This window comes from Chiloscyllium plagiosum, chromosome 14, assembly GCF_004010195.1.
Source record: "Chiloscyllium plagiosum isolate BGI_BamShark_2017 chromosome 14, ASM401019v2, whole genome shotgun sequence".
NCBI classification, from domain to species: domain Eukaryota; kingdom Metazoa; phylum Chordata; class Chondrichthyes; order Orectolobiformes; family Hemiscylliidae; genus Chiloscyllium; species Chiloscyllium plagiosum.
In genome coordinates, this window is record NC_057723.1 from 12,010,154 (window position 1) to 12,082,242 (window position 72,089).

The window sequence follows — 72,089 nt, forward strand, 5'->3', positions numbered from 1 at the left end:
ACTCTGTGGGATACAGGGACATGCACTGAGCTGCTCGGTCCAGAGTTCCAGATTTTATATGAGCATGTGATTTCAGAGCAGGAATTAGGTCAATCAACTCCAAGAGCCCGCATCACTATTCAATAAGATCAGGCTGATCTGCTTGTAACCTCAAGTCTACACTTTCCCATTTCCGCCTGACAATCTTTCATGACTTTGCTTCCCAAGAATCTAACCACTACCATCTTCAAGATATCCATGGATTCCATCATCACATTATCAGGAAGCTTTTCACGGAGTCTTGACCATTTTAAATGAGCAAGCTCTGATTTTTAAACAGTGATACCCAGTTCATGGAGACCATTAGAATTCTATTAGGATTGGATTGGGTAAACAATCCATAAATATGAGATATAATTAAAAATATATCTGATAGAGAAATAGGGGTAAATTCATTTAATGAGCACAGTTAAAATGTGGAACTGATGACCACATAAGATTGATGCATTAAAAAAAAATATTAATAAAAGAAACAAAAGTGATCTGAGGAAAATATTTTCCGATGTTGAGTGATCCAGATCTGAAATCCACTGCCTGACAGTGTGATGGAAATTGGTTCCATCGAGGTATTCATAAAGAATTGAACAATGAACAAGGCTACATGGAGAAGGCAGGAGAATGGCAGTCAGTGGGGTACTTATTATGGACGCTGGCAAACACAATGGGCCAAATGGTCTCTTTCCCTACTGGAATAATTCTGTGATTCTGTAAAATAGCTTGGACATTTTTAAAAGGAAATTATGTCAGCGTGAGATAAAAAAGTGTTTAAAGGGTGAGATGACAGAAGCAAGAAGAATTCATATGTAATGTTCACTGCCTCTTCTGGTGTAAAGCAGGCTGAGGGGGAAGCCGAGTAATTGTAATCAAATTGTGATCTGTCAATGCACTTTAGGCACTTCCACTGTGTTGAAAACAATGCTACCTCCTAGATTTTCAGAATGAACCCCACTGAACTCATGTAGCCAAGGCCTGGTGAAGGGCTTATGCCCAAAACCTTGATTCGCCTGCTCTTCAGAAGCTGCCTGACTGGCTGTGTTTTTCCAGTGCCACATTCTTCGACTCAAATAGCTAAGTGGCTACTCCTTCTTCTAATTTGTATGTTCATATGTTAATTTCTGAACTGCAATATGTACACACTATGTCATTTTATATTTTACTCACATTTGGAAAAGAATGGTCTTATTTGGAACCGTCAGCGTGGCTTTGTGCAGGGAGGTGTTGTCTCACAAATTTGATTGAGTTTCTGAGGAAGTGATGAAGATGATTGATGAGGGTGAGGCAACTTCAGTAAAACATTTGATAAGGTGTTTCATGATAGGCTGATCCAGGAGATTAAGTCACGTGATATCCATGGTAAATTAGATACAAAATTGGTTTGGTCATTGAAGATAGTTTTACTGACTGATGTCCGTGACCAGTGGTTTTCCACAAGGATCAGTAGTGGGACTTCTGTTAAATGTGATTTATACAAATGGTTTGAATGAAAGTATAGATGGTCTAATTAGTAAGTTGGCAGATGACATGAAAATCAGTGGAGTTGTGGATAATGTGGAAGGTTGTCAAAGGACAGAGCAGTATATAGATCAGTTGGAGAGTTGAGCAGAGAAATGGGAGATGGTGTTTAATCCTGACAAGTGTGAGGTGATGCATTTTGGGAGGTCAAGTGCAAGAAGTGAGCATCCATTAAAGGCAGGATCCTTCAAAGAATTGATGTAGGGAGGGGTCTTGGGGTGTAAATCCATAGCTCCCTGAAAGTGGCAACATAATTGGATAAGGTGGTAAAGAAGGCATATGTCATGCTTGACTTCATTGGTACAAAAATTTGGCAAGTCATGTTGCAGGTATATGAAACTTTAGTTCAGCCACCTGTGAATTATTGTGTGCAGTTCTGTTCACCACATGGTAGGAAGGATATGAAGGTTTTGGAGAGGATGCAAAAGATGTTTACCAGGATGTTGCCTGGATTGAAGTTTATTAATCCAAAGCAGGAGTTAGACAAACTTGGATTGAATTTGCTGGGGTGTTAGAAACTGAGAGGTGACCCATTAGAAATTCGTAAAATTATGAGAAGCATGGATAGAGGGGATAGTCAGAGTCTCTTTCCTTCAGTGGAAATGTCAAATATTGGAGGGGAAAGGCATAGGTTTAAGGTGAGAAGGGGAAAGTTCAAAGGAGGTGTATGAGGCAATTTCTTTTATGCAGAGGATGCTTGATGCCTAGAATGCACTGCGAGGGAAGATGGTATTTACAGTAGCAAGGTTTAAGAGCATTTAGATAGACACATGATCATGCAGGGTATAAGAGAGATATGTACCATATATTTGCAAATGGGATTAGTTCAGAATGGCAACATGATCACCACATACAGTGGGCCAAAGGACCTGCTCCTATGTTGTAGTATTCTAAGTATTTTTGATTGTGGACTGAAATCTAAGAAAGACCTGTTTTAAAACAAAGAATTGCTGAAGGTTTACTGCATATTTTGAAAGCAATTAACCCAACACTCATTGTCAGTTCTCTTTGCACAATTGCTGGTTCAAGCAATAGTTGAAGTGCAGTTTGCAGAGAAGCTGGAGCTGTATGGCTCCAAATGGAGACTCAGCCTTTGTGATAATTCTATGGCTTTAAGAGGAGTATATTGTCATTTTTTTTTAGTGAACTGATGTTGAAACAAAGACACCAAGCAGCCAACTTCAAACCAATTAAGTAAAAGCTTGTAAAGCCATGGGATTTTAAAAACAATTGGAATAATAGAAGCAGCACGAATGGGTGGAGTCAGGCTCCCGTAGAACCAGGGTTTTGGTTTAGCTTTCATTAATGCTAGACTCTTGAAACTGTATGTGGAAACTATCATTCCTCTCTCTAATACAGCTAAAAGCTGAAGCTTGCTCTGCTACAAGAATTGTATGTGAGACAAACTATTTTACTGAATTTGTCTTTGCCAAAGGTACATTATGGGATGTTACTATATTGGAACAGTTGCTGTTTGTTAACTAAATAATCTGTTATTCTAAGTTTTCCAAGACAGTTAATTTATTCCAATTCTTCTTTCATTTGTTTGTATTTTAACTACAGGGTAAGAATAACATGTATTTTGCTTAAAGTCGACTAGCGTAACCATTTGAATTACATCTGGAACATAGTGTTTTACACATGCCTTTAAATCAGAGAGAAGTTAGGGTCCATGCTACCTTCTTGTTATATTTGAAGAGGGTTTGGTCTGGTCCATTACAGCTCCAACATGTAACTGATTGTTATCATTATACTAGTTCACAAACCAAAGTCTTCTGCTGCTAACAACTACGCAATTCGTTCTCAGCCATGTGAACAGCTTGTGACTGTGAACAGCAGAGGGAGAAGACATCAGACATTCACCAGATCAGGAGATCTCTCTGTTCTCTGTTGCAAAAGCCAAATTAGAACATGAATAAAAATGATTTATCTTGCTTTCAGCAGTTGAAAGCTGTGAATATTCTGAAACCTATATATCTCCAGTAACATAAGAAACTGGGCATGGATATCAGTATTGATGAATCCAACAAACATTTATGCAACTAACTATTATGAACAACCGTCACTTTTCTCAGCCACTTGGTAGCTGGGTCAATGTTAAGCCATTAGTTACTGGAAGCATGCTACTCTGTTGTAGAGTGTGATGCTTCAAGTGATTGGAGGTAAGATGCAGTGCGAGATCTTTATACCCTCAGGTTTCATGCTATGCTGTAGCAATGGTATCATCAGCACGCTTCTTATGAGAACATAACACAGCCTCGATCAGTTCTGATTTAAATCAACTATTTAATATGAAAACACCAAAAGGAGCACCACCAATTAAACTGGTAATCATTTTATTTTTGACCAGGTTTAAATTTTCCACTGTTCTCAATGACTTGTTGCTTGAATCCATTAGGTCCCTAAGTAGATTTTGGATTTTCTGGAAAAATCGCAGGGAGGGCTTCGTACTCAAATTTACCAATTTCCAATGCCTTCAGCAATGCCCCATTCCTGGTCTGATCCATGACGAGCTGCAAGAATCCCTCTGCAATCTGTGAGGTCCTGGAAAAATCAGATGGTAATCCTGAACATTCATCTAATTAGTTTAAAATATCCCACGATCAGAACTCAAATTCTTTCAGTGTGTTAAGGCAGCACACCACTGTGCTTTCTACCCAATCTGGGAGGATCTAACTAGCAGGGTTGATAAAGGAGAAACAGCCAACATCATTGATTTCCAGTCGACATTCCAGGGTAGTTTGCATATCTGCTCTCACATCATTCTGCAAATTCATCAAATCAAATATGCAAATTCTCAGGTTAATGCTGAAGATTCAGAAATCAATCTGTGTCACTTCATGGATACCACAGTTCATCACTCTACAAATACTCCTTGTCAACACTTGAACATGTTTTCATCCTATCGATTCTAACCCCAGTTCCTGATTTTGCTCATACTCACTTCAGAATTCCATATGTGGCGATCAACTTCTCAAGCCATTCCTTCATGTCCGGAGCCAAGTCTGATTTTATTTTTGTCATAAGTGGAGTTTCGACGACTCCAGGACACAACACTTGTAATTGAACCCCATGCTCCTCAAGGCAGGTCAGCTGAAAGCAGAAACTCTGTAAGATCTCATACTCTCTGAGTTTTATAGAACTTTACAACTTCCTGACAGTTTGTGTGGAGTTTTGTGATGATGGCATAAACAATCAGTTGATGAACAGGAAACAAAGAATTCATTCTCCAGTTGGCAGGCTGTGACAACTGGAGATCCACAATGATCAGTATTGGGGCCTCAGCTATTTGCAATCTATGTTAATGAATTTGGCAAAGAGACAGAGTAAGATATTGACATTTGCTAACCATTCAAAGCTAGACAAAAATGCCAGCTGTGAGGAGGTCACAATGTGGTTGTAATAATGCTTAAGTAAATTAAATAATAGTAAAAGTGCGATGGATGAATTATAAATTTATAAATATGCAGTTATGCATTTTCTTCATTATTGTAGGCAAGCAGAATATTCTAAAAGGCATGCAATTTGCAAAGCTTGATGCTCGGAGAGATTGTTTTCCTTCTTTGAGTAAACATCAAAGTTTGCACGTTGGTCCAGTAAAAATTAGGAAGGCAAAATGCATGTCGCCTTTCCTGTATTCTAAATCTCCTTGCAAGCAATGAAGAAGTCTTGCTACAATTGATGAGTCAAAAATGATTCCTCATTTTTGACTTTCCTTTGGTTATTGGGGAAGAGGGTGGTCATTATATTTTGTGCAGTATTTGAAAGTGAGGATAGCAGATGCTGGAGATCAGAGTCAAACAGTGTGGTGCTGGAAAAGCACAATGGTCAGGCAGCATCCAAGAATCAGGAGAGTTGATGTTTCAAGCATAAGCTATTCATCAGGAATTGAATGCTTATGCTTACGCTTGTAATGTTGACTCTCCTGCTCCTCGGATGCTGCCTGACCGGCTGTGCTTTTCCAGCACCACACTTTTTGACTCTGATCTCCAGCATCTGCTATTCTCACTTTCAAATACAGTGCAAAATATAATGACCACCCTCTTCCCCCACAACCAAAGGAAAGTCAAAAATGAGGAAGCCATTTCATTAGGTGGAAGAGTTGAGGGGTAGGAACTTGTTGCCTTCTAAAGTCCCATCAACAAAGTATTGGTGAGGAGGGTGTTCGGTAGCTTTTCCTTTTGGAGGCCAATTAAATCTCTTAAGTAAACATTTAATGATACCATTCACTGTCACTGGAAAATGGAAGCTTGACATGGCTACTCAGCGAACCCTGGGATTTTTCAGCAACAGCGTGGCAGGGCTGGGGACAGGGGCAAGAGACAGGGCAGAGATGGGAGCATCGACATGCACATTGTATTTGACCGAAGGACCCTGCATCAAAAAATATGGGCTGGTGTGCTAAAAGCCGCTGCACATGTGCTTTCTTCCAACCTTATGCCAACCCCAACTCCACAAGCTGCATATCATCTACACACACCTCTATCTAGGGATCCATCCTCCTCTACACTCCAATGTAATACTGACAATGGCCACCATTCACTTAATTGATTGGAAGGTCTGAAGCTGTTCAGAGGAGCACCTGATTGCCATGAAATTGTGTTGTGTCTCCAGGAGAGAAGCAATGCCAGGCTTCCAACAGTTGTCCTAGTGATCGGTGAGGCTCCTATGTGAAGTTCTCCTATCAGTAGAAGAATAAAAGATGGTCTAATTGAACTTTGTAAAATTCTGTCAGTATGTAGAGATTGTTTCCCATGGCTCAGAAGTCTAGAGAACGGGTTCAATCACTTTGGCATGAGATGAGGAGAAATGAGGAAGTTCACTCAAAGGATAGTGAAACTTTGGAGTTCTCCATTCCAGAAAATTACAATTTAGCTGTTGAATACATTTCAGGCTGAAATGGATCTTTGGTCCCTCAGGGATATGAGGGATAAAGCAGGAAAGTGGTGTTGGAGTCCAAAACCAGTCATGATCGTATTGGTTTAAGCACACACATAGTTGATTGAAGCTTCTATTTCATAAGTAAGAGATGCCTGCCAATCAAACAGTTGATATCTTCCATCTACCACCTATCACCACCTAGGAGCGCTGGGATTATATAGAAGAAAAGGAGCCATGGAGTGTGAAAAAAACAAAGTTCATGGACCAGCAGATGCCACTCTTGGAGATCCAAGTATGGTGTAGTTGGGTCCGAGTGGACACAGGTTTGCACAAGGCAGAAGTGAGGACTGCAGATGCTGGAAACCAGAGTTTAGATTAGAGTGGTGCTGGAAAAGTTCAGCAGGTCAGGCAGCATCAGAGGAGCAGGAAAATCAGGAATCCTGATGAAGGGCTTTTGCCCGAAACGTCTATCTGCTTGCTCCTCGGATGACCTGCTGTGCTTTTCCAGCAGCATTCTAATCTAAACACAAGTTTGCACAAGGAGCCTAATGGCTTTTGTATCTTCCATGCCAATGTTTGGCATTTATCCACCCTGGATAGCCATCCCACTATGTGAGACTGTGGATACTCAGTTCATGACTATATTCAAGGTCATCGTTGACAAACTTTTGGGCACTAAGGGAATCAGGGGTTATGGAGTTAGGGTGAGAAAATTAAGTTAAGGTCCTAACTGAGCTCTCATCTTATTGAGTAGCAGAGCAAGCTTCAGGAACAATGTGGTCTGCTACTTGCTCTATGGTTGGTCCTTGTTCTTAGTTTCTTACACAGGATTATTTATACAGAAAACAGTTATTCTTTGCAGTATGACATAACACTCACAGCCAGCGAAGAGAGTCGCCTGAGGCGGGAATTGAACCCGGGTCTCTGGCGCTGTGAAGCAGCAGTGCTAACCATAATTTATTTATACAGAATTATAAATACAGGATTATTTATACAGAAAACAGTTATTCTTTGCAGTATGACATAACACTCACAGCCAGCGATGATGTGAATCCTACCACGCCGAACTTGGAGGCTGCATAAACTTGTGCATGCAAGAAAGGACACAGACCTGTTCACCACAAAACAGCAGAGAGTTAGCATCAAACTGAAACATGTGAATATATGGGAATGTGTATACATGGAATTAGGTAATTCAGTCTATTCACTACTTCCCCTTCACATACACAAATAGTCCTGATCACATTTACCTGCATTTACTAAATCTAAAATTTAAACAAAAGTTAAGCAGTAAACAAATAGTCAGTCAGTCATAAATAACTTCTCCAGGCAATGCTTCTACCAAGAAAATCCACTTGTCAACCAATCCATATATTTGCTTGAGAATTGCTGTGATAAATGTAAAACAATATGGATTTTGTTTAGTTACATTCTACATTTATGTACTATTAAAGGACTATTTAGATAAATGCTAATCAGGACACTGGATATATCCCCTGATTTTCTTTAAAACAGTAGCAATGATAACTTGTAAGTCCCCTGAGGGGGCAGGCATAGTTTCATTTTAACATCTCAGCTTCTGATAGCAGAGCAACATTCCCTTATTGCTAAGCTGAAGTGTCAGTGTAAATTGTTGGGATGAAGGGTTAGGCTTGGCTCATAGTTTTAGGAAAGAGAAGGCTGAGGAATAGATGATGGGGTTATAATACAGGAGACTTAAAAAAAAGTTTTGACTTGTGTTGCAATCCAAAACTCAAGGTCAACTGTGTTTGATTAGGCTGAAGCTAACAGGAACTGTTAGGAGACTTTACAATGGGCTGTTATGTGAATGTTATGTGAATGTAATTATGCTGAGAAATTCAGGTCTGCTAAGAGCTAACATTGTAGGAAATCAGTAACTACTGTCTCTAACAAATAAGGTCAAAACTTTCAGGATTGGTCACATTCAGGATAATTCAAAACAAAGCACACATTTGGCACAGATCTGTGTAGACAGCAGCCTAGGAAATCCTTAATTTTCAGCAAGACTTCAAAGAATATTTCTGCAAGAGGTACCCGAGGTCAGGTGGTGAAGACAGTGAGAGGAGTTCCAGACAATATATGTTATTTGTTTAAATCCTTAATAAATTAATTGCATTTTATAGAGCTCTAAGTGTCTACATATGTACTGTTGTCGCTCAGAGTCAGGCAACACTGTAGTGGGTCTCTGATGGGTCTTGCGCTGGAAAGTGTAGATTCAGTATATTTTCGGCAGTACAGATTTGATGGGCCAAAGAGCTTCTCATTTTTGAGTGCTTCTATGGACTATTAAACAGTCACTAACTGTAATAGAAAGTTATCCATTTACTGTGAAATTTGAAAGAGAATGCTTTTCTAAAATTTAATGCTGTGCTGAACTTTGTAAACAATACTTTGATAAGGTTTATCTCTGTTTGAACTTTGTAAACATTCAACTTCACCTTGCGATAGTCGAATTCAGCGAAAGCTGAAGAACTGTTATGTCCAAGACGAGGGGATGAGAGAATAACAACTTGAGTTTTCCCAGTCTTTGCCCTTGAGACAATCATAAGAAACAGTATAAGTGAGTATCTGAACAATACTCAGGTACCCCTTACACTGAGGCATCTAGCTGAATGTACTGGGTCAATTCTGCAGAATTTAAATAAAGCTCCTTTCTTTGCTCATGCTAACAGTTGAGTCAAGTCGATTTAATTTCCACCACACTAACAAATCCAGTTGTTATGAAAATATGGGTGCACTGTACCTTTAAAGAGACTTAAAAGCTGGTAGAACTACCTGACAGTACCAAATGTTCTCAATCAGGTAACAATGTAACATTTGGTCAAAAGCTAGATTAGCTGGTTGCCTGGAAATGACAAAACAGATTTAAATTAGGCCAATCAGTTTAAATTATACCTCAAAAAATACCAATTTCCAATCAAATTTGAATTTAATATATTGACAATTTTAAAGGCCAATGGTACAATCTGAAGCTTTGGGGGCATAAGAATGGGGAACATTGAACAATTAGGAGGAGAACTGCCACACCACCAGCATGTAGAGACTCCCCGAAAAATAGCTTCTTAAAAGGTACCTTTTTCAATCAGTAACCTGTGAAGCTGAAATCCCTAAGAAAAAGAAAAGAAGACAGAAATACAAAGAAGAACCGAAAGTTGCCTGGTTTTGAGATGAAATGTTTTGTTTTGTAAATCTTAACCAAGATTTTTATCGGACCAGTATTGTAACGGGGAAAATAAAAGATAGGTTAGAGGAAGGAGTTGTAAATAGTTGTTAGTTAATTATTCTCTGTTTTACTTTAAGAAATAACAGATTATTGCATGGGATAAATCTTTTCTGTGTTTCTAGTTTAAATTAAGCAGGAGTGTTTACCCTGCATTGCAAACAGTTACAACATGGGGCAAACCATTCTGCTTAATTTAAATCAGCAACACAGAAAAGATTTATCCCATGCAATAATCTGTGAAAATTCGAGAGGCCAAGAACTACTTAAAGTAAAAATTAACAACTTTATTTCTTAAAGTAAAACAGAGAATAATTAACTAACAACTATTTACAACTCCTTCCTCTAACCTATCTTTTACTTTCCTCTCTACAATTCTGGCCCAATAAAAATCCTGATTAAGATTTACAAAACAAAATTTCTTATCTCAAAACCAGGCAGCTTTTGGTTCTTCTCTATATTTCTGTCTTCCATTCTTCTTCTTTGGGATTGTTTCACAGGTTACTGATTGATAAAGGCACCTTTAAGAGAGCTTTTTTTTGAGCAGTCTCTACATGCTAGTGGCATGACAGTTCTCCTCCCAACTGTACAATTTTCCCTGGTCTTATACCCCAAAGCATCAGATTGTGCCATTGGCTTTTATGATTGTCAATATACTAAATTCAACCTTGATTGAAAATTGGTATTTTTCGAGGTATAATTTAAACTGATTGGCCTAATTCGAATCTGTTTTGTCGCTTCCAGGCAACGGCTAATCTAGCTTTTGACAAGTGTTATATTGTTACCTGATTGAGAACACTTGGTGCTGTCAGGTAGTTCTACCAGCTTTAACTCTCTTAAAGTTACAGTACACCCACATCTTCATAATACAGTGAAGAACTCAGGAAAAACCAGAAGTGATTCGAATGTAATCATCTTGTGATTGTGGGAGAATGGCTTGAGGTGAATGACACTTGAAGGGAAGTTACAGAAGTTGAATGATGTTGTGAGTTGAATCAGATGACCAGCAGCTTGTGTGAAGGTTAAATGTATTTTCCTTTGCTGTATATTACATGTAAAATGACTTCCCCTGAAAATGTAATTTGTCCACTGTGGATGTTCTTCAGAATCCTCAGGAAACACTTAGGATATTCATTGATAAACTATTGTTACTTTGGTTACTTACCTGCTATGGAGGCGATATTAACAACCACTCCTCCTTTCCCTCCAGTCTTTTTACTCATGTGCTGTATTCCCAGATAAGTTCCTTTAATTACACTGACCTGCAATACAAATACCATAGGAATCAACAGGGAGCAGGCCTATTAAGACAATGTTAAAAAAATGACATGTACAGGCAGTTGCAAAGTACAGAGAGATATATATGGACAGCAAGCTACATTCAAATTCACCCAGCGAGACTACATTCAAGCATTAGCAGAACACAGAAAAATTAGGTGATAGTAGAACGATAAGCAGTAAAACACTGTGGAAAGATGCAGAATGATTTGTGGAATAAGCAGTCTGTTAAACAGGGTGGACAAACTCGGGGTTGGCAAGCTGGTTACTGGAAAAAAACTGATCCGTTGAATGAAGAGGATATTCAGTGGAATGAGCAAACTGGTTACGGTGCTGTGAAGATTGGTCAGTGGGTGGATCAACAGGTTGGTATAATGGATTAAATCAGTGACCTGGTTAATGGGATGGATTTGGGATCCAGATCCATATCAACGTGGTGAGATTTGAGCAAATATGTTTCTGAATAAATATAATGACCAGGCATTTTCTTTGAATGGAAAGATAAGGAAGGGAGTGATTGACACCATTTACAGATAATGGGCTTAAAAGTTTAACAAAGGTTAACAACAATTCAACATACTGTCTGTTGGGGAGATTTCACTGGGGTGTTTAATGTAGGGCTAGGGAGGGTGACACTTCCAGCCCTGAAATGGTTAACAACAGCCAAGCGAGCTGCTGCAGGCGACTGCATGACTGCTGGAGCTTGTAAGGGATATGCATAATGTTAATTAAATCTTGGAGCCTGTAAATACCAGCCAGTATCAATTGCCCCATCGAAACTCGGGATTAATAAAGAAACCGATCGGAATCTGTAACTGTTAGACAAGTGTGAATTGCTCTATCGGAACCTGTAACTATTGAGTGTGAATGGCTCTATTTAAGTCTAAAGTTGATAAGTGTAACTGAAACTATTGAAAATGGCTAGCCTGTCAGACGCATAGTAATTCCTTGAAACAATGAACTATTGAATACGGGATCGGAACCGCTCCCGGGGATGGCTGAGCCATTGTCAAGCACATCAGGAGCTGGACAGGCACTTCGATGCGGCCAATAGGAGGACGGATTCCCAGCGCGCGCAGATGAATGGACCAATGGGGAAGGCGAACTGACCGGGGACTCCAGGCAGCGCGAAGTATAATTGTGTCAAGTTTGAACGGGAAGGGAGAACGCCTTCTCCAACGAATGCATGCTTGTAGATTCGTTGTACCAGTTAAGATTCTGTGAATAAACTGCTGTCTGCGTCTAACCATAGTTGCCAGTGTGAGTCTCTCCTTCCGCGGGTCCGTCTTAACATTTGGTGACCCCGACGCGGGAAGGAAAAGAGACAGCGGCAAGTTGGCAACGTTGGTGGATCAGGGAGCAGACAACCTTCGGCCGAAGTTTTCTAAAGATGGGGAAGCACCTGTTAAATCTAAGGCTTCCAGTAGTTAGATTTTTCTCTCAGTTAGTTTCTTGTCTGCTCTCCGACCCTCACCAACCCAAAAAACCTGATCAATTTGACAGCAGCATCGCAGAGTCCTGACTGGTAAGCTTTTACTAACCTTTTAACTTACCTAGAGTGTTTATTTCACTAACGCCTAACTGTTTTTGCCTGAGTCCCTAGCGCAGCTTTCGGAGCCGGAGCGCATATCTGTTTTTACCTGAATCCCTAGCGCAGCTTTCGGAGCCGGAGCGCATATCTGTTTTTACCTGAATCCCTAGCGCAGCTTTCGGAGCCGGAGCGCATATCTGTTTTTACCTGAATCCCTAGCGCAGCTTTCGGAGCCGGAGCGCATATCTGTTTTTACCTGAATCCCTAGCGCAGCTTTCGGAGCCGGAGCGCATATCTGTTTTTACCTGAATCCCTAGCGCAGCTTTCGGAGCCGGAGCGCATATCTGTTTTTACCTGAATCCCTAGCGCAGCTTTCGGAGCCGGAGCGCATATCTGTTTTTACCTGAATCCCTAGCGCAGCTTTCGGAGCCGGAGCGCATATCTGTTTTTACCTGAATCCCTAGCGCAGCTTTCGGAGCCGGAGCGCATATCTGTTTTTACCTGAATCCCTAGCGCAGCTTTCGGAGCCGGAGCGCATATCTGTTTTTACCTGAATCCCTAGCGCAGCTTTCGGAGCCGGAGCGCATATCTGTTTTTACCTGAATCCCTAGCGCAGCTTTCGGAGCCGGAGCGCATATCTGTTTTTACCTGAATCCCTAGCGCAGCTTTCGGAGCCGGAGCGCATATCTGTTTTTACCTGAATCCCTAGCGCAGCTTTCGGAGCCGGAGCGCATATCTGTTTTTACCTGAATCCCTAGCGCAGCTTTCGGAGCCGGAGCGCATATCTGTTTTTACCTGAATCCCTAGCGCAGCTTTCGGAGCCGGAGCGCATATCTGTTTTTACCTGAATCCCTAGCGCAGCTTTCGGAGCCGGAGCGCATATCTGTTTTTACCTGAATCCCTAGCGCAGCTTTCGGAGCCGGAGCGCATATCTGTTTTTACCTGAATCCCTAGCGCAGCTTTCGGAGCCGGAGCGCATATCTGTTTTTACCTGAATCCCTAGCGCAGCTTTCGGAGCCGGAGCGCATATCTGTTTTTACCTGAATCCCTAGCGCAGCTTTCGGAGCCGGAGCGCATATCTGTTTTTACCTGAATCCCTAGCGCAGCTTTCGGAGCCGGAGCGCATATCTGTTTTTACCTGAATCCCTAGCGCAGCTTTCGGAGCCGGAGCGCATATCTGTTTTTACCTGAATCCCTAGCGCAGCTTTCGGAGCCGGAGCGCATATCTGTTTTTACCTGAATCCCTAGCGCAGCTTTCGGAGCCGGAGCGCATATCTGTTTTTACCTGAATCCCTAGCGCAGCTTTCGGAGCCGGAGCGCATATCTGTTTTTACCTGAATCCCTAGCGCAGCTTTCGGAGCCGGAGCGCATATCTGTTTTTACCTGAATCCCTAGCGCAGCTTTCGGAGCCGGAGCGCATATCTGTTTTTACCTGAATCCCTAGCGCAGCTTTCGGAGCCGGAGCGCATATCTGTTTTTACCTGAATCCCTAGCGCAGCTTTCGGAGCCGGAGCGCATATCTGTTTTTACCTGAATCCCTAGCGCAGCTTTCGGAGCCGGAGCGCATATCTGTTTTTACCTGAATCCCTAGCGCAGCTTTCGGAGCCGGAGCGCATATCTGTTTTTACCTGAATCCCTAGCGCAGCTTTCGGAGCCGGAGCGCATATCTGTTTTTACCTGAATCCCTAGCGCAGCTTTCGGAGCCGGAGCGCATATCTGTTTTTACCTGAATCCCTAGCGCAGCTTTCGGAGCCGGAGCGCATATCTGTTTTTACCTGAATCCCTAGCGCAGCTTTCGGAGCCGGAGCGCATATCTGTTTTTACCTGAATCCCTAGCGCAGCTTTCGGAGCCGGAGCGCATATCTGTTTTTACCTGAATCCCTAGCGCAGCTTTCGGAGCCGGAGCGCATATCTGTTTTTACCTGAATCCCTAGCGCAGCTTTCGGAGCCGGAGCGCATATCTGTTTTTACCTGAATCCCTAGCGCAGCTTTCGGAGCCGGAGCGCATATCTGTTTTTACCTGAATCCCTAGCGCAGCTTTCGGAGCCGGAGCGCATATCTGTTTTTACCTGAATCCCTAGCGCAGCTTTCGGAGCCGGAGCGCATATCTGTTTTTACCTGAATCCCTAGCGCAGCTTTCGGAGCCGGAGCGCATATCTGTTTTTACCTGAATCCCTAGCGCAGCTTTCGGAGCCGGAGCGCATATCTGTTTTTACCTGAATCCCTAGCGCAGCTTTCGGAGCCGGAGCGCATATCTGTTTTTACCTGAATCCCTAGCGCAGCTTTCGGAGCCGGAGCGCATATCTGTTTTTACCTGAATCCCTAGCGCAGCTTTCGGAGCCGGAGCGCATATCTGTTTTTACCTGAATCCCTAGCGCAGCTTTCGGAGCCGGAGCGCATATCTGTTTTTACCTGAATCCCTAGCGCAGCTTTCGGAGCCGGAGCGCATATCTGTTTTTACCTGAATCCCTAGCGCAGCTTTCGGAGCCGGAGCGCATATCTGTTTTTACCTGAATCCCTAGCGCAGCTTTCGGAGCCGGAGCGCATATCTGTTTTTACCTGAATCCCTAGCGCAGCTTTCGGAGCCGGAGCGCATATCTGTTTTTACCTGAATCCCTAGCGCAGCTTTCGGAGCCGGAGCGCATATCTGTTTTTACCTGAATCCCTAGCGCAGCTTTCGGAGCCGGAGCGCATATCTGTTTTTACCTGAATCCCTAGCGCAGCTTTCGGAGCCGGAGCGCATATCTGTTTTTACCTGAATCCCTAGCGCAGCTTTCGGAGCCGGAGCGCATATCTGTTTTTACCTGAATCCCTAGCGCAGCTTTCGGAGCCGGAGCGCATATCTGTTTTTACCTGAATCCCTAGCGCAGCTTTCGGAGCCGGAGCGCATATCTGTTTTTACCTGAATCCCTAGCGCAGCTTTCGGAGCCGGAGCGCATATCTGTTTTTACCTGAATCCCTAGCGCAGCTTTCGGAGCCGGAGCGCATATCTGTTTTTACCTGAATCCCTAGCGCAGCTTTCGGAGCCGGAGCGCATATCTGTTTTTACCTGAATCCCTAGCGCAGCTTTCGGAGCCGGAGCGCATATCTGTTTTTACCTGAATCCCTAGCGCAGCTTTCGGAGCCGGAGCGCATATCTGTTTTTACCTGAATCCCTAGCGCAGCTTTCGGAGCCGGAGCGCATATCTGTTTTTACCTGAATCCCTAGCGCAGCTTTCGGAGCCGGAGCGCATATCTGTTTTTACCTGAATCCCTAGCGCAGCTTTCGGAGCCGGAGCGCATATCTGTTTTTACCTGAATCCCTAGCGCAGCTTTCGGAGCCGGAGCGCATATCTGTTTTTACCTGAATCCCTAGCGCAGCTTTCGGAGCCGGAGCGCATATCTGTTTTTACCTGAATCCCTAGCGCAGCTTTCGGAGCCGGAGCGCATATCTGTTTTTACCTGAATCCCTAGCGCAGCTTTCGGAGCCGGAGCGCATATCTGTTTTTACCTGAATCCCTAGCGCAGCTTTCGGAGCCGGAGCGCATATCTGTTTTTACCTGAATCCCTAGCGCAGCTTTCGGAGCCGGAGCGCATATCTGTTTTTACCTGAATCCCTAGCGCAGCTTTCGGAGCCGGAGCGCATATCTGTTTTTACCTGAATCCCTAGCGCAGCTTTCGGAGCCGGAGCGCATATCTGTTTTTACCTGAATCCCTAGCGCAGCTTTCGGAGCCGGAGCGCATATCTGTTTTTACCTGAATCCCTAGCGCAGCTTTCGGAGCCGGAGCGCATATCTGTTTTTACCTGAATCCCTAGCGCAGCTTTCGGAGCCGGAGCGCATATCTGTTTTTACCTGAATCCCTAGCGCAGCTTTCGGAGCCGGAGCGCATATCTGTTTTTACCTGAATCCCTAGCGCAGCTTTCGGAGCCGGAGCGCATATCTGTTTTTACCTGAATCCCTAGCGCAGCTTTCGGAGCCGGAGCGCATATCTGTTTTTACCTGAATCCCTAGCGCAGCTTTCGGAGCCGGAGCGCATATCTGTTTTTACCTGAATCCCTAGCGCAGCTTTCGGAGCCGGAGCGCATATCTGTTTTTACCTGAATCCCTAGCGCAGCTTTCGGAGCCGGAGCGCATATCTGTTTTTACCTGAATCCCTAGCGCAGCTTTCGGAGCCGGAGCGCATATCTGTTTTTACCTGAATCCCTAGCGCAGCTTTCGGAGCCGGAGCGCATATCTGTTTTTACCTGAATCCCTAGCGCAGCTTTCGGAGCCGGAGCGCATATCTGTTTTTACCTGAATCCCTAGCGCAGCTTTCGGAGCCGGAGCGCATATCTGTTTTTACCTGAATCCCTAGCGCAGCTTTCGGAGCCGGAGCGCATATCTGTTTTTACCTGAATCCCTAGCGCAGCTTTCGGAGCCGGAGCGCATATCTGTTTTTACCTGAATCCCTAGCGCAGCTTTCGGAGCCGGAGCGCATATCTGTTTTTACCTGAATCCCTAGCGCAGCTTTCGGAGCCGGAGCGCATATCTGTTTTTACCTGAATCCCTAGCGCAGCTTTCGGAGCCGGAGCGCATATCTGTTTTTACCTGAATCCCTAGCGCAGCTTTCGGAGCCGGAGCGCATATCTGTTTTTACCTGAATCCCTAGCGCAGCTTTCGGAGCCGGAGCGCATATCTGTTTTTACCTGAATCCCTAGCGCAGCTTTCGGAGCCGGAGCGCATATCTGTTTTTACCTGAATCCCTAGCGCAGCTTTCGGAGCCGGAGCGCATATCTGTTCCCGGGCTGTGTCATCTGTCCGTTTAAATCGGGAACTCACCCGGCTTTTACCTAAAGGGCCCTTGCTGTCTACACAGCCGACGGCCTGTGGTGAAATTGCTAGAGTTCTCGGTAATCACTTTTCAAGTGCCTTTAATATGTTTACACAGCTGGCGGGCTGCGGAACTCCTGCTGATTCGAGTTCTTAAATCCTAGAAAGTTTACTCAGCTGACAGCCGGATTGCCTCTGCGTGGGGGTAATTGCAAGTGGCGGGATACTTGCGGTTTATAATGATTTTTTCTCAAGTGGGGGCAGGATACTTGCGGTTTATAATGATTTTTTTTTCCTTTCTCTCTTGGATAGAAACAGATGCTGTAGTTTGCGTGCATGTCCGTTCCCGGTAGACGGGGGACTACCATTAATGTACGGCAATTCACACTGCTCACGGTGACAGGTCTATTTCAGGTTCGTCTATTTCCATAGGGTACGGGGTTCCAATAGGTGTGTGCTTATGCTTTTTTTTTCCCTACTACTACCCAATACTATCCCTTCTCCCTCAGTGTAACATCTGCTGTTCAAAAAATATAATAAACCCCTTCCATGTTACTTTTGCCCACCTACATTGGCAGCACTTTGACTTATGCTGTACGCTGCAGTCAGGGGCCGAGAAGTACTGTATGCCCCGGGATTCAACTGCTGATCACACCAGTGACTACTACACTGCAATCGGAGGTTCTACGTGGGTTTTGATCGGATTGCGACTGCCCGGCTCTGTCCTCAGCGGCAACTAGATGGAGGTTGCTGTCCATTACTGACTGGAGGTTATCCAGTGGCAGAAGAGTCTCCTTGGGCACGGGTCAGCCTGGCACAGGTGCAATTGCGCTGTGCACTCGGAGGAGGTTGCCTCCGACCACATGGCCTGCAGTACATACATCAGACGCCTGGACGGGCCTGCAGGCCTGTGAACCATTCTGGCCGGCGGGAAGGCCGGGGCACAGTATACTGTTCCAATGGGTTTCCGATCGCTGGCGTGTACCTGACTGCGGGCAGTATGCCCTTACACTTTCTCGTTTGTTTTAAAAAGAAAACACAAGACAAAACACACACCACCGTAGCGAATGGGAATTTACACTTGGGACTTTTTTTTTGGACAGCAGACATGGCACCCTATGTAGTTTACTTCCCCCCTTCCGGCCCTCTTACGTTCGTTACTGTTTACATGAGTTGGTGTGGCCTCAGTAGAGGCCAAGGGAGGGAATGTTGGGGAGATTTCACTGAGGTGTTTAATGTAGGGCTAGGGAGGGTGACACTTCCAGCCCTGAAATGGTTAACAACAGCCAAGCGAGCTGCTGCAGGCGACTGCATGACTGCTAGAGCTTGTAAGGGATATGCATAATGTTAATTAAATCTTGGAGCCTGTAAATACCAGCCAGTATCAATTGCCCCATCGAAACTCGGGATTAATAAAGAAACCGATCGGAATCTGTAACTGTTAGACAAGTGTGAATTGCTCTATCGGAACCTGTAACTATTGAGTGTGAATGGCTCTATTTAAGTCTAAAGTTGATAAGTGTAATTGTCAATTTAGTTAAACTGAAACTATTGAAAATGGCTAGCCTGTCAGACGCATAGTAATTCCTTGAAACAATGAACTATTGAATACGGGATCGGAACCGCTCCCGGGGATGGCTGAGCCATTGTCAAGCACAGCAGGAGCTGGACAGGCACTTCGATGCGGCCAATAGGAGGACGGATCCCCAGCGCGCGCAGATGAATGGACCAATGGGGAAGGCAAACTGACCGGGGACTCCAGGCAGCGCGAAGTATAATTGTGTCAAGTTTGAACGGGAAGGGAGAACGCCTTCTCCAACGAATGCATGCTTGTAGATTCGTTGTACCAGTTAAGATTCTGTGAATAAACTGCTGTCTGCGTCTAACCATAGTTGCCAGTGTGAGTCTCTCCTTCCGAAAGAACACGCAAAGACGGGACCCCGCGGGTCCGTCTTAACATGTCCAAAAGGGCAAAGACAAAATGCTATTGATAAGTAGTATTAGGGAATAGTTAATAGGTAGTAACCCACTGATATCCGCAGGAAATTGATTAGCGGACAGCTGACTGGCCGTGGTGATGGAATGTGACTGGTGATGATGTTTCCCAGCAACCGGTCCTCAGCTTATGCTTTTTACCGCACTTAACAATGAATTACATTGTTTTCATTCCTGTCTGGAGTGGTGATCACCCAGGCCAACTTTGAATGTTCATTCTCATTTCCTTTGAGAAAGTGATAGTGGTATTATTTCCTATATTTATGTGGATATTATCCAAGCCTTGCTGTATATGGATATGGAACATTCCTATATAATAGACTAAAAGGGATGGAATTGCCTACTAATTTTTCTTAGGTACAGTTTTAAGGTTCTAGCACAGGAACAAGATCATAATTATCAAAAGTAGATTGACCAGGAAGGTGCCAGGAATTTGTAATGACTGAATTATCATGATCAATTAACAGACCATAGTCTTCTCCCACCTTCATGGGTATCTCCTGTTCCCTTGGCACAACAGATGCCTTCACAGAACCTGAACTTGTACTTCAATATTTGTTCCTGTTGTGTGAAATGTCATAAGAACATACGAACAACATTTGCCTTCAGCTGTACAAATATCTTCTGCTGCACAATAAGAACAGTTAAAATCTTCTAAGTCAATGGAAATATCATTACCAGCAAATTCTACTCCAAGCCACCCACTATCCTGACTTGGAAATATATCACCATTCTTTCAGAGTCGCTGGGTCTTATTCCTTGAATTGCCTCTCTAATGGCATTTTGAGTGGATCTAAAGCACATTGACTGTGGCAGTTTAAGAAGGAGCTCATCACCACCTTCTCAAATGTCCCGAAGCAACTATACCCATATCCCATGAGCAAATTTAAAAATTGTCATGGTGTGACGTCAATAAATCAAGGGAAATTATTGCTGGTCATCAGCTCCCATCCTTCTTTCTTACATATCTCAACACCCCCATCCCATTCTCCCGACAATCTCAGATCACAGCACATCCGTGATAAAGATCACTTGATCTGAGGAAAAGAAGGCTTCAGAACTTATTCTGGGTCGGGACTTCCATGTCTATCATTGGTTAGTGGTGTTTAGAAACATGAGCTGTGACAAGACTGCCACCATCATTGTCTGAGCTGGCCAGGTTCTAAAGGAATAGATGTCAGATAGAGGTACCTCTGGTAGTGAGGGATCAAGGATATAACCTAATTATCCTCAGCCTCAGCAACCTACCACAGGAGTACATACTGTGCAATCTATTGGGTCAAGGATATTATTAGAACCATTCTTTGACGAGTCTTACATTGATTTACAGAATTAAACCTTCAAAACATTCATCTCCAAACTCAACCGCATCCCAGTTTCAAGAAGTGTTAATTAATGTGCTCACACAAATCCCAATTAATATAAACAAAGTACAATTGACACAAACCAGGTTTATACTGAGGCAGTTCTCCCAGTTTTGCTCATCAAAGATCCCTGCATTGTTGCATACTATGTCCAATCTCTGAAATTTTTCAAGAGTTTTGCTGAAACAATCTAGAAAAGACAATGAATGCAGTTGATTAGCAAAATTTACAACATCTTTGAACAAACATACCAACACTAAATGCATTCCTCAGAATTATTCATTAAGTTACTGAATCATAGGGTCATAGAGAGATATAGCAGAGAAACAGGCCCTTCAGCCAACCATGTCTATGCAAACCAACAAACACCAAACTATGATAGTCCCAATTAACTGCACTTGGTCCATAGCCTACTATGCTCTGGCATTTTAAGTGCTTGTTCAGATGCTTCTTAAATATTGCAAGAGCATCTATCTCGATCACCTTTTCAGGCAGTGCATTCCATATTTCCACCATGCTCTGGGTGGAAACTTTTTTTCCTCAGGTCTTCTGTAAACCATTTACTGTTCACTTTAAACTTAATACCCTCTGGCCTGAGATACATCTGCCATGGGGAATAGATTTTCTTGATTCTCCATGTCTTTGCCTCCCATTGTTTCGCATATTTCAATCAAATTACCCTTCAGTCTGTTTCCCACAATCTGCAACCATCAAAATCCTAAAATAAAAACCAATCTGTACATTTGCACAAAGCATCTCCCCTCCTCCACACACACACACTGAAAGATAGGAAGAGTGTGTGACAACAAACTATTGAGGAATATACCTGTTTCCTAGCAAGAGGCAACAAACTAAGTCTTTTGGCCAGAACTGGACAGACTCTGAGAACCATTATCAGGAGACCTGAGACACTAAACTAGAACATGCACTCACTCCTGGGACACTAAACCAGGACCATCTAAACCACGACGTACACAAGGAGCAGGTACTGAACACCACCAGTGTCTAAACAAGGAACACTTGGACTGAGATCCTCCACCAGGAACACTGAGACCCTGAAACCGAGGCACACAGAAAAGTACCAGTTGGTGCCTGAGCAGATTGAGGATTGAATTCTGGAATCTGTGCTCCCATTGAAGTGTCCCATTTCTGGGTGGATATTTACCTGCTCTGAGGTCCCAATTTCTAAGTGTGAACATATACTCATCCTCTCAGCAAATGGAAGTTGATCCTCAATGCTATATTGATTATATTTAATCAATCATATTGCAGTGTATAAACTTACTAATGCCAACAATGTAACTCCCATTCACACTCATTCCAGCTGATTGTTACTCCCAATGGTTACAGCAAAACATCTGTTTAGAAACTAGTCATTCAGAAAGAAGAAGTCAGTGGCATGTTGATAAAATTAGTGTTTGAATTGGTACCTTTCAGCTGATTCTCAGATCTTACATCACATGGAAGGAACAAAATACTCTCAGCTCCATAGATTTGTTCAAAGGCCACTTTAGTAGCCTCCCCTGTGGGTACATTGATATCCAACAGACTCACCTAAAAGAAGCAAAACACGTGGTTCAGTCCTACAGGATCTTAAAGCAAATGGATGGGTCAGTCAAACTGTCTGAGGAGAGCTTGGGTCAGTCATTGGTCCATTTTAATTCCTACTTCTGATCCTGACCAGACAAATGAAAACTGTACACTGAATGTCTTCTGATTTTTTCTGAATGCACTTCTGTTGGAGGATGCTTCAGCTCTGATTTGGTGCAGTGCTCCTTGGAGGACATAGTGCGGAGATTTCTCATTCCTAGAGCATGGGCTGTTGCTTTAACATGAGTAAAAGGAATTCAGTCAAACCAAAGCTTCTTTCAAAAGCAACAGCAGATGAAGAAAGTGTGCAGTAGTAACATCATTGTATTAATAACCTAGGGGCCCAGCGTAATGCTTAAGGGGGATGTGAGTTCAAATGGTACCAAGCTGGAGGTGTTTTAAGACTGAGAGGGGACCTGATGGAGGTGTAAATGATTCTGAGGGGCTTAGACAAGGTGGATGTGAAAATGTTGTTCTCCCTCAGTTGAAGGGTCAATAATAACAGGACATAATTTTAAGGTGAAAGCAGAAGGTTTAGAGGAAAGTTTCCTTTCATCCAGAGGGCGGCGGGGGTTTGGAATGCATTGCCTGGAAGGGTGGTTGAGGCAATAAACCTCACAACCTTTAAAAAGTACTTGCATCAGTACTTGAAGTGACACAACATTGAAGGCAATGGACCAAATGCTGGAAGGTGAAATGAGTGTAGATTTAGAATAGTATTATCAGGGGAGACCAGATGGTGTTGAGTCAGCTTTGGGAGGATGGGAGTGGAGTTGGGCCAGGAGTGAAGATGTCTGGTGGGATGGAATGAGTTGGAAATTGGGTTTGGGATAGGTCATGGGCAGGGCGAGTCAGGTGTATAGACTGTTTGTCAGTTGGAAGTGGTTGTAGCTTTGGGAAGTGCTGTCTAAGGATCGTTGGTGAATTTCTGCAGTTCATTTTATACATAGGATACACTGCTGATTTTGAAGATTGGTGGTGGAAGGAATGGATGTGGTGCCAATCAAGTGGGCTTGTTTGTCCTAGATGGTGTCAAGCTTCTTGAGTGCTGTTAGAGTTGCACTCACCTGGGCAAATGGGGAGTATTCCATCACACTCCTGACTTGTGAGTTGTCGATAATGAACAGGCTTTGGAGAGTCAGGAGGTGAGTTATTTGCCACAGAATTTATAACCTCTGACCTGCATGTGTTTATGTAGCAGGTCCAGTTGAGTTTTTGGTCATTGTTAATCCCAAAGATATTGGGTTTCAGAGATGGTGACACCACAGAAAGTCAAAGAGCATTAGTTTGTTTGTTTCTTATTGGCGATGGTCATCACTTAGCATTTATATGGCATGAATATTTCTTGCCACTTGTTAGCCCAAGCCTGGATATTGTCCAGCTGTTGTTGCATCTGAATATGGAGTTCTTTCTTTTTTGAGGAGTCACGAATGGTGCTGAACATTATGGAATCACCATGTATGAATGATTTTATTGTCACATGTATTTTACAGTGAGAAAGACAATAAAATACAATGAAAAGCCTTTTCACTGTCACCTTGATCTCGTGCCATTTTGAACAGTTTTAAGAATAAGAAAATAAAAAAAAAGTTATGTATCAAAGAGATTCTATCAGTCCTGAGCCAGCTCATCTTTGAACATCCCCATTTCTGACCTTATGACAGAGGGGAGGTTGTTGATGAAGCAGTTGCAGGTGGTGCCTATTGTGTTTAAGGGTGCATAGAGAGGTGCATTTAGTCAGGGGTTAAAGTAAAGTAATATGATTGGGGAATAGGTCTGTGAGAGTCCCTATTTGGAGGGTTGGTGGGGACTAGTTGGGCCAAATGGTCTGTTTCCACACTGTAGGGATTCTATGATGACTCTACAATATCTCATCATGTGATCATATGATTATCAGATTGGGACAAGTCGTCAAAGCTCCAAAACATTATATCAAAACTGAATTATGAGTTTTGTTAACACTGATTTTAAATGTCTGTAATATTACTGAATTGACTGAGCCTCTGTACAATTATCTGTTTGGGATTGGTTTTCTTTTGTGATTTTGGAGAAGATTTATAGCTCAGATTGATGTTCAGATTGTAAGTTTGCTCGCTAAGCTGGAAGGTTTGTTTTTAGATGTTTCGTCACCATTTTAGGTAACATCATCAGTGAGCCACTAGTGAAGTGCTGGTGTTATATCCTGCTTTCTATTTATGTGTCTTGATCTCTTAAGGTGGGTGATATCATTTCTGATTCTTTTTCTCAGAGGTTGGTAAATAGTGTCCAAATCAATGTGTTTACTGATGGATTTCCAGTTTGAATGCCAGGCCTCTAGGAATTCCTGCGCATGTCTATGTTTAGCTTGTCCCAGGATGGATATGTTGTCCCAGTCGAAGTGATGCCCTTCTTCATGTGTGTAAGGATACTAGTGATAGCGGGTCATGTCTTTTGGTGGCTAGTTGGTGTTCGTTTGTCCTGGTGGCTAGCTTTCTGCCTGTCTGTCCGATGTTGTGCTTGTTATTGCCCTTGCATGATATTTTGAAAATGGCATTTGTTTTGGTGGTTGTTTGTGTAGGGTCCTTTAGGTTCCTCAGCTGCTGTTTAAGTGTGTTGTTTGTAGGCTTCATGCTGCCAATTGGTCAGAGCAGTCTGGTAGTCATATCAGAGATATCTTTGATGTATGGTAGTGTGGCTAAAGTTTCTGGGAGCATTGTGTCTGCTTGTTTGGGTTTATTGTTTAGGAATCAGTGGACTGTGTTTATTGGGTACCTGTTCTTCTTGACTACATTGTATAGGTATTTTTCTTCTGCTGCTCATATTTCCTGGGTGCTGCAGTGTGTTGTGGCCCATTTAAATAAATTAATTATCCGTACATACATACGGAGAAGGATACCATTTCAACTGGGACAATACATCCGTCTTAAGACAGGCTAAACAGAGACAAGCACGGGAATTCCTAGAGGCTTGGCATTCAAACCGGAATTCCATCAATAAACACACTGATTTGGACCCTTTTACCAACATTTGAGAGAAAAAAAAACTGGAAAATGATATCATCCACCTTAAGAGACCAAGACACAAATCAAAAGTGGGCCATAACGCCAGTATCTCAGCGGAGGCTCACTGTTGATGTTACCTAGTATGATGACGAAACATCTAAAAACAAACTGTCCAGGTAGCAAGCAAACTTACATCCTGTTTTTCTTTGGAAAATGGGAGATGTCTTATTTCTCACAACACACATGGAATATACCTTTAAAGGACATGCTTATAGTGTCAGCACTGTAACTGCTGTGACTTATTTTCATAAAGATCTCTGGCTCCATCCTGCTGATCTCCATCCTCTTACATCATAACATGCTGAGAGAAGCATGAGATAGTAATACATCTGAAGGACTTATCTTAGTGCCAGACATACAAATGTCTGTTGGTTGAATGTACAAAACCTAATTGAAGTCTTCAGCGCTATGTGACGCACATCTCATACTTATGTTATGGGTGTTAGTGTAAGTATCAGGGTAGTTGCAGATCATCAGCTATCTCACCACTTCGCACTAATGAGTACAGTGGCAAAAAGACAATGGGAATTGTTGTGTAGTTAGGTAGCTGGGCTTTGGGTGAGTTCAAGTTTATGGCATATAGAATATGGGAAAGCAGCCAGGAGTACATTGGAATAGTCATGTGTGGAGGTAAATGAAAGCATGGGTGAGGGTTTCAACAGCAGATCATCGGAGAGAGAGGCACAGTAGTGTGATATTACAGAGATATTAAAAGATAATATTAGAGATGGTGCAATTGTGAGGACTGAAGGTCATCTCAGAATCAAATGCAACACCAAGGTTATGAACAGATTAGCTGAATCACAGATCATTGTCATGAGGAGGAATGAAGTCAGTAGTTAGGGAATGGGGCTTGGACAAGAAAACAAAAATAATTGTTTTAATCTTCCAGACATTTAGTTGGAGGAAATTTCAACTAATTCATTCCTGAATGCCAGTGTAGCAGCCTGATAGTTTATCAACAGGAGTGAGCTAGAATTGAAGATTAGTTGGAGAGTGAGTTTACCGACTGGTTTGGAGATGGCAACCAAGGATAGTCCATTTCTTCAAAAGAGAAAATGAGAAAGCTGTATTCCCCTATTTATTGACATATTATGTATTGTTTGTGATCATGTAAGAATTCCCTAATATAAAGTGTAATTTAAATAATCTACTTTATAATTATTAATGTATCTCAATATTAACTAAAGAATTCAGAAACCTTTAGTGTTGCTCATTAATTTTAACTAGATCCCCTAGGACTGATTAATTAATTGAACACTAATTATATGACAAATTCTTAAATCTTCATCTTTTATTCAAATGATTTTTGTTCATGGGACATGCAGGTGGTACACACTGCTGCCACTGTGCATCAATAGTGATGTGTTGACAATCAAGCAGACTGCTTTGTCCTGGATGGTGTCAAGTTTCTTGCTTATTGCTGGAGCTACACTCATTCAGGCAAGTATTTCATCACACTCCAGACTTGAGCTCTCTAGATAGTGCTGAAAATGTGTTGCTGAAAAAGCGCAGCAGGTCAGGCAGCATCCAAGAACAGGAGAATCGACGTTTCGGGCATAAGCCCTTCTTCAGGCTCATGCCCGAAACGTCGATTCTCCTGTTCCTTGGATGCTGCCTGATCTACTACGCTTTTCCAGCAACACATTTTCAGCTCTGATCTCCAGCATCTGCAGCCCTCACTTTCTCCTCTCTAGATAGTGGACAGGCTGTGTGAAGAGGAGAGGTGATTCACTTGCCAAAGGATACTGTGACCTGTACTTGTAACCACATTAATTATATGGCTAGTCCAGTTGAGTTTTTGGTTACTGATAACCTCCTCCACAATGACCTCAGGATGTTGATAATGGGGAGGGGGGAGGAGCGGTGAAGGGATTGGTTTCAGTAATGATACTCCCATTGAATGTCAAGGAGTTATGATCAATAACAGTCATATTGATGATGGTAACTGCCTGACACTTATGTTGCACAAATATTTCTTGATATTCATGTCTTGCTGCATGTGGGCACAGAATGTAATCTGGATGGGGACCTTCAATATCAACCACCAAAAGTGACTTGGCAGCATAACAATGCCCGAGTTGCTCAAGTCCGAAAGTATTTAGCAGCTACGGGTCTGCAACAATTGTGAAGGAGTCAATAAGAAGGAAAACCATACTTGACCTCAACTCCCCCCAATCAGACATGATTTAATGTAATGGCAGACACTATGGGCTGAATGGCCTATTTCTGTTTCTATGTCTTATGGTCAACCTGCAGAAAACAAGGATTTGATGCATAATATATCTACAAGAGAGCAGGAATTTAGCAAAGCTCCTCAGGCAGTACCTTCCAAACCTGCGACCACTTCCATCTTGAAGGACAGGGGCAGCAGACACCTGGGAATGCCGTCACCTGCAATTTTCCTCCGAGCCACTCACCATCCTGACTTGAAAATACACCGCTCTTTGTTCACTGTCACTGGGTCAAAATCCTGCAACTCCCTTCCCAACAGTACGTCTAGCTACAGCACATGGACTGCAGTGCTTCAAGGCGGCAGCTAACCACCACCTTCTCGAGGGCACTAGGAATGGGCAATAAATTCTGGTGCAGCTGGCAATGCCCACATCTTAAAAGTGAATAAAAGCAAGGTCATTGAAACAGCTAAAGACTCCACTCAGAAGAACTTTTGCTGTTATGATGACAGACTAACGAAAATCAAATTAAGTTACCCATATACCTAAACAAAAACAGAGATTGGTGGAGAAACTCTGCAGATCATGCAGCACCTGTGGACAGAAAGCAGAGTTAACAATTTGAGTATAGTGACTGATTTTCAGAACTGATAGTAGCTAACAAGGCATGGTACATATGCTGAAGACAGAGGATGATTGTTGTAGTAAAGGAGTAAGTGATAGGTGGAGATGCCACCTTGATGGGAGAGTAAAACAGTGAGTCAAACAAAGGGGCCAAACAGAAAGAAGAGCTGTTAATGGAGACGACAAGTGAGTGAAAATGGGTTAGCGGTGCTGAAAGCTTTCCATACGATGACAAGGCCCATATAATGACAGGGCCTGAAGCATATCTTAGATCCAACCCTCCAGCTCAGCACCGCCCTCTCGAATTGTCCTACCAGTCTATCTTCCTTCCCACCTATACGCTCCACCTTCCCCTCCGACCAAACACTATCACTCCCCACCTGCATCTACCTATTGCCTTCTGAGCTAACTCGCCACCCCCCACCTCCACCCCGGCCGCACCCTCCTATTTATCCCTTCCGCCCCCTCCACCAACCTACATTCCTGATGAAGGGCTTATGCCCGAAAAATTCGATTCTCCTGCTCCTCAGATACTGCCTGACCTCCTGTGCTTTTCCAGGGCAACACTTTCAGACTCTGATCTCCAGCATCTGCAGTCCTTGCTTTCTCCCCACACTACTGCAGTAAACCCAAGGCAAGAGATGTTGATCAGGGAACCAGTGGTGTGTTAAAGTGACAAGAGGGCAGGACTTACACAGTTAATATGGTGGGTGCCAGGGAACAATACTGAATTAAAAGACCTTGGGGTGCAGGTGCATATTTCATTGTTTATCCGCGACTCAATTTTCAATGTCATGAAGCAGGCATTGGGCATATTTGCCTTCATTGGTCGGAACATTGAGTACAGGATTGGGCTATTCTGTTGTGGCTATAAACGATATTGGTTTGGCCACTTTTGGAACATTGTGTTCAATTCTGGTCTTCCTGCTACAGGAAAGATGTTGTTAAACTGAAGAAGGTGCAGAAAAGCTTTATAAGGATGTTGCTGGGACGGGAGGGTTTTAGATATAGGGAGAGGCTGAAAAGGGTGGGGCTTTTTTCCTTGGTGTGTGGGACGCTGAGGGTTGAATTTATGGAGGTTTATAAAATCATGAAGGATATGGATAGCGTAAATAGCCATGGTCTTTTTCCTAGGGTGGGAGAGTCCAAAACTAGACTGTAGTTTTAAGGTGAGAGGGCAAAGATGTAAAGAGGACCGAAGCCACACCTTTATCACACAGAGGGTGATGCACGTAGGGAATGTGTTGCCAGAGGAAGTTGCAGAGGCAAGCAAAATTTAAAAGACATTTAGACTGGTACACAAATAGGAAGGGTTTAGAAGAATACGGGCTAAATGCTGGCAAATATGACTAGGTCAGATTGGGACGTCTGTTTGGCAGGGAGGGATTGGACTGAAGGGTCAGTTTCTGTGCCGTACGACTCTATGACTTTATAACAGGAAACTGATTGTCTTTTTTGCTGACAGAACGCAAGTATTCTACAAGGCCTTCACCTCCCCATCAAGAGACCACATTGTGAGCGGCGAATACAGTAGATGAGGTTGGTTCAACTGCAAGGGGCGTCTGCAGCCTTGGATAGTGAGGAGGAGGGAGGTAGATGGGCAGGTGTTACACCTTCTGTCGTTGCATACTTGCCGCCTGGTAATTCCTGCAAACTGCTGGAATATGGTTTTCCCTGCAGTTAAGTTCCAATTTAAAACTCATTATTCAACCTAGCTTTTACGTACCGCTTGTTCCAGATCAATCAAGTTTACACAAACAGCTGCATTTCTGAACACACTGCGCGGGCAATTGTCGTCTTTCTTTACACGGGGAAATTGACAGGAATGATTCCACCAGAATTGTTACCTTAGCGCCGTTCTTCAGGAGGATTTCAGCAATTGCTTTCCCAATGCCTTGGGCAGCGCCAGTCACCAGCGCAACTTTCCCCTGGAGCTCCATTGTAGCACTGACGGTGGACTTTAGCGATTTGCTCGTAGACTTTATGAAGTGTGTGCAGTTAACTTATCACGAGTAAACATTTGCATGAGCTGCTGATATCTATCTATGCACAGAGAAAGACAGAAAGACCACCCCCATCCTCCTGACCTGATCAGTTCCCTCCCCATTCCTTTTTGTTTTTGCACCAATCTGAAAATCCATCACCCTCCCACTGTTCTCCGCCCTCACATTTCTAGTTCATGGCCAGCATCCACACTATGGATTGGAACAGTTCCTTAGCCTTTAAACCAAGCAGCGTTTGATCGGGGAAAGGCTTAACGTTAACTGAGTTCACTCTGCCTTTGCCCTCTGCCCAGTACCCAGGCGGTGAGCTGTCATAACAAGGTCCATTCCCTTCACTTTGAAGAACTAAGGAGCATGGATTTGGGAGAAGGATGGTGGGGCTCTGGAATGCACTTCTGGAACGTTAGTTGAGGCAGAAAACCTCACAACCTTTTAAAAAGTACTTGGAATGAGCACTTGTAATATTGTGACATTCAAGGCTGTGGGCTCAGTGCTGGAAAATGGGACTGGTGTAGACTTAAAATAGTTTATAGGTGCCGACTGGATGGGGCAAAGGACCTTTTCTGCACTGTATGATTCTAAGGGTCAGAGCAGGCTTGAGATTTTCTCTGAGGTTGTTGGAGGTGACTGAGGGTGAGAGACACAGAACCTGTCCCCGCACAGGGATGTGCATTGACTGAGACATAACCCAGGAGGCTGCATTCCAAGAATTGAAAAGGGGGCATGGATGATATTTCTTCACCGGCCTGCAATGGGCTAAATGGTCTTCTAGTGCCACCGATCTTTAAACACATAATCCACGTATTCATCCGCACTCAGTAACTGCAGTTTCTGCATTCACCCCCCCCCCCCCCCCCCCCCCCCCGTCCACCAAAGAAAAAAATCACATTAGGTGTAAATAAAAATAATGTTATTCCATAAGAATCAAACAACCTGAATACGGTAACTCCCCACTTGACATTGACTCATTAATGTTGTTTTACTTCAATATTATTAATAATATAAATGTATTAATTTAATATTGAGTTATTGATATTTAAACATGAATTGAATATTTAAAACTCTTGCAGTGTGTCTACATGCACGTCTGGCGTCTTCCATTCCGACTCTCAGTCCTATTGTTCCTCTTGCTTCCACCCTGTATTCTCACCTTTAAAGTCTTCAATGTCTGTTACCACCACCACATTAGCTGCTGTTCCTCTTCTGGGTCTTAGTGCCTGGCTTCCTATCCAGAATACGCACTGACGTCGTGGACTCCACCTAGAGGCAGATGTTGACAAAGCAGGTAGTCATGAGAAACAAAAACAGAAACTGCTGGAGAATCTCAGCAGGTCTGGCAGTTTCTGCAGCAAGAAAGCACAGAGTAAATGTTTTGAGTCCAGTGCCCATTCTGTTTTCTTCAGTTCTGATGAAAGCGTTGCTAGAATCAAAATTTTAACTTTTCTTTTCCACCGATGCTGCCAGATCTGAGTTTCTCCTGAATGGTCTATTTTGGATTCGTATCGCAGTTGTTTGATCTATGTTGGGTAGTTATGAGACTTCAGCTGCTAACTGAAGAACAACTTATGCCATTATATGGAGCCTGATCAGCTTACAGTGATAAAACTGGAAAGTGGTGGAGAAAGTCAGCAGATCTGGCATCATCTGTGGAGTGGATGTACCATAATCCAAATTCATCCAACCGTACCTTATAGCTAACACATTCCAATCCAAGCAATATCTGTGTGCCCTGTCCAAAGCCTCTACATTGTGAAACATTAACTCTGTTTTCTCTCCACAGATGCTGAGTTTCTCCAAAATTTCCCTTTCGTTAAAGATTTTTGTATCAGTTCCCCCGAACTTGTTTATGATTTATTACAACAGCCAACATTGTTTCATGTCAGTTGATTTCCCTGGAGTGTGGATGGCTGAAGGGTGACCTTACAGAGGTTTATAAAATTATGAGCGGCATGAATAGAGTGAATAGACAAGGTCTTTTTGGTCCAAAACTAGAGGGCACAGGCTTAAGGTGACAGGGCAAAGATTTAAAAGGGATCTAAGGGACAATGCTTTCATGCAGAGGTTGGTGTGGGTATGGGAATGAGCTGTTAGAAGGAGTATTGAAGGCTGGTACAATTACAACATTTAAAAGGCATCTGGATGGTTACATGAATAGGAAGGGTATAAACAGATATGAGCCAAAAGCAACAAGATTTATTTAGGTTATCTGATGGCATGGATGAGTTGGACCAAAGTCTGTTTCTGTCCTATATATCTTTATGTCTCTTAATGACTCTAATTGCTCAGTTCTTGAGATTATCAGTGTGAGTCTAACAGAATTATTCTCCCCACTAATTCAGCTGAAACATATCCTGTCAGTAATGCTTTTCAAAAGCCCACTATCATTTTAAGGGCTTTTTAAAATTTTGTTCATGGGATGTGGGTGTCGAGATAGACCAGCATTTATTGCCCATCCCTACCAGCTCCAGAGAAAATGGTGGCGAGATGCCTTATTTAATCCCTGTTATTTTTGCCAGTCAGGACATCCACAGGGAAGGGGTTTTAGGATTTTGACCCAATAACAGTGAAGGAACAGCAATCTATTTTCACGTTAGGATGGTGTGCATTGAGGGGAACTTGCAGAGGGTGGTGATTCCACTTATCTACTGCCCTTGTCCTTGTAGATCTTATGAGTATGGAAATGACGATTAAGGAGGCTTGATGAATTTCTGCAGTGCATCTTGTTGATGGTGCACTCTGCTGTTGAGCATCATTGGGGATGGGAGTGAATATTAAAAGTGGTGGATGCATGCTAAGAAGCTCAGCGGCTTTGTTCTGGATGGTGTTGAGCTTTTTGATTGTTGTTGGATCTGCACCCACCTAGGCAAGTGAAGACTACTCTCTCGCTCACGACTTGTAGGTGGTGGACTGGCATTGGGGAGACGCTCACTATAGAATTTTAGCCTCTAACTTGTTCTTGTTGTGACATTCATTATATGGCTCATGCAGTTCAGTTTCTTGTCAACTATAAACTTCAGGATACTGATTGTGGAGGATTCAAGACATAATGCCAATGAATGTTAAGGGGTGATGACAGGAGTTTTTCCATTTGTTGGTTGTGGGTATTGCTGGCAAGGCCTGCATTTATTGTCCATTTCCAATTACCCAGAGGAAGCTTAAGACTCAACCACGTTGCTGTGGGTCACCTGTAGGCCAGCAGATTTCCTTCCCTAAAGGAGATTTGTAAACCAGATGGGATTTTCCAAAATTCAGCAGCAGTTTCTTGATTAAACTCTTTATTCCAGATTTTTATTGAATTCAAATTCTATCATCTACCATGGCAGGTTTCAAACCCAGTTTCTGGAACATTACCTGGGTCGTCTAGTGATAATACCACTCAACTAATGCCACTCTGAGATAGTTTCATCTTTCAGATAGTCATTACCTGGCATGAATATTAGTTGTCTCTTATCAGCCCAAGCTTGGATATAATCCAGGTCTTGCTGCATGTGGACATGGGCTACTTCAGTACTTGAGGAGTCATGGCTGGTGCTGAAACATAGAAACCAGAAGCAGTAGGTGGCCATTCAACCCTTTCAGCCTACTCGACCATTCCATATGATCATGGCTGATCCTTTATCAAATGCTACGTTTCCACTTTCTCCTCATAACTCTTGATACCTTAATAATCTGAAGAAACTATCCCTTTCTTGAATATATATTCAGGTACACTACCTTTGAGTGAAGAAAGTTTTCCTCAGCTTGGTCCTAAATGGTCCATTTGATTGCCTGAGATTGTGTCCCTTGGTTCTAGATTGTACAACTCGAGGAGATAGTCTGTCCAGCACTGTTATAATTCAGTCAGATCCTCTCTCACCCTTCTAAACTCTCGTGAATACAGGTCCAATCTCCTAATAGGTCAGCCCCCCAACACTGGTATCAGCCTAGTGTACCTCCCTTTATGAAAAGTATATCTTCTCTTAGTCAGGGAGACCAAAACTGCACGCAAACTCTGGGTGTGGTCTCACCAAGGCCCTGTACAACTGTCTCTGAACTGAAATCCTCTGGCAATGAAGGCAATTGTATCATTTGCCTTCCTAATTGCTTGTTGGACCTGCCTGACTACTTTCCTTCACTGGTGTAGAAGAACACCCATATATCACCATTTAAAATGTACAGTGTTCCACATCAAAGTGTACTTCTTCCCTCTGAGCCAGGAGACTAGGGTTCAGTTCCCACCTGCTCCAGAGTGTGTACTTACAACTCTGAATAAGTTGTTTCAAAAATGATTAATTTCAAATTTAGCCCTGTTGTTTTCCAACTCCTATGCATTTTTCCAACTCACTCAACCTGTCCAAATCACCATGATGACTCCTTGCATCCTTTTAAAACCTCACAATCCAGCGAGTCATCAGCAAACTAGGAAATATTACATTTGGTTCCCTCATCTAGATTATTTATAGATATTGTAAATAACTTGAACAAAAGCTGATTCTTATAATGCCCCACTAGTCACAGCTACTCAGAAAAAGGCCATTTATTGATATCTCTGTTTTCTGTCTGACAACTTTTCTCAACACATAACACATTATCCCCACCCATGTCCTTTCACATTGACCACTAACCACTTTTGAGGAACTTTATCAAAATCTTCTGAAAATCCAAATGTACTCCTTTATCTGTTCTAGTTATAAACCCAAATAACTCCAGTTAAGCATGATTTGCCATTCGTAATCACATTCTGGCTTTGTCCAATCACATTAATGCTTTCCAAGTGTTATGTTATCACATTTTTTATAAGGGACTTTAGCAGGGTGGCATGGTGGGGCAATGGTTAGCACTGGTGCCTCACAACATCACGGACCCAGGTTTGATTCTGGAGGATGACTGTCTGTGTGGAGTTTGCATATTCTCCTGTGTCTGCGTGGGTTTCCTCCAGGTGCTCTGATTTTCCTCTACAGTCCAAAGATGTCCATGTTGGGTGGATTGGCCATACTAAATTGTCCATAGTGTTCAGAGATGTTCAAGTTAGGTGTATTAGTCTTGGGTAAATGTAGGGGAGTGGGTCTGGGTGGGTTACTCTTCAGAGAGTTGGTATTGACTAGTTGGGCTGAAGGGCCTGTTTCTGCTTTGTAGGGATTCTATGGCTTTCCCCATTACTGATACTAAACTAACTGATCTATAGGTCTCTGTATTTTCTCTCCCTCCCTTTTTAAAGATTATGGTTAGTTTTGCCTCCACTCTGTTGGAATGTCTCTGGAGTCTGTAGAATTTTGAAAATTAACCAACACTGCATCCAATATTTCCACAGCGGATTTTTAAAATTTTCCTGGAATGTAGATTATCAGGCCCTAGTGGTCAGCCTTTGGCTACCATTAATTTCCCCAGCACTGTTATCTTACTAATAATCATTTTCTTTGATTCTCTCCTCTCATGAGGTCCTTGGTTCCCTAACAAGTCCAGGAGGTTTTCTGAATCCACTTTGGTGAAGACAGAATCAACATATTTGTTCAATTTTTCAGCCATTTCTTTGTTCCCCATTATAATTTTCCAGGCTTCTGACTGTAAAGGATCTATATTTGTCTTTTCTAAACTTTTTCTCTTCTCATATTAATAGAAACTTTTATGTCAGTTTCTATGTTCCCTGTAATTTAACTCTATTTGCCCCCATTTCATCAAACTTATTATGATGGCAAATGATTCTGACTATGACATTGAAAGTACAGAGATACCATTCCACATCATGATGATTTAGACTATGAGACACTCAGACATAGGAGCAGAAATTAGGCCATTTGGCCCATTGTGTGTGCTCCGCCGTTCAATCATGGCTGATAGGTTTTTCAACCCCATTTACCTGATTTCCTCCTGTAACCTTTGATCCTCTTGATTAAGAACTTGTTTACCTCTGCTTTAAATATACTCAATGACCAGGCCTCTACAGCCCTCTGTGGCAATGAATTCCACAGATTCACCACTTTCTGGCTAAAGACGTTTGTTCTTATCTCTGTTCTAAAAGGTCTTCGCATTACTCTAAGGCTGTGCCCTCCAGTCCTCTTCTCTCCTGTCAATGGAAAAATCTTCCCAATGTCCACTCTGTCCAGGTCGTTCAGTATTCTGTAAGTTTCAGTTGGATCCCTCGTCAACCTTCTAAACTCTAAAGTTCCAGAATTCTCAAATGTTCCTCATATGTTCAGCCTTTCAGTCATGGGATCATTCTTGGAAAACACCTCTGGATCTGCTCCATGGCCAATGCATCTTTCCTGAGGTATGGGGCATAAAATTGCTCACAATATTCTAATTGTGGTCTGACCAGTGCCTTAAAAAGCCTCAGACGTACCTCCCTGCTTTTATGTTCTAATGCTCTCAAGGTAAATGACAACAATTGGATTTTATTTCCTAACTACCAACTTAAGCTGCAAGATTACCTTAAGAGAACTGTAGACTAGGACTTCCAAGTTCCTTTTATTTCAGATAGTTCATCTGCTACTTCTTTGCCCACTCTCCTATCCTGTCTAAGTCTTTCTGCAGCCTCCTGGCCTCTTCAATACTACCTGCCCCTCCATCTATCTTTGTAACATCTGCAAACTTAGCCAGAATGCCCTTAGTTTTTTTATCCAGATCATTAATGCATAAAGTGAAAAATTGTGGTCCCAACACTGACCCTTCTAGAACACCACTAGTCACTGGCTTCCATCCTGGGAAGGACCCTTTCATCCCCACTCTATGCCTTCTGCTAGACAGCCAATCTTCTGTCCATGCTTGTACCTGGCTTCTAACATCATGGGCTATATCTTACCTTGCAGCCTGCTGTATGGCATCTTGTCAAAGGCCTTCTGGAATTCTAGATAGATAACATCCATTGGCTCTCCTTGGTCTAACTTGCTCATTACCTGCTCAAAGAATTCTAGCTGATTTGTCAGGCAGTACCTCCCTTTGGCAAAATCATGCTCACTTTGTCCTATTTTACCATGCACTCCCAGGTATTCAGAAATCTCGTCCTTCACAATGGATTCTAAAATCTTACCAATGACTGAGGTCAGGCTAATTGGCCTATAATTTCCCATCTTTTGCCTTGCTCTCTTCTAAAAGGGGGTTGGGGAGGGGTGGGGGGAGGGGGGATGCGGTGACATGTGCAATTTTCCAGTCCTCTGAGACCCTCCCTGACTCCAGTGATACCTAACAGATCACTACCAAAACATCCACTATCTCTTCAGCTATCTCCTTTGTGAGGGTATTCTTTGAAGAAATAACAGGAAAAAAAAGCAAGGAGTAACGTGGTCAGACAGTCATAGAGATGTACAGCAGGGTAACAGACCCTTCGGTCCAACATGTCCATGCCGATCAGTTATCCTAACCTAATCCAGTCCCATTTGCCAGCACTTGGCCCATATCCCTCTAAATCTTTCATATTCATATACCCATCCAGATGCCTTTTAAATGTTGTAATTGTAACAACCTCCACTACTTCCTCTGGCAGCTCATTCCATACTCACACCACCCTCTGTGTGAAAAAGTTGCCCTTTAGGTTCCTTTATATCTTTCCCCTCTCACCCTAAACCTATATCTTCTGGTTCTGGACTCCCGCAACCCAGGGAAAAGACTTTGTCTATTTATCCTATCCATGCCCCTCATGATTTTATAAGCCTCTATGAAGTCACCCCTTAGCCTCCGATGCTCCAGGGAAAACAGCCCCAGCCTATTCAGCCTGTCCCTCTCGGTCAAACCTGGCAACATCCTTGTAAATCTTTTCTGAACCCTTCCAAGTTTCACAACATCCTTCTGATGTTCAGGAAACCAGAACTGCACGCAATATTCCAAAAATGGCCTAACCAATGTCCTGTACAGCCGCAACATGATTTCCCAACTTCTGTACTCAATACTCTGACTAATAAAGGAAAGCATACCAAACACCCTCTTTACTATCCTATTTACCTGTGACTCTACTTTCAAGGAACTATGAACCTGCATTCCAAGATCTATTTGTTCAGCAACGCTCCCTAGGACCTTACCATGAAGTGTATAAGTCCTGATAAGATTTGTTTTCCAAAATGCAGCATCTTGCATTTATCTAAATTAAACTCCATCTGCCACTCCTCAGCCCATTGGGCCATCTGATCAAGATCCAGTTGTAATCTGAAGAAACCTTCTTCACTGTTCACTGCACCTCCAATTTTGGTGTCATCTGCAAATTTACTAACTATACCTCTTATGCTTGCATCCAAATCACTTAGTTAAATGACAAAAAGTAATGGACTCAGCTCGGATTCTTGTGGCACTCCACTAGTCATAGGCCTCCAGTCTAAAAGGCAACCCTCCACCATCACCCTCTGACTTTTCCCTTCGAGCTAGTTCTGTACCCAAATGGTAACTTCTCCTTGTATTCCATGAGGTCTAACTTTGTTAACCAGTCTCCCATGGGGAACCTTGTCGACGCCTTACTGAAGTCCATATAGATCACCACCGCTCTGCCCTCATCAATCCTCTTTGTTACTTCTTCAAAAAGCTCAATCAAGTTGGTGAGACATGGTTTCTAATGCATAAAGCTATGCTGACTATCCCTAATCAGTCCTTGCCTTTCCAAATACATGTAAATCCTGTCCCTCAGGATTCCCTCCAACAATTTGCCCACCACTGATGTCAGGTTTATAATAGTTCTCTGGCTTTTCCTTACCACACTTCTTAAATAGTGCCAACATGTTAGCCAACCTCCAGTCTTCCGACCCCTCTCCTGTGACAATCAATGATACAAATATCTCGGCAAGGGCCCAGCAAACACTTCCCTAGCTTCCCGCAGTGTTCCAGGGTACACCTGATCATATTCTTACATATTTCAAAAGGCTTTTGATAACATAATCTCCCAAGCAAGTTAAGGACATGTGGATTCAAGGCACAGATAGCTGGATGGGTAACAAATTGGCTAAAATGGAAGTAACAGAAAGCCTGAAGAGTAGCTTTCCAGGTTGAAGGAAGAGAGAAAGTGATGTTACAGAAGGATCTGCGCAGTCACCATTGTTGTTCATTGCTTACAACAGTGAGTTAATTTTAGGAATTGGTTACTTCATGTCAAAAGTTGCAAAGGATGCCAAACTGCAGATTTTGTTTTACGGTGAGAAACAGTACAATGTTTACACAAGCAGTCATTAGAAAACCTGCAGACTAGACAATTAAAAATACGTGAACTTTTTTTTAAAACAACTATAAAGGTGGTTTGGTAGGAAAAAATAGTGTCATTGTTTATATTTTTTTATTCATTCACAGGATATTGTCATCACTGGCAAGCCCACTATTTATTGCCCATTTGTAATTGCCCTGGAGAAGGTGGTGATGAGTTGCCTTCTTGAACTGTTGCACTGAGTTGGATACAGGAGTGCCCACTGAGCTATTAGGTTGGGGTTCCAGGATTGTATATGAGCATATGACTTCAGAGCAGAGATGAAGTCAATCAATCCCTAGACCCTGCTTCACTATTCAACAAGATCAGGCTGATCTGCTTGTAACCTCAAATCCACACTTCCATCTACGCTAAACAATCTTTCACTAGGATCTAACCATTACCATCTTCAAAATATCCATGGATTGTCAGAAAGTGTTTTTGAAGTTATTAATAAAAGAAGCAAAAGTGATCTTAGGAAAGCCTTTCCTATGCTGAGTGGTCCAGATCTGGAATGCTCTGCCTGACAGTGTGATGGAGATAGGTTCAGTTGAGGTATTCAAATGGAATTGGATAATGTCCAAAGGCTATATGAAGAAGGCAGGAGAATGGCACTAAGTGAGGTACTTATATTGAGAAATGGCACAAACGCAATTGGCCACATGACCTCCTTCCATATTGTAACAATTTGTTTCTGCAAAACAGCTTAGAAATTATCAGAAGGATAAGATAAAGCGTGAGATAAAAAATGTTGCAATACTGAGATGACATAAGCAAGAAAAATTCATATTTAATACTCACTGCCTCTTCTGGTGTGAAGGGAGTCCTGGGGAAACTTAGCTATAGCATTCAAATTGTATTGTGACAATGCACTTTACGCATTTACGCTGTGTTGGAGATAGTTGGTGCTGCTTTCCTAATGTTCACATTGAACCCCACTGAACTCAAATAGCCAAGTGACTATTCTTGTTTCTAATTTGTATGTTCATATATAAGCTGTACGCACTAATGTGTAAACACTATGTCATTTTGTTATTTACTCACATTGGGAAGAGAATGGGCTGATGAGGGACAGTCAGCATGGCTTTGTGCATGCGAGAGTCAAGATTAGATTGGTGTTGGAAAAGCACAGCAGGTCAGGCAGCATTCCTGATGAAGGGCTTTTGTCTGAAACATCGATTTTCCTGCTCCTCGGATGCTGCCTGTGCTTTTCCAGCACCACTCTAATCTTGACTCTGATCTCCAGCATCTGCAGTCCTTACAGCCCTTTGTGCAGGTGAGGTCTCGACTCACAACTTTCATTGAATTTTTGACAAAGTGATAAAGATGATTGATCACAGTCAGGTAATGGATGTTGTCTGAATTGACCTTACTGAAACATTTGACAAAGTCCCTCTTGGGAGGGTGATCCGGAATATTAAGTCACACGGGATCCCAGGTCCTTTAGATACAAAACTGGCTTGCTCATTGGGTATTAGAGTTATAGAGTCATAGAGATGTACAGCATGGAAACAGATCCTTTGGTCCAACCCGTCCATGCTGACCACATATCCTAACCCGATCTAATCTCATTGGCCAGCACTTGGCCCACATCCCTCTAAACACTTCTTATTCATATACCCATCCAGATGCCTTTTAAATGCTGTAATTGTACCAGCCTCCACCAAGTCCTCTGACAGCTCACTTCGTATACATACCACGCTCTGTGTGAAAAGGTTGCCCCTGAGTCCCTTTTATATCTTTCCCCTCTCACTCTTAACCTATGCCCTCTAGCTCTGGACTCCCTCGCTTCAGGGAAAAGACTTTGGCTATTTATCCGATCCACGTCCTTCATGGTTTTATGAACCTTGAGAAGGTCACCCCCTCAGCCTCCGAAGCTCCAGGGAAAACAGCTCCAGACTATTCAGCCTGTCCCGATAGCTCAAACCTTCCAACCCTGGCAACATCCTTGTAAATCATTTTTGAACCCTTTCAGGTTTCACAACATCCTTCTGGTAGGAAGGAGACCAGAATTGCATGCAATAGTCCAAAAGTGGCCGAACCAATGAACTGCACAGCCACAATATGACCTCCAAACTCCTGTACTCAATACTCTGACCAATAAAGGAAAGCATACCAAACACCTTCTTCACTATCCTATTTACATGTGACTCTATTTTCAAGGAACTGTGAACCTGCACTCCAAGGTCTTTTTGTTTAACAACACTCCCTAGGACCCTACCATTAAGTGTCTAAGTCTTGCTCTGATTTGCTTTTCCAAAATGCTGCACGTCGCATTTATCTAAAATATACTCCATCTGCCAGTTCTCAGCCCATTAGCTCATCTGATCAAGATCCCATTGTAATCTGAGATAACCTTCTTTGCTGTCTACTACACCTCCAATTTCAGTGTCATCTGCAAACTTACTATGTCTCCTATGTTCACATCCAAATCATTTATGTAAATGATGAAATGTAGTGAATCCAGCACTGATCCTTGTGGCACACCACTGGTTACAGGCCTCCAGTCTCAAGAGCAACCCTCTACCACCTGTCTTTTACCTTCGAGTCAATTCTGTATCCAAATGGTAAATTCTTCCTGTATTCCATGAGATCTAACCTTGCTAACCAGTCTGCCATGAGGAACCTTGTTGAGGGATGTTTTACTGACTGAGGTCTGTGACAAGGGGTTTTCTGCAGGGATTGGTGCTGGGTCCTCTGTTATTTGTAATTTGTATAAATGATTTGAATGAAAGTGCAGATAGTCTGATTAGTAAATTTGCAGATGAATCAAAAATTAATGGAGTTGTGGAAAGTTGTCAAAGGACACAGCAGGATTAGATCAGTTGAAAAGTTGGGCACAGAAATGGCAGATGGAATTTGATCTGGAAAAGTGTGAGATGAAGTATTATGCGAGGTCAGCTCCCTGGAGGGGCAACACCGGTGGATAATGTGGTAAAGAAGGCATACAGCATGCTGGCCTTCATTGATTGGAACTTTGTGTATAACAATTGGCAAGTCAAGTTGCAGCTGTGTGAAACTTTCATTCGACCACATTTGAAGTATGGTGTGCAGTTCTCGTTGCCACACTATAGAAAAAATCTGGACACTTTGGAGTGGGTGCAAAAGAAGCTGACCAGGATATTGCCAGAATTGTAGTTTATTAGTTCAAAGAAAGGGTTGGACATACTTAGATCATTTTGCACGAGTGTGGGAGGCTGAGGGCAACTTGGTAGTATGTAAAATTTAGCAAGACATGGATAGGGTGGATGGTCGGCATCTCTTTACCAGGATGGAAATTATAAAATATTAGGGGACATAGATTTAAGAGGAAAAGGGGAATGTTTGTTTTTGTAAATATTTTTATCAAGAAAAAAGATTTTAAGTTTTTTACAAAATCACTAAACCTGTACAAAATAGTGTGACAACTATATAGTATACTAACAATAACAGGAAACAAACTACTACTCTATTCCACAAACCACTGAAAAGAGAGAGAAAAAAATCTACAAAAACTACGATTCAATAAAGAACTAAGGAAAGAAAAAGGAAACATAAATAAATAAAAGTAAACCAATTATACTAAGGTAACTTAAATTATATTTGATTAAATTACTACATTCAGTGCAATCTCACAAAACCTTCCCACCACTGTGAGCATTAGTAAGCAAACCCGTATTTATTCAGGATTCTTCCCCTCAGCGGCCTCCGGACTGCTCGACATAGCCCTCATGACTACACAAAGGCCCTGACCAATCTTGCCGACAAGTCTGCATCCATATCATTCAGAAAGGGCCGCCATGTTCTGTAAAACAGTTCTCTTTTCTGGTGCATCATACTCATAAAGAAGTCCAGGGGGATGTGCTCCATAATTTATCTACACCAGCCCCGAAGTCCTGGGGAATTTTCCGACACCCAGCTGTTAGAATGTTCTTCCTCGCACAGAATGAAAGAATATTAAACAATTTCTTCCCATGCATGTCCAAAGAGAGGAGGTTTGGAAGACCCAAGAGGATGGACACAGGATCCAACTTAACCTCAGTTCCCAAAACCTCTTCCAAAACACCTGCTATGGCATTCCAATACATGTGAAGCTTGTGGCATGACCACTGGCAATGAGTAAGAGTGCCAACATTCATTTTACATTTGTAGCATATTGGGGACACTTCTGTGTTAAATTTCACAAGCTGTTCTGGTGCCAAATGAGCCCTTTGGAATATCTTCAGTTGCATAGCCTGCATCCTGTTACAAATCAAAATCTTCCTTACATTCTCTCAAATATCCTCACACACCTCTGATGAGATTTCCACCCCCAATTCGAGTCCAGATTCTGCGTAGCCGCTTAATGTCCTTCCTAACAATGACAGAGGGTGCTGACCAAGAGAGCGCCTGTGGACCGGAGCACTCTCCTCTCCATATCCAACTTACGGGCATTAACCATCAATGTAGTCTTTTTCTGTATAAAGTCCCTAACCTGAAAGTAATGAAAGAGGTCACTCCTAGATAGCTCATATTTCTGACTCAGCTGCTTGAAAGAAATCATGACCTCCCTGTCAAATAAATCTCCCAAACAGGGGGTTCCTCTAGACTCTCAGAACTATGGGTGGAAGTTAATAACAGCAAGGGAACAGCCACTGCATTGGGGTTTTTCTACAGACCACCTAATAGTAGTAGAGCAACTGAAGATCTCATAGGTGGGCAGATTCTGGAAAAATGCAGAAGTAGCAGGATTGTTGTTATGGATGATTTCAACTTTCCCAATATTGACTGGAACCTCCAAAGTGCCGATGGTTTGGATGGAGCCGTTTTTGTCAGGTGTGTTCAGGAGAGTTTCCTTACTCAGTATCTAGACAGACCGATGAGGGGAGAGGCCATTTTAGATTTGGTGCATGGCAATGAGCCAGTACAGGTATCAGATCTCGCGGTGGGAGAGCACTTTGGTGAAAGTGATCACAACTGCCTCACATTTAGCATAGCCTTGGAGAGTGAAAGGAGCAGTTACCGAGCGAAGATATTTAATTGGGGAAAAGGAAATTATGACGCTATCAGACAGGAGTTGGGAGGTACAGACTGGGTGCAATTATTCCACAGAAAGGGCAGAGCAGACATGTGGAGACTATTTAAGGAGCAGTTGTTGCGAGTGATGCACAAATTTGTTCCTCTGAGACAGGTAAGAAGAGGTAAGGTTAAGGAACATTGGATAACGAGAACAGAGGAACTTCTCGTCAAAAGGAAGACAGCAGCTTATGTAAGGTGGAGGAAGCAAGGATCGAGCACAGCTTTAGAGGATTACAGGCATGCTAGAAAGGAGCTCAGAAATGGACTGAGGAGAGCTAGGAGGGGGCATGAAAAAGGCTTGGCAAGAAGGAATAGGGAGAACCCAAAGACATTTCACTCATACGTGAGGAATAAGAGAATGATCAGGGAGAAGGTAGGGCCGATCAGGGATAGTGGAGGGAACTTGTGCGTGGAGTCTGAGCAGATAGGGGAAGTCCTAAATGAGTTTTTTGCTTCAGTTTTCAACAAGGAAAGGGAACTTGCTGTAAATGAAAACTTAGAGGAGCTGGGATACAGTCTTGTCCAGATCAAGATTGATGAAGTTGATGTGATAGGAATTTTGGAAAACATTAAGATTGATAAGTCCCCAGGGCCAGATCAGATTTATCCTAGGCTGCTTTGGGAAGCGAGAAAGAAGGTTGCTAAGCTGCTGATGAGGTTATTTGCCTCCTCACTGTCCACAGGAGTCGTCCTGGAGGATTGGAAGGAGGCGAATGTTGTTTCTCTTTTCAAGAAGGGTAATAGAGAAATCCCTGGAAATTGCAGACCAGAGAGTCTTATGTCTGCAGTCAGCAAAGTTTTGGAAAGAATTCTGAGGGATAGGATTTATGACTATTTGATCGAGCATAGTGTGATTAAAGGCATTCAGCATGGCTTTGTGAGGGGCAGGTCATGCTTCACAAATCTTATTGAGTTCTTTGAGAAGGTGTCAAGACAGGTCGACAATGTTCAAGCAGTCGATGTGTTGTATATGGACTTCATCAAGGCATTTGATAGGGTTCCCCATGGTAGGGTCATTCATAAAGTCAGGAAGTATGGGATACAGGGAGATTAGGCTATCTGGATTCAGAATTGGCTGGCTGATAGAAGGCAGAGTGTGGTTGTAGATGGAAAGTATTCTGTGTGGAGGACAGTGTTGAATGGGGTCCCGCAGGGCTCTGTTCTTGAGCCTCTGCTCTTTGTAGTTTTTATAAATGACTTGGATGAGGAGGTTGAGGGGTGGGTTAGTAAATTTGCAGATGATACAAAAGTTGGAGGTGTTGTCAATAGCATAGAGAGCTACTGCAGGCTGCAGCGCGACATAAACAGGATGCAGAGCTGGGCTGAGAAATGGCAGATGGAGTTCAACCTGGATTAATGCGAAGTGATGCATTTTGGAAGGTCGAACTCAAATGCTGAATATAGGATTAAAGTCAGGAATCTTGGCAGTGTGGAGGAACAGAGGGATCTGGGTGTACAGGTACATAAATCCCTCAAAATTGCCACCCAAGTGGATAGGTTGTTAAGAAAGCATATGGTGTTTTGGCTTTCATTAACAGGGAGATCGAGTTTAAGAGCCGCAAGGTTTTGCTACATCTCTACAAATCCCTGGAATTTTGTGTCCAGTTCTGGTCGACCTACTATAGGAAAGATACAGAGGCTTTGGAGAGGGTGCAAAGAAGGTTTACCAGGATGCTGCCTGGAGGGCTTGCCTTGTGAAGAAAGATTGAATAAGCCCAAACTTTTCTCTCTGGAGAGAAGGAGGAAGAGAGGAGACCTGATCGAGGTGTACAAAATAATGAGAGGAGTAGATAGAGTCAATAGCCAGAGACCTTTCCCCAGGGCAGCATTGACTGGTACGAGATGTCATAGCTTAAAGATATTAGGAGGAAGGTATAAAGGAGACGTCAGAGGTAGGTTCTTTATGCCGAGAGTTGTGAATGCATGGAATGCGTTGCCAGCTGTGGTGGTGGAAGCAGACTCATGGGGGATACTTAAACGACTGCTGGACATGCAAATGGATAGCAGTGAGGTGAGGGGTACGTAGGTTAAGTTACTATATTTTACATTAGGATTAAATCTCGGCACAACATCGTGGGCCAAAGGGCCAGTTCTGTGATGTACGCTTCTATGTTCTATGTTCTAACTTAAAGCCAGAGTCCATTGACCTCAGCCGAAATCCTAACATCCATGCTTTGGGAGTGAAAGGGGAAGCTTTTTGTAACTTGCCCTCACCTTGCCACACCATTCTTCAAGCTTTAACTGTGTTAAGGACAATCAGGTTTCTGCAGTGGTCCATAACAGTCGTCATCTTGTCTATAAACAACAAATGGATGAGGGGGAATTTTGCCTGGGAGGCCTCAATTCTGGATTAGTGGTGCTGGAAGAGCACAGCAGTTCAGGCAGCATCCAAAGAGCAGCAAAATCTCCAGCCAGATTGATCGCGGGTCCTGGCAGGCTCAGTCAGCCACAAAGGATAGTAAGGAATTCAATTGATATTTCTTAAGCCTCCCTTCTCCTGTGGAAGCTGCAATTTGTCCAGCTTAATAAGAAGTTGCCTATGACGTCAGATGAAAGATCCGAGCCAACTGTAAAGCTTCTGTAGCACCTGTCTGGGCAGCATCCAAGGGAGCATAAGCGAGGAAGATCATTCATTTTACTATTTTACCCAACCAAGATATCGGAAGATCCATCCAGTGCTGAAGGTCCTGCCTTATCTTCTCTAGCATATAATTGATCGAAGACCCGGGTGATAAAAATGCCTAAATACAGGAAACCTCCCTGTGACCACCTGAAAGGGAAACAGATTCCATCCCCAAAATTGGATATTCTAGTAAGGCCCCCCACAGGCATGCCCTCCGACTTCATAAAATTAATTTTATACCCCAAAACAAACTGAATAGATTAATCACTTGTATTAAACAAGGCACAGATGTCATTGGATGCATTAAATAAAGAAGGACGTCATCCGCATAGAGGGTGATCTTATGCCTGCCTGACCCTACCTCCGGGGCAATTATGTTAGGATCCCTCCAGATGGCCTCCACCAGCAGCTCAATCACCAATGTAAATAATAGTGGCAAGAGTGGGCACCCTCTGCCGACACTAAAATTATCCGACCTTATACCATTTGTGATAATCGCTGCTTTCAGGCCACTATATAACACTGCCATCCACTTGGCAAAAACCCCTCCAAGACCAAACCGCCCCACTACATTAAAAAGTTACGGCCACTCCACCCGGTCAAATGGTTCCTTTGCATCCAGATAGACTACCAAGCCCGAAATCGATCCTTGCTGGTATTATTAGACCATATTTAATACTCTTCTAATATTGTTGGTAGACCAACGACTCTTGACAAAAGCAGTCTGGTCCTCCTTTTCAATACTCTCCTCAGCCTTAACGCCAGCATTTTTGACAGAAATTTTAAATCCATGTTAAGTAACGATATGGACCTGTACGAAGTGCAATCCTCTGGGGCTTTTCCTTTCTTTAGAATAAGAGAAATATTTGCTTCTCTCAAAGAAGATGGAAGGCAGTCCTGACTGCATGAGTAATTGCACATATCCATGAATGTCCCGGCCAGCATGTCTATAAACTTCTTATAAAACTCATTTTGAGAACCATCTGGGCCGGACACTTTACCACTCTGGAGCAGCCTCACCGCTTCCTGTATTTCCTGAATTGTTGGGGCGCATTCAGAAAGGACGCCTGTTCTGATGTTACACCCGGAAGGTCGAGGGTCTTAAAAAAGGATTCCATCTTTATCAGTTTGTCCTCACAGCCCTCCAATTGGTACAGCTTTTCTCTTTTAATTGATGAATGACTCCCCTTAACATTCTAGGTGCACCATTTAAATGAATGGCTAGCCATGATCGTCCAAAACAGTCCGTGACCCCCCGGGAGGAAGAACCCCACTCATAGCGCGCCAAGTGAAAACCATAAACAGTTCCTATAAATTTTTTAAAAAGTTTCATAAATGTTACATTAATCATTTTGGCATTGCACTCTCTTTGATGGATGTTATAGATTGGGGGCATTCTTCTTTCTGGTCCAAGTATGCTAGCTATCTATCCAGTTTATCACCATACTCAAATGACCTCTGTTCCGCAAAAGAGATTTCCCTCTTTGCTGTCTGGTTGAGTGTAGCATTCAAAGTAGCCCTAAGGCTGTATTCCGCTGCAATTTGGTTACAGACAGTCTGTTAACTCAGCTGCCTTCAGCCGAGCTTCGAGCAAACATTACTGTTCTCCCCTCTGTCGCTTCTGTTCACAGAATAAGAAATAATCAAACCCCGTGCATAGGCCTTGGCAGTCACCCAGAGCACCAATGGATTACTGGCCGTATCCAGATTAATGTCCCAAAAAATTTTAAGTTCCTGCGAAAAAAACCCCAAAAATTGCTATTTATCAAGAGGAAAGGGTCCATACGCCAGTGCCGTTACCACCGGCCTTGATCTCTATGTTCACTGCTGCAAGATCAAAAATGGCTATGTCCACTATTCTGCAAGACAGCACCAAAGTCAAAAAGGTTGATGGGACAAAACACATGTCAGTTCTAGTATAGCACTTATGTGGATTAGAAAAAAAGGTGAAATCCCTATCTTTGGGGTGAAGACATCTCCACATGTCCACCAACCCCAGGTCCCTGTTCAGGTTCACCAACTGCCTGGATTGTGGGGACATACCCCCAAGATCTCAAGGCATCCAGTCCACTTCAGGGTCAATAATATGATTGACATCTCCCCCTGTAATTGTATGATGTGCCCCAAGGGCATTCAGCGTGGAAAGTGCATCCGTTAAAAATTTAAGGGGATGTGCTGGGATGCAGCATATATTCAAAATTCCATATTCCTCTCCATGTATTAAAGCTTTAAGAATTATAAATTGCCCATACTCATCCTTAATTTGGCCTAACATTTGAAATGGGAAGTCTTTTGGATCAGAATAGCAACTCCTCTACTTTTCCAGTTAAAAGATGAGAAAAACACCTGGCCGAACCTGCCCCAGTTGCAACTTCAAATGCTCCTTATTCGTTAAGTGTGTTTCTTGTAGCAAGACTACATCGACCCTTTCTTTTCTAAGGCATGGCAGTATCTTTTCTCTTTTAATTGGTGAATGACTCCCCTTAACATTCTTGGTGCACCATTTAAATGAATGCCTAGCCATATCGTCCAAAACAGTCCGTGACCCCCCCCCCGGAAGGAAGAACCCCACTCATAGCGCGCCAAGTGAAAACCATAAACAGTTCCTATCAATTTTTTAAAAACTTCCAAACCTACCAAATCAATACTTCTCACAGCTACTTCTTCTACATACCAACATATAACACAAATGAATGAAGACTTTCCCCCTTGCCCACAGGGGGACTCAGACCACCCATTAGCCCCTCCATGACTCCTAGCTGAAGCCATGACACCGCCCCAGGCAACACAAAGGAATAAAAAAACACAGAGCTTATAACAGGAAAGTTAAAAGTGGCCACTCAGCCCCCGCCCCTCCATACTGTAACCCTAGGCACTCCTGGTAGAACAAAAACATGTAACCTCTCCCTGCTTCCTCCAACAGCAACCCCCCATCCCACACCTGAAAAGAAGAACAAAAGGAAATAATAAGAAAAGAACAGGAAAGCAAAGGATGATGGGAAGGGAGAGAGAAGGGAAAGGAGAGAGAAAAAGAAAATAAACAATTATGACCCTGACATATGTTAAAAAAAAGACCGCTCCCCCCACCCCCACCACCAACAACCAGGTAAACCAGGCAAATTACAGAGAGAAAAAACCATAATTGTCCATATTATTCAACCCAGTCAGTCGATTTTAAAGTATCCAAGAAGTCCTTTGCCTTTTCCGGTGAGTCAAATTGAACATGGACCCTCCGTGGCTGAAACATAGTATTGCTGGATATCTTACGGAATACTGGATATTTAAGTCCTTCAGCCATTTTTATATCTCATCAAAGGCCTTCCTCTTACAAATCATGACTGGAGAAAAGCCTTGGAAAAACATAATTCATGCTCCTTTGTATATCAAAGCCTGTTTATCCTTCCGCAGTGCTCTAGAGGCCTCCAGGATCATTTGTTTGTCTCTATATTGCTAGAGTTGCACCAGGACTGGGCAAGGGCGCTGGTCTGATTCGGGCCTGTGCACTGCGACCTGGTGGGCCCACTCCACCCGCACCCGGCCTACCTCAACTTCCAGTTTCAAAAACTGCAAGAGCCATTGCTACAAGAAGCTGACGAGCTGACCTTCCTCCTCCCGTTCTGGAAGCCCCATCAGATTTTCGAGGTGCTCCTCCAAGGCCCTTACCCACCATTGCAAGGCCTGCATCTGACCCGCCAAGGATTCCGCTGCAGTTTTTGAGGCCGCGACCCATTGCTCCATAGGTAAGTCCCTGATGCGATCGTGGAGGCTGATGCTGCGGCCATGGGCATGTCCATTGTTGCAGGGTGTCCCTGCTTAGTGCAATCCTCGCGTTCCCTTCTTTTTGATCATTTTCCTAATAATTTTAAACTGACATTGGCCAATTGTATTGGTCAAAAAATAATTATTTCTACCACATTGCATAATAAAGGGAGGGTGAGTGCCCCACTTTGTTTGAGTTCATGTGCAGATCTCAGCAGGGCAGACCTACTGGCTTGCCACCATCTTGAATTCCCCCGAAGGGGAATGTTTAAAGGAGGTGTGCGAGGCAAATATTTTATGCAGAAGGTGATCAATGCCTGGAATGCGCTGCGATGGGAAGTGTTTGAAAAAGACAGCAATGTTTTAGAGTGATTTAGACAGATAAGTACAGCTAGGGAATGGAGGGCTATAAATCAGGCAGTATGGTGGCTCAGTGGTTAGCACTGCTGCCTCACAGTGCCAGGAATCCGGTTTCAATTCCCGCCTCGGACAACTGTCTGTGTGGAGTTTGCACATTCTCCCCTTATCTCCTTGGGTTTCCTCCAGGTGCTCCGGTTTCCTCCCACAGTCCAAGATGTGCAGATTAGATGAATTGGCCATGCTAAATTGCCCGTAGTGTTTGGTGCATTAGTTAGGGGAATGGGGTTGGGTGGGTTGCTTGTCAGTGTGGACTTGTTGGGCTGAAGGGCCTGTTTCCACACTGTAGGGAATCTAAAAATCATATGAGATTAGTTTAGAATGGCAACATGATCAGCCCAGACATGGTGGTCCAAAGGACATACTCCTAAGTTGTACTTTTCAATGTATTTTTGATTGTGGACCAAGAAAATGTTTTAAAACTAAGAATTGCTGAAGGATCATTGCAGGTTTTGAAATCAAGTAACCCGCCACTCATTGTCAGTTCTCTTTGCACAGTTGCTGGTTCAGTTGAAGTGCAGTTTGCAGATGAGCTGCAGCTGTTGTGGCTGCAACTGGAGATTCAGCCTCTGCGACAATGCAATGGCTTGTAAAGGTGAATTCTGTCCTTTTTTTTTCCCAAGAGCACAGGTTGAAGCAAAGGCACCAAGCGATCTGCTTCTAATCATTTAAGTAAACAGCTTGTGATGCCTTGGGGTTTTATCAAAGTTGGACCAATAGAAGCAGCATGAATAGGTGGAGTCGGGCTCCCACTGAACAAGGGTTTTTGTTCAGCTTTCAGCAGTTGCTTGGGTTGTGAAGCTGTATGTAGAAGCTGATATTCCTCTCTCTGTCACAGCTAAAAGGTGGAGTTCAGATTGCTGCCAGAACTGTGTATAAGATAATCTATTTTACTGAGTTTGCCTTTGTCAAAGGCCTGTTTAATGTATGGTATTATATTTGGTAGAGTGGGAGGGAAAAATATAGGTTTAAGAGAAAGGAGTTGGAAATATTGTTGTCTAATGTTCTCTTTTGGACTGAAAAAATAAAATGGTTACATTTTTTTCTTTATATAGTGGTATTTATGATAGTTCTTTGCCACTCAAAATTTAACAGATTATGGCACGAGGGGAGCTTTTCTGTGTGGCTGGTTTAAATTAGCAGAAGTGTTTACCCCGTGTCATAATGGTTGGGGGGTTCGTTGCCAGGATTTGAACAGTTTTGGTCTCGGATTTGTGATTTGTACAGGTTTGCACAGATCCAGTCTGATATTTGGACAGATTTGAACAGATTATGAGTACAAAAATAACCCAGTAGGTTTAAACACCTGCTAGTTAGTATCACAGATCTTTAAATAAAATGGAGGTGAGACAATTTGTTTAATTTTGGTTACTAGTAGTTGGTTAAATTAAAATGGAAATAAATGGCTCTTAAAATTGCTGAAGGCGTTCTGGGGTTGGAATGTGATTTCCAAATTTGCTCAGAAAGTTTAGAAAGAAAAGAAAAAAACATACTCTTAGAATTAGGAAAGAGGATAGAGTTGGGTTTAACCAAGGACAAATGTAAAGCTGAAATTGTAAGGGACCTACTTAAACACTTAGATGTGTCAGAGAAACAGACAAGAGCAGTGGAGTTAGAAAAAGTTTAATCACAATTGAGGAAAGTGGAGTTAGAAGATAAATAGAGAGAGAGAGGAAAAAGAGAGAGAGTTGGCTCTTAGCTGAGCAAAGAGAGAGAGAAGAAATAGAAAGAGAGAGAGAAGAAGATAGGTAAAAGAAAGAGAGAAAAGGTTCTTACCTGAGCAAAAGGAGAGAGAGTTTGAACTTGAGAAATTGCGACTTAGTCAGGAAAGTCAAGTTAACAGGATGGAGATGAAAAGAGAAGGTAGTGATATATATAAATATGTCAAAACTCTGCCACATTTTGATGAGAAAGATGTTAAAGTCTTCTTTATTTCAAATGAAAAACTGGTGAGGCAGATGGGGTGGTCTGAAGATTTACGGGTAATGCTAGTTCAGACAAAACTGGTGGGAAAAGCTAGTGAGGTATGTGCCGTGTTGTCAGATGAGGGGTCAAGAGATTATGAAGAGGTCAAGTAGCTATTTTGTGTGCTTATGAATTGATATCATAAGCGTATAGACAGTGGTTCAGAAGCATAAAGAATAAACCAGGTTAGCCTTATGTTGGGTTCGAAAGAATTAATCATAATAATTTTGATAAATGGGTGTGGGCCTTAAAAATAGATAAGATCTACAAGGTTCCAAGAGAGATTATTCTGCTGGAGGAGTTTAAAAACTCACATCCAGAGATGGTAAGAATTCACATGGAGGATCAGAAAGTTCAGGAAGTGAGAAGGGCAGCAGAGTTAGCAGATGAATACATGTTGGTGCATAAGACAAGCTTCATGCCAGAATTTCATCCTGTGAGGGATAGAAGTAGGGAAAAGGGGAGATCCTATGCAATGAAACAAAGAGTAAAAAACACTAGTAAGTGTTTACCACAGGTTAAAATAGAAACCCAAGAAGGTGGAAAGGAGGAGAAAGGCCTCAGGTGTTTCCACTGTGGTAAAATGGGACACATACAATCATAGTGCTAGTTGTTAAAAAAGGCACTGTGGGAAAAGATGTGGTAAAAGAAGCTAAACTAGTAGCATTAGTGAAAAGAGACCCCAACAAAAGCTGAGGAGCTGCAGGAAAGTGCACAGCCAAGGCAGGGGCTGGGTATGCAGTTAGTGCCTGATCTCTGTGAAGAATTCACCTCTGTGAGTAAAGATTACTCAAAAAGAACAGAAGTAGAAGGGTAATAAGTTATAATTTTGAGATATACAGGATCTAACCAGTCTCTGATAGTAAGAGATGAGAAAATTTGAACTCTTTCTGATCTGTTACCCAAGAGTGTGGTAATTTGTAGAATAGATGGACAGAAATTTAGCATTCCCCTATGAAAGATCAGGTTGCAGTGCCAACTTAAGACTGGGAACATTACAGTGGGGGTGATTGACAGAGTGTCAGTTCCAGGAATCCACTTTGTTCTTGGGAATGATTTAGCAGTTTCCAAGGTAGGAGCATCACCCTTTGTTTTGGAGAATCCAGGGAAGATCAAGAAACTAAGGAGGTAAAAGAAAAATATCCTGGTATTTTCCCAGACTCTGCAGTAACCAGATCCCAATATCATAGTCACAGCATGAAGCAAAAACTAAAGAAGATGATGGAGTTGAGGTTCAGTTAGCAGACAATCTGTTTGATGTGATGGTGCAGGAAAAACCTGAACAGGCAGAGGGTCAGACAGTAGTGTTTAATCCTGAAAGGCGAAGGAACTTGCAACAGAAAGGCAATATGATAAAAGATAAGAATATTTGTGAGGGTTATTATCTGTAAGATAGAACCCTAAGGCGGAAATAGAGACCATGGCAGATTAGTGCAGAGGAGAAATGGGCCAAAATGCACCAGATTGTGTTGCCAGTAGCATGCAGACAGGAAATGTTGGGATAGCACATGATCTACATCTAGGAGGTCCCCTAGGTGAACAAAAGAATCAGGCTAAGTTACAAAAACACTTATATTGCCTTGAAATGTGCAAGGATGTGATTAACTTTTGCTGTATGTGTCATACATGCCAAATGGTAGGTAAGCCATAGGGGGTAATAAAACCAGCCCCTTTGTTGCCAATTCCCTCATTTGAAAAACCTTTCACATGGGTTATAATTGAGTGTGTAGGTCTCTTCCCACGAACCAAAGATGGGAACACAGTACTTGTTAACCATAATGGATGTGTCTACCAGATTTCTGGAGGCAGTTCCATCACAGAGTATCAAGGCAAAAAGGGTGGTCGAGAAGTTATTGGTTTCTTCAAATGGCATGGGTTACCCAGAGAGATTCACTTGGACCAAAGGTCAAATTTTACTGCTAGGTTGTTTAAGGACGTCATGGATAGCTTAGGTATACAGCACTTTAAATCCAATGTGTATCATCCTGAATCCCAGGGAGCTTCAGAAAGGCGGCATCAGACCTTGAAGACCATGTTGAGAGCATACTGTCAAGATTACCTGAATGATTGGGATAAAGGTATTCCATTCATATTGTTTGCCATTAGAGATGGCCCAAATGAATCTACTCCGTTTACTCCCTTAGAGTTAATATTTGGACACGAAGTGAGAAACCCTTTGAAATTAATTAAAGAGAAATCGTCAGGACCAAAGTTGGAGACCTCACACTTAGATTATGCAACAGAGATGAGAGAGAGATTAAATCATGTCAGTGAGTCAGCTAAATAGCACCTAAAGAGCGCACAACATAGAATGAAGCAGGCAGCAGATTAAAAACTGTGAGACTCGGATGTTTTCCCAAGGGGACAATGTGTTAGTAATGTCACTAGTGATAAGAGATCCCTTCAAAGGCAGGTTTAGTGGTCCTTATCAAATTGAGAAAAAGTTGAGTCTGGTGAACTATCTGGTAAAGATGCCAGATAGAAAAAATTGAATTGTGTATGCGATGTGAACATGTTGAAACTGTATTATACTAGAGAGAAAGAACTGGAGAAACTGGTGTTAGTTACTGCCCTGCAGAGTAAGGAATCAAATCCAGATATAGTGGATTTTGATGTGCCTCTGAATATGTTGAAAAATGAAGAAGTCCTTGAGGAGTTGGATAGGTGAGTAAACTATCTGTCTCAGGAGCAAAGAACAAAGTTGAAAGATTTGTTACAGCAGTATGAGGACATATATAGAAATCAGATGTACATGAAATAAACGTAGGGGATGCTGTTCTGATAAGACAACACCCTTATCGGCTTAATACTTTCAAAGCCAGACAGGTCCAGAAAGAGTTGAAGACAATGTGCAATGTGGATATCATTGAACCCAGCCAGATTGAGTGGTGTTTGCCAAACCTGATGGGACTCAACGATTTTGTGTGGACTATTGGAAGGTCAACGCCATTACAAAATCAGTCTCATACAAAATCAGACATGCAGTCTTTAGCAAAAAGAATAAAGGAGAACCCTAAAGCTTTCTATAGGTATGTGAGGAATAAAAGGATGACTAGGGTAGGAATAGGGCCAGTCAAAGACAGAAGTGGGAAGTTGAGTGTGGACCCTGTGGAGATCGGAGAGATCGAACATTTCTCATTGGTTTTTACTCAGGGAAAGGAGAACATTGTAGAGGAGAAGAATGAGATACGAGATATTAGACTAGAAAGGATCAAGGTTAGTTACGAAGAGGTGTTATCAGTTCTAGAAGGAGTGAAAGTAGACAAGTCCCCTGGGCCAGATGAGACTTATCCAAGGATTCTCTGGGAAGCTAAGGAGGAGATAGCAGAGCATTTGGCTTTGATATTTGAGTCATCATTGTCTACAGGTTTTGTACCAGAGGACTGGAGGATTGCAAATGTTGTGCCCTTGTTCAAGAAGGGCAGTACAGATGACTTAGGTAATTATAGACCAGTGAGCCTTACTACTGTTGTGGGAAAGGTTTTGGAAAGGATTATAAGAGATAAGATTTATAATCATCTAGCAAGCAATAATTTGATTTTAGACAGTCAACATGGTTTTGTCAAAGGCAGACCATGTCTCACAAACCTCATTGAGTTTTTTGAGAAGGTGGCCAAGCACGTAGATGAGGCTAGGGCAGTTGATGTGGTATACATAGACTTCAGTAAAGCCTTTGATAAGGTTCCACATGGTAGGCTGTTGGAGAAAATGCAGAGGCATGGGATTGAGGTTGATTTAGCAGTTTGGATTAGAAACTGGTTTCTGAAAGAAGGCAGTGAGTGGTGGTTGAAGGAAAATATTCAGCCAGGAGGTCAGTTACTAGTGGTGTGCCACAAGGATCTGTTTTGGGATCACTGCTTGTTTGTCATTTTTATAAATAACTTAGAGGCAGGCATAAGTGGATGGATTAGTAAATTTGCAGATGACACTAAAGTTGGTGGAGTAGTGTGCAGTTTGGAGGAATGTTACAGGTTGCAGAGGGACTTGGATAAACTGTAGAATTGGGCTGAGAGACAGCAAATGGAGTTCAATGCAGCTAAATGTGAGGTGATGCACTTTGGAAAGAATAACAGGGATGGAATGCACTGGGTCAATGGAAAGATTGTTGGTAGTGTGGATGTGCAGAGGGATCTTGGAGTCCATGTACATAGATCCCTGAAGTTGCCACCCAGGTTGGTAGTGCTGATAAGAAGGCATACAATGTGTGAGGTTTCATTGGTAGAGGGATTGAGTTCCGGAGCCGCAATATCATGCCGCAACTATACAAAATACTAGTGCGTCTGCACTTGTAATATTGTGTACAGTTCTGGTCGCCATATTTTGGGAAGAATGTGGAAGCATTGGAAAAGATGCAGAGGAGATTTACCAGGATGCTGCCTAGTCTCGAGGGAAGGTCTTATGAGGAAAGGCTGAGAGACTTGGGTCTGTTCTCATTGGAAATAAGAAGGCTAAGAGGGGATTTGATAGAGACATGAAATATGATCAGAGGATTTGATAAATTAGACAGTGAAAGTCTTTTTCCTAGGATGATGACGTCAGCTTGTACGAGGTGACACAACCACAAATTGAGGGTGATAGATTTAAGACAGATGTCAGAGGTAGGTTCTTTACTCAAAGAATGGTGAGGGAGTGGAATTCCCTGCCTGCCAATGTAGTTAACTTAGCCACATTAGGGCGATTTAAACAATCCTTGATAAGCACATGGATGATGATGGGATAGTATAGGGGAATGAGCTGACAATATTTCACAGGTTGGTACAACATTGAGGGTCGAAGGGCCTGTTTTGCACTGTATTGTTCTATGTTCTATGTTCTATATCAAATTCCGAGGACTGTGCAAAAAAAGTCGGACAAGCCAGCTACATCACCAAGTTGAACTTACTGCGTGGTTACTGGCAGGTACCTTTATCAGAGACATCAAAAGAAATTTCTACATTTATAACCCCAAATGGACTATATCAATTCAAAGTGATGCCCCTTGGAATGAAGAACACACCCTTCACATTCCAAAGACTTATGAATAGAGTTGTGACTAGGTTAACAAAGTGTGCAGTCTATTTGGACAATGCAGTGATCTTTATTAAGTTCTGGAAAGATCACATAGTACAGTTGGCAGACCTCTTTGAACAACTTTGAGAAGCAAAGCTGGTAATAAATTTAAACAAAACTGAATTAACAAAAGCAGAGATCATATTCTTGGGACATAACATCGGTCATGCAAGTTTACTGCATGCAATGCAAAGACAGAAGCTATCGAGGAATTTCCATGGCCAACCTTGAAGAAAGAGGTGCTTCAATATTTGGGACTAAATTGATTCTGTTGGAAGTTTGTTTCAAACTGCAACAGTGTAGTGACAACATTAACTGATTTGTTGAAGAAGAATACAAAATTTTGGTGGACAGAACAATGCCAGGAGGCAATTGACTATTTAAAAGCAATCGAGAGAAAGTGAGGGCTGCAGATGCTGGAGATCAGAGCTGACAATATGTTGCTGGAAAAGGGCAGCAGGTCAGGCAGCATCCAAGGAGCAGGAGAATCGACGTTTCGGGCATAAGCCCTTCTTCAGGAAGGGCTTATGCCCGAAACGTTGATTCTCCTGTTCCTTGGATGCTGCCTGATCTGCTGCGCTTTTCCAGCAACATATTTTCAGCTATTTAAAAGCAATATTAACCACCGCACCAGATTTAGCTACACCAAACTTTTTGAAACCCTTCAAAATTGCCATCGATACTAGTGACATAGGAGTTGGAGCTGTACTGCTACAGGAAGACGATGATGGGATTGCATTACCAGTTGGTTATTTTTTGCAGAAACTCAACATCCACCAGAGGAAATACACCATGATTGAAAAAGAAATATTGAGAGTGGTATTGGCCTTACAACATTTCAAGGTGTACATCACAAACTATGTGTCGGAGATGGTTCTGTGCACGGACCACAATCCTCTTACATTCTTGGAAGATTTTAAAGACAAGAATATGAGACTATTCCATTGGCGTTTTAGGTTACAGACTTTTAATTTACAAATTGTACATTTTCAAGTTAACAGACTGTGACATTTGGAGGGCCACAATGACCAGTGCTGGGGTCTCGGCAATTTGCAATCTATGTTAATTAATTTGGCAAAGAGTCAGAGTAAAATATTTACATTTCTGAGCCATTCAAAGCTGGACAAAAATGACAGCTGTGAGGAGGTCACAAAGCGGTTGTAATAATGCTGAACCCGGTTAAATAATGTTGAGTAAAAAAGTGATGGTGAACTATCAATTTCACCATCACTTGTTCACTTTGCACTTGTTCACTTTGTTCATTTTTGTAGACAAGCAGAATATTTTAAAAGGCATGAAATTTGTAAAGGCTAATGTTCAGAGAGATTAGTGTGTACTCATGAAAGGAAACCAATCTTAGATGCTTGCATGGTATTTGTGCATTATATATACAGAAAGCCTTTACTCTTTGCATGATAGTATAGCACTCACAGACAATGACGCAGTGAATCCTACTACTCCACACTTTGAGGCTGAATAAACTGGTCCACGGAAGAAAGGAATCAAACCTGTTCACCATGAAACAGCAGAGAATTAGCATAAAAAACGCCACGAAACAAGAACATGTGAGTATATGGAAATGCATTGGCATGGAAACAGGTCATTCAGTCCGTCTCATTCATGTCAACATTCACCCCTTCCGTGAAGAAATAGTGGTGATTACATTTGCCTGCATTTACTAAATTTAAAATGTAAGGGAAAGCTAAACAGGAAACTGTCAGTCAGTCATAGAGTCATAGAGATGTACAGCATGGAAACAGACCCTTTGGTCCAACCCGTCCATGCCGACCAGATATCCCAACCCAATATAGACCCACCTTCCAGCACCGGCCCATATCCCTCCAAACCCTTCCTATTCATATACCCATCCAAATGCCTTTTAAATGTTGCAATTGTACCAGCCTCCACCACATCCCCTGGCAGCTCATTCCATACACATACCACCCTCTGTGTGAAAAAGTTGCCCCTTAGGTCTCTTTTATATCTTTCCCCTCTCACCCTAAACCTATGCCCTCTAGTTCTGGACTCCCCAACCCCAGGGAAAAGACTTTGCCTATTTATCCTATCCATGCCCCTCATAATTTTGTAAACCTCTATAAGGTCACCCCTCAGCCTCTGACGCTCCAGGGAAAACAGCCCCAGCCTGTTCAGCCTCTCCCTGGAGCTCAGATCCTCCAACCCTGGCAACATCCTTGTAAATCTTTTCTGAACCCTTTCAAGTTTCACAACATCTTTCCGATAGGAAGCAAACCAGAATTGCACACAATATTCCAACAGTGGCCTAGCCAATGTCCTGAACAGCCACAACATGACCTCCCAACTCCTGTGCTCAATACTCTGACCAATAAAGGAAAGCATACCAAACACCTTCTACACTATCCTATCTACCTGCGACTCAGGTTAGGTGAATTTGCCAGGCTAAATTACCCGTAGTGTTAGTTGCATTAATCGGGGTAAATGTAGGGGAATGGGTCTGGTTGGGTTGCTCTTCGGAGGGTTGGTGTGGACTTGTTGGACCAAAGGACCTGTTTCCACACTGTAGTGAATCTAATCTAATCTAATCTAATCGAATCTAATCTAAATATCTTCTCTGAAAGCAAAAAATAGTGGAGATCTCAGTGACAGGCAGTAGCTATGGAGAGAGAGTAACCTAACATTTCGAGTCTAGATGACTCTTCACCAGAGCTGATGTGAAGTGTGAACTGTGAAGGGGACAGCATTTATGCTAAAGTGTGGGGGTGGGGGTGGGGAGTTCTTGGGGGAGAAAGGGTGTTGTTAGTTCAGATAAAGTGATTGGAATATGAGAATGGCAGAACAATGGTGTGTCTAAGTGCCAGACTGGAAAGGATAGACAGTCCCACAGGAGTGGGATGAGGGGAGAAAGAACTTGGTGACAGACAATGTAACAAGCAAAGCTAAAGAAAGGGAAGAAATGGGAGTGGGTTCTCCATAATTAACCTCTCCATGACAATGCTTCTACCAAGAGGGTGGCATGGTGGCTCAGTGATTAGCACTGCTACCTCACAACGTCAGGGACCTTGGTTCGATTCCGGCTTCAGGCGACTGGCTGTGTGGTGTTTTCGCATTCTCCCCTTATCTGCATGTGTTTCCTCCATGTGCTCTAGTTTCCTTCCACGGTTCAAAGATGTGCAGGTTAGTTGGATTGGCCATGCTAGATTGTGCAGAAGGGTACAGGATGGGTGCATTAGCCATGGGCAATGCAGTGTTACAAGGCTGGGTGAAATGCTCTTCAGTCAGTGTGGAGTCGATGGGCCAAATGGCCTGTGCTCATACTGTGGAGAATCTTATGAAGCGGGCCCACTTGTCAACCAATCTGCACACTCCTCACATTTGGTTTAAATTTAATTTATCCTTTACTTTGGTTTTCCTTGAGACTTGTCCTGATGAATGTGAAAAAACATTGGGTTGTTTTTCAGCTATACTCTGTATTTATGTGCTACAAAAGAACTGTTTGGATAAATGCTAGTAATGATACTGGAGATACCCCATGATCTTCTTTAAAACTGTAGCAAAGGCTATGTTTATGTCCTCTGAGGGTGCAGGCATTGTTTCATTTTAACAGCTCAGCAATTGATAGCAGAGCAACATTCCCTTATTACTAAGCTGAAATGTCAGCGTATATTGTTGGGATGAGGAATTAGGCTTGACTCATATTTTTAGTAAAGAAAAGGCTGAGGAACATATGAATGTGCTAATATATTCAGGATTTGTCATGTACACAGATAATTTGAAATAAGGCATATACTTGGAACAGATCTCTGTATGAAGCAGCTGAGGAAATCCTTGATTTTCAGCAAGACTTGAAAGAATATCACTGCAAGAGTTACCCGAGGTCAGGAAGTGTAGTGAAGACATTCAGAGGACTTCCAACCCAGCCAGTGTGCATGATTTGTTTAAGTTCTTAATAAATTATTTACATTTTATAGACCTCTAAGTGTCTCTGTTATATCTTTGTCTATGTATATACTGTTGTCTCCCAGAGATGGGTAATAACTGTTATGGGCCTCTGATGGGTCTTGTGCTGGAAAGTAAAGCTGATGTAGATTCAGTACATTTTTGGCAGTACAGACCCAATGAGCCAAAGAGCCTCTCCTGTCCTGTGTGATCCTATGGACTATTAAACAGTGACCAACAAATCCAATGAGGAACAAAGAAAAAACCAGAAGTGATTCAAATGTAATCACCTTGTGACTGCAAGAGAATGGCTTGAGGTGAATGACACTTTAAAGTAAGTTACAGAAGTTGAACGATGTTGTTGAATTAGATGACTAACAGCTTGTGTGGAAGTTAAATATCATTATATTTGCTGTAAAATGAGCTTCCCCAGAAAATGTAATTTGCCCACTGTGGATGTTTTCCAGAATCCTCAGGCAACACTTGGAATACTCATTGATAAACTATTGTTACTTTGGTGACTTACCTGCTATGGAAGCGATATTAACAATCACTCCTCCTTTCCCTCCAGTCTCTTTACTCATGTGCTGTATTCCCAGATAGGTTCCTTTAATTACACCGACCTGCAATACAAAAACCACAGGAATCACCAGAGAGGAAGCCCATTCAGTTAATGTGAAAATACAGAGATGTACAGACAGTTGCAAAATGCAGAGAGATATATGTGGTTAGAAAGCTACATTGAAATTCACCCAACGAGAATACATTCAAGCATTAGTGGAAAAATTCAGGTGCTAGGAGATTGATAAACAGTAAAACACTGTGGAAAGATGCAGAATAATTTGTGGAATGGGAAATCTGATGAACAGGATGGACAAACTATGGGTTTGACAACCTGGTTTCTGGAATAAACCGATTGATCCATGAATGAAGAGGATATTCAGTGGAATGAACAAGCTGGTTACTGTGATGTGAAGATTGGTCATTGGGTGGATCAGCAGGTTGGTAAAATGGAACAGGTCAATCAGTCATTTGGTTAGTGGGATGGATTTAGGGTCCAGATTCACATCAATGTGGTGAGTTTTGAGCAAGTCTGTTAATGAATAAATATAATGACTCGTAGTTTACTGGGTTTTCCAGTGCCACACGTTTTGACTCTGATTTCCCGCATCTGCAGTCCTCACTTTCTCCGAATTGATTATATTAAATGGGGTGTGGTCATAGCCCACTGATATTGACAGGAAATTGACTAGCAGGCAGCTGACCAGAGAGAAGGGATAAGGAGCACATTCTCTGATGTGCAATATGTGACTGGTGATGGTGGTTTTGATTGACCGGTCTCAATCTTCAACGCACTTAGCAATGAGTTGGTTTTTTATTCATTCCTGGGTGGAGTGGTCATTGCCCAGGTCAACTTTGATTGCCCATCCTCATTTCCTTTGAGAAAATGATAGAAGTAAGATTTTCTTTAATATTTATTCATTTGTGGAATATAGGCATCACTGGCTTAAGTTGATGTCAGAAGGACCTTCAACTTTCCTTCTTATTTATCATTTCTGTGGTATTTGTGTGCAGCTATATGCTGTGGTAGACCATTTTAGAGTCAACCACAATGTTGTGGGGGTAGAATCATTCATAGGCAGACCGAGTAAGATCATCAGATTTCCCATCAGATTTCCTTCCCTGCAAGAGAAGTAGACAGGTTTTTATGACTGTCTGGTAGCTTCAAGATCTCCATTCATTGACCTTGCATTTGCCCAGTTATCTTGGTTGGATTTGAATGACTGGCATTAGGGCATTAAGCCTGGGCCATTAGATTACTAGAATCGAGAGTGTGGTGCTGGAAAGGCACAACAGGTCAGGCAGCATCCAAGGAGCAGGAGAATTGATGTTTTGGGCATATGCCCTTCATCAGGATTCCTGCATCTGCAGACCACACTTACTCCCATTGGATTACCACAATGCTGCCCTTCCCTCAAATGTTTTGAGCTTTGAAAAGAATGTGGGTAAATTGGGTAGATATGAAGCAATTCATCCATCTGGAGGGCAATTTAAAATGAGAGCAAAATCTTTTTGGAATAGAATTAAAAGCATTTCTTCATGTAAATATTGATTGAAATTTTATTCTTACTCGAAACAACTGTAGCTGATCAGGAAAGATTGAATCTATAAAGAGAAAGATAATTTGTTGCTAGGTAATGTTGTCTGATGATAAGAAGCAAAAACATTTCAGTGGAATTAATGTAGAGATTATGATCTAACAGAGTAGTGAAACAGCTGCGACATGCTGACTCGTCTCTTTAAAAACACAGAAACATTCCATTTTTAATTTGTTTGTGGGATGTGGGCATCACTGAACAGGCCATTACTTATTGCCCATTCCTAACTGTCCTTCAGAAAGTGATCGTCAGATGTCTTTTTGACCCACTGTGGTGTATGTGCTGTGGGTACACTACAAAGTAGTGAGATAGGGAGTTCCAGGATTTTGGCTAAGCCACAGTGAAAGAACGCTGACATTTTGAGTCTGCATGGTGATTGCCTTGAAGGGAAACTTGTTGGTACTGGTGCTCCCATGCATCTGCTGTTCAGGGTAGGAGAGTTCATGGGTTTGAAAGGTGCTTTCAAAGAAGCTTTTTAGAAATTCTGCAGTGTATATTATAGATGGTACTCACTGCTGCGACCTAGCATTGATGTTGGAGTGAGTGAATATTTGTGGATGTGGTGCCAATTATGCTGGCCATTGAATCCTGGAGGGTGTCATGCTTCGTGAGTGATGTTTGAGCTGCACTCATTCAGACAAGTTGACAGTATTCCATAACACACTTGATGTGTGCTTTGGGGCTGGTGGTCACAATTTAGAGAGTTAAGAGGGAAGTGATCTGTGGCCGAATTCCCAGTGTTTGACTTAATCTTGAAGCCAAAGGAGTCTCTTTTACTTCTCATCAATGCTACAACCCAGACTACTGATTATGCAGAATTCAGTGATGGCAATGCCATTACATGTGAAGAGGTAAGGGTAAGATTCTTTCAGGTTGAAGATGATCACAACCTTACACTTGCATGGTGTGAATATTACTTGCTACTTATCAGCCAAAGTCTGAATATTGTTCAAGCCTTGCTGTATATGGATATGTAATGTTCCTGTAAAAGAGACTGAAAGGGACTGAATTGCCTACTAATGTTTCTTAGGAGTTGTTTTAATGTCTCACATGAACGAGATCATTATTATGAAAAATAGATTTTTCAGGAAGGTGCCAGGAATTTGTAATGACTGAACCATAACTGTCAGTTAACAGACCATCATCCTCTCCCATCTTCATGGGCATTTCCTGTTTTGTTGACACAACAGATGCCTTCACAGAACCTGAGCTTCCATTTCAATATTTGTTCATGTTGTGTGAAATGTTATAAGAACGTAAAAACATCAAGAAGACATATGTCATCAGCCTAACAAATATGTTCTGCTGTTTAATAAGAACAGTTAACATTGAACATAGAAAAATACAGCACAGGCCCTTTGACCCATGATGGTGTGCCGAGGATTAATCCTAACGTAAAATAAAATAACCTAACCTACGCACCCCTCAATTCACTGCCGTCCATGTGCATGTCCAGCAGTCGCTTAAATGTCCCTAATGACTCTGCTTCTACCACCAACGCTGGCAACGCATTCCATGCATTCATAACTCTCTGCATAAAGAACCTATCTCTGATGTCCCCTCTATATCGTTCTCCTAATATCTTAAAACTTCTCGTGCCAGTCAATCCTGCATTGGCGAAAGGTCTCTGGTTATTGACTCTATCCATGCCTCTCATTATCTTGTATACCTCGATCAGGTTATCCCTCTTCCTCCTTCTCTCCAGAGAGAAAATTCCGAGCTTAGTCAGCCTCCCTTCATAAGACAACCCCTCTAGTCCAGGCAGCAAACTGGTAAATCTTCTTTGCACCCTCTCCAAAGCCTCTGTATCTTTCCTATAGTAGGGCGACCAGAACTGGACACAAAATTCCAAGTGTGGTCTCACCAGGGACTTGGAGAGATGTAGTAAAACCTTGTGGCTCTTAAACCCGATCCCCCTGTTAATGAAAGCCAAAACACCATCTGCTTTCTTAATACCCCTATCCACTTGGGTGGCAATTTTGAGGGATTTATGTACCTGTACACTCAGATCCCTCTGTTCCTCCACACTGCCAAGAAAAATCTTCTAAATCAATGGAAATACCAATACCTGCAAATTCCACTTCAAGCCACTCACTATCTTGACTTGGAAATATATCACTGTTCCTTCAGTGCCGCTGGGTCCACATCCTTGAATTCCTGCTCTAATGGCTTTTTGGGTGGATCTAATCAACATTGACTGCAGCAGTTTAGGAAGGAGCTCACCACCACCTTATCAAATGTCCCCAGGCAACTACACCCACATCACTTGAGCAAGTTAAAAAATTGTCACGGTGTGAGGTCAATAAAATCAAGGGAAATTATTGCTGGTCACCAGCTCCCATCCTTCTGTCTTACATATCTATCTCCTCCAATCCATTCTCCCGACAATCTCAGATCACAGCACATCCATGATAAGAATCATTTGATCTGAAGAAAAGAAAGCATCTGACCATTCTGCTGGGACTTCCATGTCCATCATTAGTGAGTGGTGCTTAGAAACATGGTCTTTCACCATCATCGGCAAGAGCCTGTGCAGTGCCACCATCATTGTTTGAGCTGACCAGATTCAAAAGGACATAGATGTCAGATGGAGGTACCTCTGGTAGTGAGGGATCGAGGATATAACCTAATTATCCTCAGATGAATTTTCAGTTGCCAGTGTCGGACTGGGCTGGACAAAGTTAAAAATCACATAACACCAGGTTATTATCCAACAGCATTGACTTGAAAGCTATTAATTGCAAATAAACCTGTTGGACAATAACCTGGTGTTGTGTGATTTTTAATTTTATTCTCAGCCTCAGCAACCTACCAGAGGAGTACATACTGTTGCAATCTATTGCGTCAAGGAGTTTATCACAACCGTTCTTTGCTGAGTCCTACATTGATTTACAGAATGAAACCTTAAAAACATTCATCTCCAAATTCAACCACATCCCAATTTCAGTAAGTATCAATTAGTGTGCTCACATGAAACCCAATAGTAATAAACAATATACAATTGACAGATACCTAGTTTATACTGAAGCAGTTCTCCCAGTTTTCCTCATCAAAATCCCTGCATTGTTACATACTCTGTCCAACCTCTGCAACTTTTCAAGAGTTTTGCTGAAAACATCTGGAAAAGACAGTGAATAGAGTCGGTTATCAAAGTTTGCAATGTCTACGACCAAGCATGCCAACACTAAACACATTCCTCAGAATGACTCATTCAGTTACTGAGTCATAGAGGGATGCAGCAGACAAACAGGCCCTCAGTCCATCATATCTATACTGACCAACAAATACCAAACTATGCGAATACCATTACTTCACTTGGTCCATAACCTACTTTGCTCTGGCACGTTAAGTGCTCAATCAGATCCTTCTTAAATATTGCAAGAGCACCTGACTCCATCGCCCTCTCAGCCAGTGCATTCCATATTCCCACCACCCTCTGAATGGAAATTTTATTCCTCAGGTCTTCAAGAAAACACTTACTTTAAACTTTCGTCCTTTGGTGTTAGATATATCTGCCACGTGAAAGAGAATTTCACAATCTGCCTGTCTTTGCTTCCATAGTTTTGTGTACCTGAATCAGATCACTCCTCATCCTTCTCTGCTGCAGGGAAAATAACCCCATTCTATCCAATCTCTCCTGAAAATGAGACTTTTTGTCCGAGTTGTCAGATGTTTTATTATCGAGAATGATCTTGATATGCAAACAATTGATTAATTTTCCTGATCTTTTCCCCAGGAAATGTGGTTGATCAAGGCCTAGCCACAACTTTTCACCAAATGCTCTTGATGTACAACCAGAATTTTTGGAGATTCTCAGAGAAGCCCTTCTCTTGGTGGTGTGTGAAATGCGAGGAATGCTCCCAGCATGCTTTCTGTTTCCCACAATCAACAACAACCAAGATCCTGAAAAAAAGATTTGCAAAAATCACTTCCCCTCCTCTGTATATACATCTGCAAGATGGTAATGGTGTGCGACATCAAACCATTGAGGGACATCCCTGCTTCCCTGCAAGAGGCAACAGGCCTTATTCTTTTGGACAGAACTGAACAAACTCTGAAAGCCATTATCAGAAGAACTGAGATGCTAAACTAGAATATGGTCTCACTGCTGGGGCATTAAACCAGGACCATCAAAACCATGACCAAGAAGGGACCACAAGGGTCGAAACAAGAGACACTTGGACTGAGATTCTCCACCAGGAACGCTGAGACTCTGAAACCAAGGAACACGAAAAAGCTGAGCAGTATCATTTGGTGCCTGAGCACAGACAGAGTATTGAATTCTGGAATCTGTGCTCCCAATGAAGCATCACATTTCTGTACTGAATATACTTAATCATATTGCAGTGTATAAACTTACTAATGCCAACAATGTAACTCCCATTCACACTCACCCCAGCTGATTTTTACACCCACAGGTTGCAGCAAAGTATCTGTTTAGAAACCAGTCAGTCAGATTGAGCAAGTCTGTTGCACGTTGTTAAAATTAGTGTTTGAATTGGTACCTTTCAGCTGATTCTCAGATGTTACATCACATGGAAGGAACAAAATATTCTCAGCTCCATAGATCTTTCCAAAGGCAGCTTTGGTAGCCTTCCCTGTAGGTACATTGATATCCAACAGACTCACCTAAAGGAGGTAAAACATGGTTCAATCCCAAAGGATCCTAAAATAAACGTACAGGTTGGTCAATGTGTCTGAATGGAGCTTGGGTCAGTCAATGGCCCATTTCAAACCTTAATTCCAACTCCGACCAGACAAATGAAATCTACATCTAACTTCTTCTAATGGAGAATCCTTCAGCAATGATTTGTTGCAGCGTTCTTGGAGGACATTATGCAGAGATCTCCTTTCTCGGGCATGAGCTGCTGGATTAAAATGAGTAAAGGGTTCAGTTGACCCATAGCTTTTTCCAAAAGCAACAGTAGATGAAGAAGGTGTATAGTTGTAGCATCATTGTCTTATTAAATGAGGGGCACAGTTTAATGTTTAGTGGAGGTGGGTTCAAATTGCATCAAGTTTGTTGGTGGTGTTTTAAAATTGAGCGGTGATCTGTTGGAGGTATAAAAGATTTAGGCGCATGTACCGGGTGGATATCAAGCAGCTAATCTCCCAAGGTAGAAGGGTCAATAATAAGGGGGAATACTTTTAAAGTGAAAGGTAGAAGGTTTAGAGGGGATCCAGGCTGCACTGTCTGAGAAAGTAGTTGAGATGAGAAACCTCACAACCCTTAACAAGTCCTTGAATGAACTCTTGAAATGATATAACATTGAATATTATGGGCCAAGTGCTGGAAAGTGTGATGACTGCACATTCAGAGTAACTTTTATCAGGGGAGACTTGATAGGTCTAATGGCCTCTTCTGTACTGTGTGAATCTATGATTCTGTCATAGGAAAAGCAAGTGGGTAATGTACAAGTGGTTGTGGGGAAGAATGGGTGAAACGAAGATTAAGAGGTAGGATGTCAGCAAGGTAGATAGGCCAGGAGTTGTCAGGCGTGGGCATCAGAAGCCAAGTAAGGTGATAGTGCTGAATCAGGTTTGGGTGCAAGGTGGAGTGTTGGGTCAGAAATGAAGAATCTCAATGGGAAGGAATGAGTTGGGAAGTGGGATGGGGAAAGGTCATTGCAACGTGTCTGGTTAGGTAGAGGATTTGTCAGTCAATGTGCTAGAGGTTTAGTTGACTATTGGGGGCCACACAAGTTACGTTGGGAGTGGTGCTGCCATTCTAGCAGTTGGATGAAAAGGGGATGGTTGGTTGGGTGGTTAATGTGAATGATTGCAGTTCAGTTGTATTGTTCTCCTGGAGTTTTAAGACTTTGCTGTTTAACATTTCCTGGGTAACTATCCCAACATGTCATGTGACACAACTGAACTCTGCAGCATGAAATCAGAGCCTTTTGTGGAGATGTGGGTATTGCTAACTGGGCCAGCAATTAATGCCTGGTCCTATTTGCTCTTGAGAAGGTGATGGAGAGCAGCTTTCTTGAACCGCTACTATGCACCTTCTGTGGTTTAACCCACAATGCCGTTAAGGAGAGAATTGCAGGGTTTTGATCCAAACATAGTGAAGAAAGGCCATATAACTTCCCAGTCAGCATGTGAGTGACTTGGAGGGCTTCTTTCAAGTGTGGTGCTGCTGTGTATCTGCTACCTTTATCCTTCGAGATGGAAGTGGTCACAGGTTTGGAAGGTGCTGTTCAAGGATCTTTGATGAACTTCTGCAGTGCATCCTATTTGTAGCACATGCAGCTGCTTCTGAGCATTGGTGGTGGTAGGTGTCGATGCTTGGGAATGTGGTGCCAATCAAGTGGGCTGCTTTGTCCTGGATGGTGTCAAATTTCTTGAGTGTTGTTGGAGCTGCACCCATCCAGTCAAGGTAGAAGTACCCCATCACACTCTTGATTTGTGCCTTGTGGACAGGCTTTGGGGATTCAGGCAGTGAGTTACTCACCACAGTATTTGTAACTTCTGATCTGCTCTGGTTGGCATTGTGTTTATGTAGCAGGTCCAGTTGACTTTCTGGTCAATGTCAATCTCAAAGATAGTGGGGATTCAGTGATGGTGACACCACAGAAAGTCAAGGGACGGTAGTTAGATTGTTTCTTATCAGTGATGGTCATAACTTAGCATTTGTGTGGCACAAATGTTACTTGTCACTTGTCAATCCAAGCCTGGATATTATCCAGCTCTTATTGCATTTGCAGATGGACTGCTTTAGTATTGAGGAGTCATGAATAGCACTGAACATTGCGCAATCATGAATTAATGGTTTTAATGTCACATGTATTTTCTGGTAAGAAAGACATTAAAATACAGTGAAAAGCTTTTCCACTATCACCATGATCCTGCACTATTTTATAAAGTTTTAGGAATAAGTAAAATAGAAAGCCAAATGTCAAAGAGAGTCCATCAGTCCTGAACCAGCTTATCTTCAGAGAACATCCCCATTTCTGACCTCATGAAACAGCTGAAGGTGGTTGGTCTGGAACATCTCCACGTTCAATAAGGTTCTTCTTGTGGTGCATTGATTGTATTTCTACTCCTGAACCGAGAAACCCAAGTTAAAGTCCCAGCTGCTGTAGAGGTGTGTAATAACATGTGTGAACAGTTCAAATGGGAAAACTGTGCAAAATATTCAATCATGTATTCTGTATGATTGTTTGTTGACATTAAATCTATGATGTTTCGGGGCTGGTGTTGAATTGGTGTGGACAAAGTCAGTAGTCACACAATACCAGGTTAGTTCACCTGATGAAGGAGCACTGCTTTGAAAGTTTGTGATTTGAAATAAACCTTTTGGACTATAACCTGATGTTGTGTGATATCTGATTAAATGTATGAGCTAGTATTATTTCTTCTGCTGTTGCTTTTCATGCAGTTATTTATTCTTAATACAACAAAGTAATGTTATGTAGAGAGGAAGAAAACTATGCCAATTGTGTGATGACACTGAGTGACTGCAACTTGCAGCAAACCAACCAAGTTTTCAATAAGAAAGAACCGAGAAAAAAACACACCTCTCGACGTGATCATATGATCACCAGCTTGGGACAATTTATCAAAGTTCCAGAACGTTATATCATAGTTGAATTATTAATTTTGTGAAAACTTATATTAAATGTGTATATATTTACTGAACTGACAACATGTGCCTCTGCACAATTATCTGTTTGGGATTGGTTTTCTTTGGAAAATGGGAAATGCGTCATGTCTTGCAGCAGATATGGAATGTTATGGAATGGCACGGTGGCTCAGTAGTTAGCCCTGCTGCCTCACCGTGCCAGGAACCCAGGTTTGATTTCAGCCTTGGGTGACTCTCTGTGTGGAGTTTGCACATTCTTTGGGTGTTTGCATGGGTTACCGCTGAATGGTTTCCTTCCACAATCCAAAGACGTACAGTTTAGATGAATTGGCCATACTAGATTGCCCTTGGTGCTCTGGGAGGTGTGGGTTAGGTGCATGGGTT

The 72,089-nt window shown here is 42.5% G+C and overlaps 1 protein-coding gene and 1 pseudogene across 1 annotated transcript; both read right to left on the minus strand.

The window, feature by feature from the left end:
- Positions 1-3,859: 3,859 nt before the first annotated feature.
- On the minus strand, positions 3,860-30,091 carry LOC122556493 (15-hydroxyprostaglandin dehydrogenase [NAD(+)]-like). The gene is made up of 7 exons (XM_043703188.1): positions 29,908-30,091; positions 22,062-22,185; positions 20,715-20,821; positions 10,839-10,935; positions 7,467-7,543; positions 4,496-4,644; positions 3,860-4,095 (listed from the first exon to the last, which is right to left on the minus strand). The coding sequence occupies exons 1-7, from the start codon at positions 29,998-30,000 to the stop codon at positions 3,954-3,956; spliced, it is 789 nt and encodes a 262-aa protein (XP_043559123.1). The 5' UTR covers positions 30,001-30,091; the 3' UTR covers positions 3,860-3,953.
- A 37,041-nt stretch (positions 30,092-67,132) lies between these two features.
- Positions 67,133-72,089, minus strand: part of LOC122556987 — a 38,295-nt pseudogene continuing 33,338 nt past the window's right edge.

Bases quoted from the DNA above. Each gene is read 5' to 3' on its own strand.
- LOC122556493 (XM_043703188.1), bottom strand. From the start codon at position 30,000: ATGGAGCTCCAGGGGAAAGTTGCGCTGGTGACTGGCGCTGCCCAAGGC. The intron at 22,186-29,907 runs GTAACAATTCTG...TGCTTCTTTTAG, and splicing joins TCCTGAAGAACGGCGCTAAG to GTGAGTCTGTTGGATATCAA. The intron at 4,645-7,466 runs GTGAGTGTTATG...TTCTGCTTTCAG, and splicing joins GATTCACATCATCGCTGGCT to CTGACCTGCCTTGAGGAGCA.